Genomic DNA, 72,089 nt, shown 5'->3' with positions numbered 1-72,089 from the left:
GTAGATTTTTTTTTTTTTGTAGATAAAACTTACAAACAAATTCGTAACTAAATTTTTTATTTTTGTAACAATAGTTTACAAGTCTAGTTTTACAACTAAGAAAGATATTTTTGTAACTAATATTTACGAAAATATTTTATAGTTAAGAAATCATAAACAAAATATACGTAAAATTATTATACTTTTTCATATTGTTACAATATTGTACCAAAAAGTTACATGAACCATCGTATTTATGCTATACAACTTAAAAATATAAATTTAAGATATTCATTATTTATAAAACACTTTATTGAATATAGTGGTGAAATACAATATTTTTTTAAAAACAAGTTTTACATTTTTGTAACAACAATTTACAAAACTAATTTCACAACTAAAAAATTTATTTTTGTAACTCACATTTACATAAATATTTATAAATTTATTTAACATGATTATTACAAAGATTTACAAAACTAATTTTTTTAACTTTAAATATATTTTTGTAACAAAACTTGAAACTTGGATTAGATTATGATTTTGGTTTAACATTGAGTGTTGAGACTTGACTAGTTATGATTTAAAAAATATATATAATATTTTTATAAAGAATAATAATATTGTGATTATCTTTAACTATATATTATAACATATAGTTATTAATATTAATTTTAATTAACAGCATATTGTAATTTGTATAAATATTTATTTATTTTTTGAGTAATTATATAAATATTAACTTTAATATTAATAAATATATTTATTTTAAATAAAAATAAATTAATCTACTTTATTTTATTGAAATTAGTAACTATAATTATTATTATTTTTATTATTATATTAATTGATATGCTTAAATTCTTATTAAAAATTAAGACAAAAAAAATAAAACAAAGGTAAATATATATATATATACACAGGTGGGTGTGGAGAGCCGCATATTTGTAATTTATGAGTAGGGAGAGCCGTATTTTTGTAATTTATGGGTGGTACCGTATAAAACAAATTTTTTTTTATATTACCGTAGGAGATGTAATTACCCCTATATATTGTTTAAAGAAACATTTTGACACATTTGACACCTTAGACACCTTATTGTACACATTAGACACTTTGATAATTTTTTATAAAGTTGTATTTTTCACAGGGTATCAAATGTGTATGAAAGACCACTATGCAAATAATTATCGAAAAAAGGAATGTTATTTTACAAAGCACCCTTAACTAGCAATAATATGTTTGAAACAAAAAATAAAAACTAGGAAAAAAATTCATTAACTAGTTGAAACATAAACAATAATAAAAAAAAAATAGTAGCAAAAAACTTTATCAAAAAATCTTCGAGAACGAGAGCTTATTTTCCTCTTCAAGCACGGAATTGTTATAATAGAAAATAAATATATTTGAAATGGTAAAGAAAATGGAGAATATGATAATACACGAGAAAGAGAAAGGTGTGGAAATTTCCAAGTTTTTTTTGCTTTTTTTAACTTTTTAATGAGAAAAAATGATTATGAAAAAAATACATTTGAAAATTAATAAAAAGTAGAGATTAAACATAAAAAATAAAGAAGAAGAAAACAATGATCAAAGATTAAATATGATATTTAATCATTTATATATACAAAATGATAAATTTCTAAATTTATTTTGTATAAGGTGACCAAAATTGGAATGGCCCAAAAGACAAGCTTAAGAAATACAAGCTAAAGTCAAACAGCCTTAGAAAGACTGGGGTAGGCCTGGTCAATCATAAGAAAATAGGCCTGGCCCATGGTTCGTTATATGAATTTGGACCTCATCATGACCAGGTCCACAAACAGGAAGACCATCATCTTCAATGATGTGTATGATTCGTGCCAAATTTGGCACAAAATAATTGTTAAAAAAAATCAATATAGTTATTAATGTTTATTGAAAATATACAAAAATAATTAATTTTTTTATTAAAAGATAGATTAAAAAATTAATCATTTGTAATAATGAGTCGCAAAAATGTGATATTTATTGTGGACCAAATTTGACTCATGCTATATTTTGTATCAAATTTGACACAATTTTTAATATGTGCCAAATTTGACTATATTTTATAATTCAATTTTATAAAGATGAGTTAAAAAATAATTATACATTACTTTTATAACACTTTATTAGAGATGCTCTGACAGACCTAAGACTCAATCTGTCTCCAATGACAAGAGGTCCTCCCCCAATAACTTTTTGATTTTTGATTTTTAAATTTTATTTATATTTTCTATATATATATATATGCAGATTGTAATGTATAGATTTAATATATGGTGGGCATATATTTGGTAGCAATACAATACAAAGACCATAATTTTTAAATAAAAAATCCTTAAAAAATTGTACTTTTGAAAATCCAAGACCAATCATTAAAAAAAAATAAAAATTCAAAGACGGTAAATATATTTTTAAAGAAAAAATCTCCATGAAATTATAGTAGAATGAGATTTTATCTTTATTTTAAAAAAAAAAAAATCTCCATGGAATTATATATTTTTTAAAACTCTCCTCCATTATTGGTCTTATAAAATAGAAAGTGTTACTTCTTTCTTTCTTCTTTTAGAATATAAATATCTAAGATTTTTTTCCTTCTTTGTTGGAAATGTAGAAGCACTAGTTGCTTACGAAAAGAAAGTAATTAGTCAATATATCAATCAATATAAACAATGTATAAATATATTTGTGTAGTGATAGTCATAGTTTATAGTTTAGTGGTATTACGAGAAGCAGATCTCCCTCCCCAATATAAAAAAAATGTATAAATATCTTTGTATATGCTAGTGTTGTAAAAGTATCTTGCCAAAAAATTGATGCAATGCTATATATAATATAAGTTTAATAATGTTCCAAAAAGTGTAATAATTTTTAGCCAATGCTAAAAGCTGTGCTAAATTTAGCACAAAATATAACATGAATCAAATTTATCACATTAATAAATATTATTTTTTTCATTTATTATATTGTCATTAATTACTATAATTTAGTAGTTGATAATTTATGACGAATCGTATATTATTTTTTATGACAAATTTTTTGGAATATATAATTTGGATAATAAAAAAATTAAAATTTATATGTTTTCAATAAATATTAAATAATTTATTAATTTTTTTTTATTAATCTATATTTTGTGCATTGAAGTATAATTTTAAATATAACATTAACTATTTTTCTTTTACTAAAATTGATACAAAATTTATATATTGCAATAGTGTAATATGTCAACTTGCATATTGGGTACGTGGCTCTACAGTTTTATGTCAATAAGAGAGGAGAAAGACTAAACATTACTTTATATCTACACCATTAATTCTTATAAATAAAAGCATTGACTTTCGTATTTGAATTAGTTTTAATATGAAAACAACGTGTAAAAGGAGACATAAATTTTGTTCATCTATAAATATCTAATAAGCATCATCAAGTGCCTTAAAAAAGTTTAGTTTTATTATATTTTTATAATCAAGAAAGCGGGGAATATAATTAAATCAACAAATGTATTGGTTATAATATATATAGTTGATATAAGTAACGTGCAATATACGTTTTTGTAGTTTTATTTATAGAATTTATTAATTATTTTTATTAAATTCAAACTAATGTCATATAAATTTTAAATAAAAATGCTGATTTAATTAAATAATTTTTTTAAGTGTATGTTTGTTTTAATTTTTTAATTTGGGAGTGACAACAAGAGATTATGTATTATATATTTTATGTTTAATGTAATATTAAATATTATAGGTGAATTTTAAATTTAAGTTTCTTGCTAGTTTTTTTTTAAAATAATGTATTGCTAATTGACAGTAGATTATATTATATATTTAATATGATATTATTCTAATAAGTGAGTTGAAGTTTACTTAAATTTGATTTAAGTTATAAAACAGATGATTTTATTATTTTTAAATAACTATTATTGTAAAATATCTAAAAAATATATTATTTTAATTTATTTAATTATTTATTATTTTTAAATAATTATTATTATAAAATATCTAAAAATATCATATTTTAATTTGTTTAATTATTTATTATTTTTAAATAATTATCATTATAAAATATCTAAAAAATATCTCATTTTAATTTTTTTTCAATTATTTATTTTATTTTATTTAAGTTTAAGTGATATTTACTAACTACAGTTAAATATAAAAATATTCTGTTAAGTATAAGAATATTTCGTTAAAATTAACATTAATAATATAAAAAATTGTTAAAACAAAAAAATTTCGTTATCTAGACACGTATTATATAAAAGATATATTTATCTATATATATAGAGTATAGTTGAAAATTTTGAATAGATATGGAAAAATGAAAAAAAAATGCTTTTAATTTTGAAAAAAAAATACAACACACTTTGAGCATTTTCAATAAAGTGCTATAAAAGTGAAATATTTTAACACATTTTAAAAAGTTATAATTTTAATAATATTGTAAAAAAATATGTTGAATTTGACACAAAATATGTTTTGTATTAAATTTGACACGCAATACTTTTTTTATTTAATATTTTGCTACTGATTAATATTATTTATATTGATTGAGCTAAACTTGCAAAAAAATGAGCTAATTATAGTTTTGACTTTTTTTTGAGCTAATTTTATCACAAAATTTACAACATTCATTAGATGATTTAAGTGGCTCTTTATCTATGTCTCCACCCGAGAATAAAGAAAAAAAAATTGATGTAGCAATAAAAATAAAAAATTATGTCAGATGGTATTTTAAAAGGTGTTTTTTTTAAAGACTATTAATGGAGCAATTAGAGCACTCCTGTTGGAGGAGCTAATATGTTTAATTTTTTATAATATAGAAAAAAATAGTTAAATAGTGTTCCAATAGATGATGTAAACTTATATTTTTTTTTACTTAAATGAATAGTATTTCTCTATATGTAGTGAAATACTATTCATGAAGCTATAAATATTTTATTATTTTTTATAAACTTTTGTATATATATGAGTGTGATACTATTATATTTAATTATTTTATTTCTTAAAATGACTAAAATATTTTTTTTAAAATATAATGTTTAAATGATGTTGAAAAAAATAGAAAAATTGGTGTATGGTATAATGTAAAAGTTTTAGGAAAATTATAAAAAAAATATGTTTTGATAGTGTATTTTGTAATATACTTTCTCTATAATATTTAACTAAAACTCACAAAAATATATTTCATCAGCTCCTTTATACATATATTTATAATAGCTATGCACAAACTCCAATTAATTCATATCTACATTTACATAACATTTACATATTATTTATATAATATTTTAATATGATTATTTTTCTTTATAAATTTTCTCTCTAAGTGTATATTTATTATTTCTTTTTTCTTTTTCAATTATTTTATTTTACTTTAATTAATAAAATATGTTTAAAGATATAATATTTAAATAATGTAGAGAAATATATAGAAAACTGATGTATGGTATAATGTAAAACTTATAGGTAAAATAGAAAAATATATGTTTTATGGAGGTATTTTAAAAGATGGAGTAGAGTACCCATTGGAAGTGCTCTTATATAGTAAATTATAGGAGAATAACAATTCTTTTACGGGATGAAAAATGTAAATATATATATATTTCAACTGCACAAATAATTGAAAAACAGAGTATAATTATCTTTACAAATTAAACTATAAATTAAGATTAAAGCATAATTATATGTGACAATAATTTTAATTATTTATAAACTTGATTTTTTTTATCAACAAATAATTTTTCCTGTCTGTGCAAAGATCGTCAATTAAGTAAAATCTTTAAACTAACGATAATTCTATGATAGGGGCTTCAAAAAGAGCTCCACTGGTGGGGTTCTTTTGTATTTTCGACTCGTGAATAATTTTTGGAGCAACTTTTTTTATGATCGTGTATATCGTAGTTATTTAGAGCATCCTGCAAATTTTCAGAAAATTCTGAATAATTTACAATGCTGAAAATTAAGTTCAAACATAATATTTTCCACTCGCACAACCGATTGAGCTCTTTTTGAAGCCTAAGAAAATTTCCTAATGTTGATGCCGTTTTTCGTCAACAGATAAAAGAAGAGCACAAAAACAATGAATGACAATGGCCAAACGAAACAAACAAATCAAACACACGGTTTTTTACGTGGTTCAGCAGTTAAATCTGCCTAGTCCACGAGTCTCTGTTATTAATCTTAAGATTATCTCTGAAAAATTCTTTAGCATGAATTCTCCAGAGTTTTCTCTCAAGGATCAGAATTTCGGTCATTTCGCGATGGGTTCTTCACATGTCGCCTCGTTTCCGCAGTGCGAGATCGGGACGTTTGACTTTTCTCAGATTGTGCGCCTCTCCGCTCCTGGAAAGTCTCCCTGTGTCCTTGTCTATCCCCCGTACGCCCTTGATCCTGATCCTGAGCAGGTTGAGCGTTTCTGCGGGGAGGTGAAGGATATTTTATGGGAGACGGAGGGAACCGTATAGGCGACGGTGGCTGCCTCCCTTGCCTCGGCCTAGAGGGTCCAGAATTTGCCCGAGATGGGTCAGTCGCGTTCGGTGCGCTACCAGGAACCTGAGTCCGAGCCTCGGTAGGAGCTCGGTTATTCTCAGTTCCTGCAGGCACTTCCACAGGTGGATTAGGCGGGACCCGAGCTCGGGTACTCCTCTGGGGCCTAGGAGGAGCAGATGGCTCTGCTGGTGCCGAAGGTTGAGTCGGCCTCCTCGTGGCAGCATCTTTTCGTGGTCGTCCACGGGGCCTCCGGGGAGGAACATGCACGTCCCTTGGAGGAGGGACTTGGTTTTCACGCAGAGGCGGGGGCTGAGCCACCTGCGCCTCTGCGGCCATCCTAGTCAACTCCTCATTCCGTTTGTTGGCTTCTGCAAACAGCTGTTTCAACTGCCGGTTTTCCAGTTCTACAATAGGAACGTAACGCTCAGGATTGTAGTACATATCCTCATCCCTCGGTGGAGGCGGTGGTCCCCGGGAATCGGAGGACCCACTTCTCTCCTCAGACTCCGGGTTCTCCATTGGTTGTTTTCCAGGACGCCTTGGGTAGCTTTCATCAGGGGTGTTCTGATTGTTTGTAGCCATGAATCTCTCAGGGATGAATGCTTAAGGCTCTTAATGAAAGCACCAAACCGTTGACGCCGTTTTTCGTGAAAAGATAAAAGAAGAGCACAAAAACAATGAATGACAATGGCTAAACGAAACAAACAAATCAAACACACGGTTTTTTACGTGGTTCAGCAGTTAAATCTGCCTAGTCCACGAGTCTCTGTTATTAATCTTAAGATTATCTCTGAAAAACTCTTTAGCATGAATTCTCCAGAGTTTTCTCTCAAGGATCAGAATTTCAGTCCTTTACAATGGTACATGGCTTCTCTATTTATAGAGAATGACGCAGAATACTATCCCACATATTTTGGGTAGTTACTCTTTTGTGAATAAAATAAATGGCTTTAAATGCCTATAATCAGATATAAAAGGAAACGTCCCTGAAGACCAGGAAACGCATAACTGACCAAATAATATCCCACGATTCTTGGGGATTTACATTAATAAATGAGGATTACATCTCATATTTATAACACTTGTAAATATTCAAGGTGATTATCGCATATCTCTAAGGCTTTAGCATCTCAGGTCTCACGTCATTGTTCGAGCTAATGGCATCTCCCGAGATCATGTGTCTTTCGAGATCGTACGTACATCTAGCTCGAGACCCCCGATCCGAAGTCGTCCCCGAAGATGAGTGTGTTCTCAGAGCTACCTTTCGAGATCGAGATCATTTCGAGCTCATATATTCGAGGTCATATATCGTACTTTGCAGGCTCGATATACAATCCTGGAGCATACTTCAATCCTTACGAGACCATTTGTTGTGAATCCAACTTTCGAGGTCATATTTACCGATCAATGAGTTTCACCAGTGACGAGTCCGGAGAGACCAGGTCCGTCAGTAAACGCGACCGAGGTCGTAAAAATACTGGAAGTCGCAAGAATCGTTCTGACCTGCGAAATCATCTAAATCAGAGCAGGGGGAAGGGAGATCAGACAAATCCGGACCTAAGGAATCACCTAAATGGGCGTAGAGATCCCTCACGGAGACGCGAGCCTGGGATCATGATCAATGACTGTCAATTCCAGACACCGCCTAAGGACCCAGTCCAAGAAAGGATTGATCAGCTCGAAAAAGCCTTTATGCTTTTAAAGAATGAACGAGGGAATGGTCGATACGAGGACTCTGATGAGGAGCTCGAGCCGTTTGCTCCCAATATTTCTAACACTCAGTTTCCTCAAGGGTTCCGAATCCCTCACGTCCCAACGTTTGAAGGAAAAACCGACCCATGCAGTCACCTGAGTACATTCAACACTATTATGAGAGCTAGTAACGTGGGTTACGAGTTCAGGTGTATGTTGTTTCCAACATCATTGGCCGGACCTGCTAAGAGTTGGTTCGAAAAGTACAAGAGGCACTCGATAACTTCATGGGATCAGTTGTCTAGAGACTTCAAGAAGCAGTTCCGAGCTATGATGGGAGTCAGACCAGAGGCATCCACTTTGACTAACGTCCGACAACAGCCGGGCGAAACACTGAAAAGCTATCTGACAAGATTTAATCTAGAGGTCGCCCGAGTTCGAGATGTGGATGACAGTGGGCACTTGATGGCTATCCGAGCTGGTGTTTTACCCGGAAGTGCCCTTTGGGATGACATGCAATGGAAACCGGTGAGGTCAATAACCAAATTTAACAGACGGGCGCAGAGATTTGTCAATGTAGAGGAGGCGAGGTCAACGCTGAAGGCGACCTCGCAGACCGAAACTACAACGATAAACATTAACTCCGCCTCAACCTCGGCTGACCAAGCAGCTCCACAGCCTGCCTCGGAGAATCCCTCCAAGAGGAAAAAGAGCGAGGGAAATAACCCCGAGGCTGAAGGAGGAAAGAAAAAGAAAGGAGAAATGTATTTCTCCGTATATAAAGTACACACCGAACTCAACGAGTCTCGGGAAAACATATACCTGGCTAATGAAAACCAGGTCCCCTTCAGGCGTCCGGACCCAATGAGAAATCAAAAGTCCAAAAGGGATTCCAGTAAGTATTGCCGGTTCCATAGAGACACCGGACACACCACTGATGAATGTCGACAGCTGAAGGACGAGATCGAGGGGTTGATCTCGAGAGGTTATTTCTGGCACTACGTCAAAAACCAGAGTACTGGACAGACTACTGCGAGTCAGAGAGTAGCCGCGCCTTCAACGGCACAAAATAATAACTCCCGATCTCGGGAAGAAGACAGGCCCCCGCCGATTGATGGAGAGGATGTAATAACCATCTCGGGAGGGCCTCATCTCGCGGGAGGGGGCAGAAATGCTCAAAAGCGATACGTTAACGAGTTGAAGATAGGGGATGGGTCTCCTTATGAACCCGAACCTAGGGCACCAAAAAGCCAAAGGGTTGAAATGCAACCGATAACCTTCACTGAGGAGGACGCATCTCATGTTCAGTTCCCTCATCATGACCCATTGGTTATTACTCTTCAGCTTGCCAACAAGAGAGTCCGCCGAGTTCTCATAGATAATGGGAGCTCGGTCAACATTCTTTATAAGGCGACCCTCGAGAAAATGGGACTCTCCCTTCGCGACCTGAAGGCATGTGCAACTACTTTGTACGGCTTTTCAGGAGAAGAGACTGCTTGTATGGGATCCATTGAACTCCCTGTGACCTTGGGAGACTATCCAGTCTCGGTGACCAAGATAATGGAGTTCGTGGTGGTAGATTTACCATCTGCCTACAATGTACTGCTCGGGAGACCCGCCCTGGTCGGGCTGGGGGCAGTGTCATCTGTGAGGCACCTGGCCCTTAAGTTCCCAACCCCAAGCGGGGTCGGGACTTTAAAAGGAGATCAATTGGTAGTAAGGGAGTGCTATAGCATTTCTTTGAGGGGAAAGAAACAAACGAGCGCTCAGGCACTCGTTATCCTACAAAATAAAGATGGAACGGTTTTAGAAATTGACGAGGAAATCGATCCAAGGATTGAGGAGAAAGTTGACCTCCAACCTTTGGAGGAGCTCGAAGAAGTTCAGCTCGAGGCCAAAGCTATACATTGCTACAGCGACTCCCAGCTCGTGGTTAATCAAATCTTGGGGGAGTACCAGGCTCGTGGCACAAGAATGGCAGCTTATCTGGCGAAGGCAAAATCCGCATTAGAGTATTTCGAGTTTTATGCAATCGAACAGGTTCCCCGAGAACAAAACTCAAATGCAGATGCCTTAGCTCGGCTCGCCACTTCCGCCGAAAATGAAGAGCTGAATGTTATACCCGTAGAACACCTATCAGCACCCAGCATTACTGAGCCAGACGAGGAAGATGTGTGTATGATTGAAACAGAACCAACCTAGATGAGTCCAATAGTTGATTATCTTGAAAATGGAATTCTTCCAAGAGATCGAAATCAAGCTCGAAGGTTGATGTATCAACTTCCTCGTTACACCATTCTGGATGGAAAGTTATACAGAAGAGGGTACTCCATGTCGCTGCTTAGATGTGTAACTCCTCCCGAAGCTAAGAAGATCATTGAAGAAATTCATGAAGGGTTCTGCGGAGACCATACCGGGGGGCATAGCCTGTCCAAGAAGATTATACGCCAATGATATTTCTGGCCAACCATTAAAACGGACTCTTTCGAGTACGTGAAAAAGTGCGACAAATGCCAGAGATTCGCCACGATACCCCGAGCTCCACCTTCCGAACTGACCATGTTGACATCCCCATGCCCTTTCGCGGTATGGGGTATCGACCTCATAGGCTCACTCCCAACTGGCAAAGGCGGAGTAAAATATGTTGTGGTCGCCGTTGATTACTTCACAAAATGGACAGAGGCTGAACCATTGGCGACCATAACTTCGAAAAAGATCCTTGATTTCGTGGTAAAGAACATTGTATGCCGATATGGAGTATCAAGAAAGATTGTATCTGATAACGGAACCCAGTTCGATTGCGACTTGTTCACCAACTTTTGTGACAAGAACGGTATAATAAAGAGTTTTTCATCAGTGGCTCACCCTCAAGCGAATGGTCAGGTCGAAGCCGTTAACAAAACCCTCAAGAGTTCTCTAAAGAAAAAGTTGGAGGAGGCAAAGGGACGATGGCCCAAGGAATTACCTCAAGTCCTTTGGGGATATAGAACTACAGCTCGGACATCAACGGGACATACCCCGTTCTCTCTAGCGTACGGATGCGAGGCAATGTTGCCCATCGAGGTCGAAATCCCAACGATTCGAACTCAAATTTACGATCAGGACTCAAATCACACTCGGCTCGAAGAAACCCTAGACTTGATCGAAGAAAAAAGGGAAGAGGCTCAGCTGAGAAATGCTGCTTACCAGCAACGAACCACAAGATATTTCAATAAAAGGGTTCGAGATCGAAAGTTCGGAGTGGGAGATCTGATATTGAGGCGCGTATTCTTAGCAACCCGAGATCCAGCAGCTGGAGTGCTCGGGCCAAACTGGGAAGAACCATACCAGATAGAATCAGTCATTCGACCTGGCGTATACAAACTTGCGAGATTAGATGGGAGCCTGATACCACGAGCATGGAATGGCGAACACCTTAGACCATATTATCAATAGTGTAGGAAGTGTTGCCTGTAACCATGAATTTCTATCTGTACTAGTTTGTTTGTTTGTTTCTGAATTTCATCAAATAAAAGGTCTGCTTTGTTTCACATGTAATGTATTTTTATTTTTGCAATCTCTCTTAATTTAATAACCTATGGTCACGCTCATAGGATATTAAGGGGGCATCATTGGTATACATACCACCAGCTTAAAAAATAAAAAAAATATATAAAGTATTTGAATGTAACCAAGCACGCGATTTAGATAGTTCGGACATAACCGAATTATCAAAAACATAAAGTATTTGGATGTAACCAAGTACGCGATTTAGATAGTTCGGACATAACCGAATTATCAAAAACATAAAGTATTTGAATGTAACCAAGTACGCGATCTTAGATAGTTCGGACATAACCGAATTATCAAAAACATAAAGTATTTGGATGTAACCAAGTACGCGATCTTAGATAGTTCGGACATAACCGAATTATCAAAAACAAAGTATTTGGATATGACCAAATACGCGAGCTTAGATAGTTCGGATATAACCGACCATCAAGAACCTAAATTATTTGGAGTTAACCAGATGTGCAAACACAACAGGTTTGGAACAAACTAGCCAAATTATCGATCGATGATAAATGGGAGCCTAAACCTATTGCGAAATATGTCGAGATCGAGGCTGGAATATCTTAAAGAAAAATAGTTTCGAACTCATAACCTCGGAGCCAAAATACTGAGGATGAGGAAAAGTGACTAAAAAGATAACCAAATCATTCATATTACATACCATATAAGTACTTTTCAGTTCATGGTTAAAGTAATATCCGACCTTGATAAATAACGAGGTCGGAAGCGGATAATTCGAATAAACTATGCATAAGTGCATCGAATTTCAAGCCTAAGTCCAAACTATGTTTGTATGAATAAATAAACATAACTAGTTCATCAATATAGAATATGCAAAATATTTCGAGCCAAGAAATGTAAAGCATATAAAAGAATAGTAAAGGAAATTGTATCAGCCCCTTGGGCATAAATTAAAATAATTACAGAAATAAGGGGACGCAACCCCGATTACTGATCTCCCCGAGGCCAGATTCAAGGAAGAGGAGCCTCCTTGGCCTTCTCAGCATCAGTAACACTGGACCCACCAGGATGAATAGCATGACTATCCCCCTGAGCTTCCACCGAAACGGTGCCCGGAGCAGCACTTTCTCTCTCGAGCTGCTCAGCCTTTTCCTTCTCGAGCTGTTCGGCCTCTTCCTTCTCAAGTCGAGCGTTCCATCGCTCGAGAAGCGGCGCCTCGTGGGGACCCAAGAAGCTGGTGTCCAGCTCTTCGTTAAAAGCCCACATCCGGTACATGGCTGAGTCGACCGCCTTTTCCTTCTTTTCTTTGTACTCGGCAGTAAGGCGAGCTTTGACATCCTCTATGAGGTCGAAGGTGGCGGTCTTGTCCTCCTCGAGCTTCTTATTGGTCTCCTGAAGCTGGGTGTTATCTTTCTTTTGCTCCTCGAGTTCAGTTTTCAGCTTTCCGAGCTCCTTGGCCATATCCTCACGCTCCTTAACCACTGCCTCGAGCTTAGCATTCGCCGCCTTCAGATCATCGTTCGCTCTAAGGTGGAGGTCCTTCGCATCTTGGGCATGAGTCCTGCTCGAATGGATCTCGTTATTAAGCTCGTAGTTGAGCTGGGTCGTGAAGGCAAAAGCCTGAAAAAAGGAAGAAACCACCATTAGCCTCGAGACAGCATGGATATAAACGAAAGAAATATGAAAAAATACTTACTGCAGCGGTGTGCTCGATACTCTTCTCGTAGAGAACAGTGCGGTCTCGGGTTCCAGTTAGGCACTGCCACTGGGGAGCTTCGAAACTGCCGTAGCTCTGGCCGATCCGGGACATGACATCCGAAATCAGCGTAGATCCATGAGGTCCGGCAGCGTTATCCACCACATATGAGTCCATATGGGTGGAGATGGTTAGCTTCTGAGCTCGAGAAGCAGAAGGTCTCTTGGCGAGCTGAGCAGAAGACGTTTGACCCACCGCAGGAGGTTGGGACTCAACCACGACAGGGGTACCAGCCAGTGAGGCCGGTGCCACCGCAGAGACGACGACCTGCGAGGATGGCATCGTCGTGGGGGCGCTGATCTGGCCAGTCAACGCAGCAGCAGAGCTCGAAGCCGGCGGGGTAGGAGGAGGCGTTTTCTTAGATCTCTTGGAGCCTTTCCCCGACTGGCTGGTTTTCAGTGACCCTGCCCTGGGGCGTTTGCTCCTCTTGGCACCCGCATTGTCAATAAGGGTGTCAAGGTCGGAGTCCATCTCGCCTGCACAAGTCAACACAGTGAGTCAGTAAAAGAGGTGTATAAGTTACTTCAGTATCACAGACGTATAGAGTGATGGTAGAAAAAACCTAACTGGAACTTTCCCCCAAGCTCGAGCTTGGGGACCATGAAATTCCCCCGTCTTCAGAAGAGGCGGGGGGAGTGCCTTCCCTATAAGTTGGTGATAACCTCGAGAGGTCCCTATAATCATTGGTCCCATACTGCACAGCTATCCCATTCCACACCTCGTCAGTGGTGTACATAGTGTCGTATTTCCCGAGCCCACTATCAAACCTATGGACACAGTCGTCTACCCAACTCCATATGTAGAAGTGGTATCTATCCTGTGGGCACAAGACTAACCTATTGGGCCTGTGTTTTAGCAAAGTGGGGGACCACATTCTCGAAGTAGGAAGGGTTTTACCTTCATCTGAGTCCGAGCTCGAGGCCTCGTCATTGGCTTCATTCCCAGATCGCGGACTCCTCAAGCGAACTGGGAGAGATGCCCTCTTTTCTCTCCTCGGAAGAAGGGTGCTTGTGGGCTGTGGCACCTCCTCCCAACGTTCGTATTTTTTGTTAGACCAGTCAGAGGTTGACTGGCCTTCTCCCAACAACCCACTGGCTCGGAGCTTGCCCTCTTGAAGAAGATACGAGAGAGACCTCCTGCCATAAGGAAGTCGGAGCAAGGCCTCTCTGTGCTCCCTCATTGCCTTGGTGGGGGAGGGACGCTGAAAATTAGCTGAAAGGCGAAACACATTTCAGCTAAGTATGGTCTTAAGGGCTAAAATTCCGAGCTCAAAAAAAAAAAAAAAAGTAACAAGAGTACTTACGAATCCGCCTGAACGAACGATGTCGAGACAGGGACAAACCGTCTGTCCAGAAAAAAGCCTTTTTGGAGTCAGGAGGGTGGTTTGGAAGATCTTCAAAAATCTTCGTCTCTTTGGGGTAGCTCGAAAGATAAAAAAAACCATCTCCTCCCCGAGCTCAGGAGGGGTTACTCTTCAAACAAAAGAGATATAAAATCTCTTGGGGTGAAGGTCCTGTCCACCCCAGCTCGTGGAACAAGGACCTCAGGGCAGACAGCACCCTGTACGAATTGGTGTTGAGTTGGAATGGAGCCAACCCAACGAAATCAGTGAAGTCTCTGAAAAAGGACTTCAAGGGCAGCAGAGCTCCTGCCCTTATATGTTCCTGGCTCCAGGCCGCATATTTCACACTGACATCGCGGGCCCCAGGGGCGAAACAGCTCCGTTCATGACTAGCCGGAGCTCGACACTTTAGGGTGTCCAACGAACCAAGGCCAAGGAGGGCCAAAATGTCAGTTATTTGGTCGGTGGTGGTAACCGAGCTCTGGTAGAGCTCGGCTTCAAACATCTCTCTCCTAGGCTGCGAGGACGAAGGTTCCGCCATTAGAGAAAATTGGAGTTCCCCTGGATGATATGCAACCGTGACTTTTAACGCAGGGTCGAGGGGAATTGGCCTAGGTCCTGGGTTGGGCTCCGGATAGATGGCCTCCCGAAGAACTCTTCTCTTTTTTTCAATGACCTCGTCTATCTGACGGCGATAGTGGGCTCGAATGTCCTCTTGCTTGCGCGCAAGCTCGTATTCTTTTATCCGACGCTGATTCCGGGCGAACAGCGATTCTGGGCTCGGAGATTTAGGCTCGTAAGGGATGGCTCGCAATGACCCCCACCGTCTTTCCAGATTCTGTGACATCTAACGAGAAAGAAAAAATGGTGAGGGCCATGCATGCAAGAATCACGAGCTCGATGGTATGAGCTCGGGGATTTAGGAACAAGAAATTAAATATTGAGACCCTTACTAAAGAGTCAGAGCGTGTGTTCCACGGGAAAGAAAAGGAGCGTGGAAGATTTTTTGAAAATCCCGAGATTCAAGGGAGAGAAAGGTGGCGGTTAACCAGAAAGGGTATTCTTGGGTTTCGTGCATTTGTCAAGGACAAGGTTTTTTACCCGAAAACTTAGTAGACAAGAAACATGGCCTAAAATTTTCAAAACCCAGAAAATTGAAACTTCGCTCAAACGTTAAAACTGGATATAAACCAGTGATGCGAAATCCAGCAGGGGAAGTCTAAGAAACTTGAAAGCCTATCGAAACGAAACCCCCTATCTTATTATGCTAAGAACGTAAACTAGCATACACAATAAGAACAGTATGGATAAAAAACTGAAAACAAAAATGGCATACTTACACAGTGATGGTGATTGCAGAGAAATCGTCGATTGGAGAAGAGGTTGCAAGAAAGAACTCACTGACTCGAACAGACCAGGATTCCTGTGTTTCTTTGGCCGAGAAAACATGCACAGAGTATAAACTGTGGCAAGAGGTTTCTGGGTATGTTTTTCTTCTTCTCTTGCTTACGAGGAACAAAAGTGAAGGAGAAGATGAAGCGGGGTCTTGTATATATAGGTGGGAAAACGGAATTAATCAGGAGCGTCGAATGAAATTCTCACTAGATCGAACGGATGGGGATCAATGACAAGAAAGTGCCGAAAAGTTGTCAGACGGACGATCGTGGGCGTGTTTCCAAGGTACTCAAGTACCTAAAATGAGCAATACCCAGCTGACGCGTGTCCATTTTCAAAGGTGTGACGGTACAGTTCTCAAGGAAAGCAGTCAAAAGTTTCCTTCTCTTAGGATTCGAACAAATACTTTTTAGGGGGCAAGATGTTACACCCAGATTTCGAGCCATGGTAAATATGACCTCCAAAGTTGGATTCGCAACAAATGGTCTCGTAAGGATTGAAGTATGCTCCAGGATTGTATATCGAGCCTGCAAAGTACGATATATGACCTCGAATATATGAGCTCGAAACGATCTCGATCTCGAAAGGTAGCTCCGAGAACACACTCATCTTCGGGGACGACTTCGGATCGGGGGTCTCGAGCTAGATGTACGTACGATCTCGAAAGACACATGATCTCGGGAGATGCCATTAGCTCGAACAATGACGTGAGACCTGAGATGCTAAAGCCTTAGAGATACACGATAATCACCTTGAATATTTACAAGTGTTATAAATATGAGATGTAATCCTCATTTATTAATGTAAATCCCCAAGAATCGTGGGATATTATTTGGTCAGTTATGCGTTTCCTGGTCTTCAGGGACGTTTCCTTTTATATTTGATTATAGGCATTTAAAGCAATTTATTTTATTCACAAAAGAGTAACTACCCAAAATATGTGGGATAGTATTCTGCGTCCTTCTCTATAAATAGAGAAGCCATGCACCATTGTAAAGGACCGAAATTCTGATCCTTGAGAGAAAACTCTGGAGAATTCATGCTAAAGAGTTTTTCAGAGATAATCTTAAGATTAATAACAGAGACTCGTGGACTAGGCAGATTTAACTGCTGAACCACGTAAAAAATCGTGTGTCATTCATTGTTTTTGTGTTCTTCTTTTATCTGTTGACGAAAAACGGCGTCAACACCTAAACTATAAATATAATTTATCATAGTTTACTTATTAAATTTTTTATTATTATCATTATTATTATTTTTTGAGATGAATTATTCTCTTTATTATTAAAATTAGGAATAATATTATTCTCATTATTATTACAAATTGCGAATACATAATACCCTATTAATGATGTATGTTACCTCCGGATCATGCTTGATGCACTAGTAGCACAATGTAATGTCTCTTTCGTCATCACACGCGCTCCCACGGCCACGCGCCATTGATTAGAAGAGCCTTCACGTACAAGAAGTAATAAGCTACATCTAGCACTACTGTCTTCTCTTTCTAATATTTGTCCGAATAATGAAACTATGAAATTCATAATATTCTTATACTATATAATTATCCATTTTTGCCATGATTATGTTTTGATCTAACATACAATACTAAATAAATTATAATTTATTGTGTTTGATCTCACCAGTCATTTTTGACTGTAGGAGTGTTTACTCTTTGGCATCTTTCATGCCAAAAATATCAACCACTTTATTGAGATACACTCAAAATTCACTTTCTAATGTTTCTTTGAATATGCATTCCAATAATTTTTTAGAAAAGCCTAAATCTTTCATGTCAAATTTAGAAATTTCCTTACATGCTTTCATCATGTCAACATGTCAATAGATAAACGAAATTCTTTTGTCATGTAGTTTACTTAGGATAGTATATAAACAACTATCATGCTCTTGGATCTTTTGAATCCTTTCTTCATCACGACAATGTATCATTGTCTAGGAGATTATTTTAAACCAAGAAAAAGATGTATATAAAAAGCTCACCTTCTAGGGTTCATTATCTTTGGCATTCTATAAGTCTATATGTATGTTCTCTATTGCACAAAATACACATACAATAATATTGACATCATTTTTCATCAACTTGAGAACATAAGAGCATGAATTCAATAATAAATATATTATAAAATAAATATACTATATTTTATAGTGGTTCAGTCCTAAAAAGATGGCATACATCCACTTAGTCACTTTTATTAATATTTAAGCTTGAAGAACCATAGTTTCAATACACCATATTTTATAGTGGTTCAGCCCTAAAAAGATGGCATACGTCCACTTAGTCACTTTTATTAATATTTAAGCTTGAAGAACCATAGTTTCAAGCGAACCTGCGTCGAATGTTATTCTATAGTCCTCATTCGGTTTACATTACATAAATGACTGTTTATACAAGAATATGAAGATTTGACATTATAGATTGCCTCCCCCTATTTCTATCTCATCTCCTCTTATTTATAGTGAGGAGTTTATGGTTACAGCAATTAGATCATGGGCCTAAGTTATTGGGTTTGGCCTGCAAATAATACATTACAACAGAAATACAATTATTTTTTATAAATGACAATTCTGTACTCCTTTGCTAACTTTGTTAGCGTGGATTTCGTGTGTTGAACGAACAAAATCCTCCTGTTAGCATGTAATGGTTTGCCTTGTGCGAACAAAGGTTGAAGGATGTGACTACACGACCAAATCCCTTCTGTTAGCACTTGGTAGTCTGTTTTGTACTCTGTGAGAACAATAACTCATTTGTGCTTTGTGAGAACATGAAGTACTTTGTGCTTCGTGAGAACAAGAAGTACTTTGTACTTGGTGAGAACAGGAAGTACTTTGTGCTTCGTGAAAACAGGAAGGCTGTGTGTTTTATTCATCATTCCTTTATAATTGCTATTTTTTGAAATGTCATAAATGCCCAAAAATTGATACAACAATAGAAAACATAATTACATGCATAGAAGTGATTTTCATATAGAGATTCGTAAATAACACAATAGAGATTAGAGCACTTGTGAATATACACAGTGGAATAAGACTACACCATTTGAATTCTCTAACCTTTTGTCCTTGTTAAATGCTAGGTATTGCAAGGAATCAAAACCGCTTTGAAACAATACCATAGTCTTTATCTAAAACAACCTAGTGTTTGTGTGGTCAAGTCTTAACACATGAGAAGAGAATTCATAAAAAGAAAACTAAGAGAGAGTGGGCGGCTGGGTATAGAATATTAAGAGTGAATTTTTATCCCGTCAAATTCATCTGACCTAATGCAACACTAGTATATATAGACAATTAGCTAGGACATAAAATAAGTTTTAGCTTCCCATTTTAATTTTAATAAATACTTGTAAAAATTAACCAATTATAATTTTGACATTTATTTAATTCATTTTATTAATATTAATACCGACTATTAACAAAATGGTCTCATTTGGCTACAATACTCTCTTTTTGAGACTTTGCAATAAAAACCTCAAAGTTTCTTCCAGGGTTTATACATTTTTGGACCATGTGTTTTGTCTTATTACCTGTTTGGACCCTGTATTTTGACAAATTCATTTTTGGACCTTGTATTTTGTAAAATAGTTCAAATAGACCCTTGAACTCGATTTTGATGAAGAAAAAATTGAATATAACAATACAATTGTTAGACAAAATGATTTTAATTTTGTTTTAAATTGTTAGTTTGGTGAATTATGTGTAATTTTAGCTAAAAAAACTTTGACCAAAATCGAGTTTAGGGTTCTATTTAAACCATTTTACAAAACACATGGTCCAAATAGTCATTTATCAAAACACAGGGTCCAAATATGTAATTGGACAAAACACAGGGTCCAAAAAGGCATAAACAATTTCTTCTATTTCTTTTCTCACAAAATATTAATACATAATTTAACATTATTTATTTTCATTAACCTAGTTAATATGATATTTTTATAATTAATAATTAAATTAATTATTCATGACTACTAGATTCATTTTTATAAGAGATGATAAGGGACCATAATTCCATGAACTCAAGCTCAAATAAGTTACTATGAGTTTATTAATTACAAATAATCTCACTGCCTTATTAATTTCTCGTGACTCCACTATAGACTCAGAATTGCACTCTTGATTTCATAGAACGTTTTACACCAAATGTAAATACGTTATCCATTGTTATAAACACAACCATCATTCAATCCTCTATAGATGAACTACTAATGAGACGCGTGCAAATTACCGTTTTACCCCTCATTGGTATTTTATCCTTAACTTCCACAAAGTTCCTTGTAAATGATATTTCCGTAAACTTAATTACAGAAATGAGTACTCTATCATTTAACACTTGAACCAAACTATAAGGAAATCATCGTTTCACTTCTTAAACATAAGCTATAGATTTCATGTCTATGATAAATACTCTCACTCAATTATATTACCGAATCTCCAATATGTAAGTAGGAGCTAGTTCGTAGGGTAAGCTGGTAACGAACAAATCAAAATATTTGAATAATACAATTAACAGAATATTAATCACTCAGAATTAGTATTAAATTGACCTGTGATCAATGTTGTGATATGCTTAGATTAGATAATAGTAATATTTACTTATTTTATCAATAATCAATATCGGTCAAGTCCAATGTAAGTAGATCATATCGTAGATTATCAAATCAGTGAAAATCTAATGCACTGACTTAATCTTAGGATTCATTCTTTTGAACATATAATTACAATTATATAATTCACTGTGACCTAGTCACTATAATTGTAATTATTTATATGTTTGAGATTTTTATAAATATTTATATTATTCCAATAATCATGTAATAAAACAAGCAAACCACACGATTGTCGAACTAAATGATTTATACTTCTTTTATTGACAATATAAAATCGTCTTATATGTTTGACATGATTTTTTAAGGGCATAAAGCCCAACAACATCTATTTATAATAACAATACCCAATATTAGAATAGGGGGAAAAAGTTGTAAATACCTAAGATGTCTTCTTCTAAATTTCTATGTAATTATACAATTTGTGATATTGATACTACTACCCATTATCTTGTATAAAAAAGAGGTAAGGGGGTTGAACAAAACAACAAAACAATTTTATTTAAAAATTTGGATGAGAAAGATGCTACATCCATGACATGATCTATGATTAAGGTTACACACTCAATACAAGACAAAGATCCAACATCATGACACCTTCAATTTGTGTCTAAAATTATTTATTATATTTACATTTGGAAACTATATGGAAAACACAATATCCTTATATATATATATATTAAAAATTACTCCATTTAACCCATATTAATTTTAAGTTGGAATCTCACTCTTAAACTAAATAGTCTTTCTCTCTCAATTGAAATACATACACCAATTTTCAGAAATTAGGAGGAAGAAGGCATTATAAAGTTTAATTTACCACAAATAAGAATTCTAATCTTAAATTGAGAAGTGACAAAGCTACATGTTGAAATAAGGACTACTAATATTACTTATTAAAATTATAATAAATGAGATCTAATTTAAAATTAAAATACTACTGCCATTGGACATTTAATGGAACTCATTAATCTTCTACAAAATTTTATGACTCCGTAGCTAATAAACTCACTCACCCTTCTTAACCACCAAAATCACAAACTCCCTTTCGTTACCTATGAATACGTGAAGCGCACGCGCTTCTCGCGCTTCGAGTTGGCCACCCACCCTTCCTTGGGGAGTAGCACGTTTACGTCACACTATGAAATTAAAAAGCACACCCGAGAAAAGGTCCATAACGAAAACCAAACAAATGCGCATTGCGCACCCCTCCTACCGTTCTCTCATATCAGTAGCTAGAAGAACAAGTGCCCACCAATATCTTTGTTTCACTCCCCCTTCCATTTCAAACCTCTCTAAACCGGTCTTTCTTCTCCCACTGCCGTGTTCGTCTTTGCAACAACGACGTGTCGTTTCGACCTCCATGGCCTCCGATGACGTTTCCACTTTGTCCGCCGACGAGGATAAGTACGGCTTCAGCCGCCCGGAGATGTACCAGAGCAACTTAGCTGGTACCGTCGACGCCTACGACCGCCACGTCTTCCTTTGCCACAAGAACCCCGAGGCCTGGGCCTCCCGTGTCGAAGATTCTGAGTCCGATCCGCTTCCGAAGCTCCTCTCCTCGGCTCTCAAAGCTCGCAAGAACGATATCACTCTCAAGGTTGGTGTGTGGGGAGGAAGTGTCTCCGATTCATGGCTTTTATTTTCTTTATTTTTTTTGTGTATTGGATTTGTTATGCGTTGGAATCTTACGTTTGAACTGTTTGTTCTTTCAATTTACAGACGAGGTTGACGATCTGTGAGGGACGCGAGGGGACCGAGTTTTCGGACGGGGATGTGCTGATTTTCCCTGAAATGGTCAAATACAGGTATCGTTGCGGTGGTGTTTACTGATTACTATGTGTCTCAGCTAATTTTGTTGGAGAGTAAGGAAATGCTGATTGGGAAAACTTGGTTCGCGTTCTTTGCTTGAATCTATTACTATCTTTGCTCTGAATGTGCATGCTTGTATTTTAAGTTTTGGAATATTACCGTTAGGGTTTAGTGTATGTAATTACAGTAGTATCAGATTTTTCTAGTTGAGCTTATTACTTAGAGCTTCAGGATTACTTTTTTCTAAAGATCTCATGTTCGCCATGGACTGATTTTCGTTGAAATGACTACAATTAGGTATGAAACTAGATATATATTTTAATAAACACTAGTTATCATGACTTTGTTGATTTTCATTAAATGATAGGATATGACTGAAATTTCCGAAGTTGAAGTTGTAGTTGTATATAATTATTTTGCCATATTTTTATAAATTTTTAATTGTATTTGGAAGATGTTATAATACTGGTATTTAACAATTGGGCAAAAAAGAAAATTCATTGTTGAGTCTGAAGTTGTTTCTGTTCTTTCATTAAAAGGTCTTTGAAGGATTCAGATGTAGATAGCTTTGTCGAAGATGTCCTTGTTAATGGCCTGACATGGACGTCAAGAGTTCAGGAGGTCTTAACTGGATCATTTGTGTTTGTCTGCTCTCATGGCAATCGAGATAAAAGATGTGGTGTATGTGGACCAGTTCTTATTGAAAAGTTTAAAGAGGAGATTAAGTCGAGGGGGCTTAGCTATCAGGTCGTTGTTAATGCATGCTCTCACATTGGAGGTCATAAATATGCTGGGAACTTGATCATCTACAGTCCAGGTCTTGATGGAAAGGTTACTGGTCATTGGTAAGTTTCAGCTTGCTACATATTTTAGAACTACTTTGATGATAGTTGTTGTTCTATGGGATTGAAAACAGTTGTTGTCGTTGATGTAGGTATGGCTATGTCACTCCCGAGGATGTGCCTGAATTGCTTGATCAACATATTGCAAAAGGCGAGATTATAGAACGGCTTTGGAGGTTTGTGAATTTGTTTTTTGATATTCTGCTCTAGTGGAAAGTTAAGCTGAACTATAGGACACTTTTACGCATGTATTTTTCTTTTTTATTGAATGAGACATTGATCAATGGTGTTGAACCAAGATGGGATCTACAACAAATGGCTTTGTGGATTTTCTTATTGTGTTTGCTATTTTCTTTGAACGTCAAACTCTATATTATGTAGAAACCCAATAAATTCTGATTGGTTACAGGGGTCAAATGGGGGTGTCTGCCGAGGAAGGTGAAAAAGCAAATGACCAGAAGCTTCCAAATGGAGTTGACAAAATTAAGGAGAAAGAAAGCGAAACACAGGACACTAAGGAAACTTTTGCAGGTTGTTGCCAGGGTGCTAATGGCGGGGTTACTTGTTGCAGAGATGGAAGTTTGGAACAGAGTGATAAAAGTGAAGAAAAGAAGGTAGAAGCTTGCAGCAAAGCGGGGTCTGGCTGCAAACTGTCAAGCTGGTTTAGAAAATTGGATCAAGCGGACGTGTTTACTGCCGCCGCTGTGGTCAGTGCGGTAGCAACAGTGGTGGTGGCCTATGGCTTTTTCAAAAGGTCAAACTGAAATATATTACTATGATCCATGGCTTCCAGTTTGGGCGCAGCATTGTATCCTGGTTTTTTGTAGGGAGGTGGTACGACATCAATAAAAGTATACTGTTTCACGACCTTATGTTAAAGGAGATGATTTTATAAACATGTTCCTTTTAGCATAATCAGATGAATAATTGTAGCTCTATGCATGTTCACAGATGCTTGTTACCCGCCCGTTTACTTAATTTGTCATGTTAAAATTTGTTTGTTTGGTTAAAGGTGAAAGGTTTTTTTTTTTGGTTTTTTTAAATATGTATTCATTAGTCTGCTTGCTTAATAATGTGGCATTAGCAGTAACATTCATTTTGTTTTTATTGTCTCAGTGTGTAGAAACTACAAAATTGAACTATATAGACCATAAAATACTTTTTAACATGAATGCGGCTAACATATTTGTTTAGTGGATTGACCTTGCTCTGTTGCTTATTTAGCTTTGTGTATAGTTTGCAAATAGAGTTGCTGCTAGGTTTGTGTTTTCTTTTATGGCTCACAATGTTCTGGGACAATAATATGTTAGTTGAAACCCAATTTTATATACATTAAAAAAGTTACAGCTTCCCAATATCTCAATGATTAACCCCATCGGCTCCACCAAAACACTCTAAAACTCGAAGAAAAGCAATTTCATGTCATACACTAAGCTTTGCTATCATCTCTTCCACGAGTCTCAGCGTAGTGGTCTCCAAAACTCTCCCTTCTTCTGCATCAATTTCTTGCATGATCTGCTCTATGAGCTCACGCTTTGACTGTATATTCCTCGAACCATAATTGGAGCAATCTCTCAAAAGCAACAATAACTCCCGAGCCATTTTCTTAGCCTTCCAAGTTCCATCAACGCTCAGCTGAAGTAGCCCCGGCATCACTCCTTCCTTCAAGATCAACCCTCTGTATTTGTCTCGGCAGCTCTTGCATACAAACAGCAAGATCCTCACCGCGTGCTCTCGGCACTCAGGTGAGCCTTCTTCAATCGTCTCTACCAGTGCTCGAATTGATCCCGATGTGCCTGCAGCTTCCTGCAGCGCATCATTCGACAAAGAAACAATGTCTTCGAGCAGCGCAATCACTTTGAGGACAAACTCTGATGACTTTTCAGAGACGTGGATGAGTTGAAGCAAGGAAAAGACTAAACCTGAAGAAACAAACGATGGGATAATCTCATGGCATGTTGAAAGGTTGTGGAGGGTGGCTATGGCGTCAAGCTTGGTTTGCATACTAATATAATCGTTTGATAAGTCTTCATTGAGAAACTCGACCAAGATTTGGATGACCCCAGATGAGGCGATTGGTAACTTGTTTGACTTGCAAGATGACAGGATTAACATTGATGCTACTGTGAGCTCTATTAGAGACTTGTTTTGGCATTGAAGGAGATTCAATAAAGCTGGTACAGCCCCGGATTTGACTATACGCCTCTTGGTCCTGTTACATTGGATAAAATATAAAATTTTGCTCTAGTTTAGAATAATGAGAAAGTTTTGTTCGACATTCGTACTACACACGAAAATAAAAGTTTTTCACAGTTAATAACTTAATATGCCTTTCTTTTTTTTTTTTTACTAGACAGAATCATCAACGGGGTGAAGTCTGGCCCTACCACATTGATTGAACATTATTTCAAGAATATATTCCACAGACTAATAGAAGTAATTCCTAAAGAAAAACAAACAAAAATGAATAGTTATTTCTAACCATGTTTTTTGATCTTCCTTGAATATTTGACATTGACAAAATTATCAGCATTGTTATAAAGTTTTAAACTAATGTGTTTGAGGAAAATTATTTAGAAAAGAAAAGACTAACCTTTCACTGCCATAGGCAAGACTGAGCAGTGCAACCAGAGCAGCTTCAATGGCTTCATAGTTTTGGGAATGAAGCATAGAAATCAACGGTGGGATTACATCTCTTTCAGCTAGTTTATGCCTTTGTTTACTACCAAGATTAGCAATTTCATTAGCAGCCTCAATCTGAGCCTCTCTATCACCATTGAAAAGATTTTCCATAACCACTTGCTCCATCAAAGTGATATCTTTTTCTCTCAAACTCTCTTTCTTCCTCTTCTTCTTCTTCAACTCACTCTTCTCTCTTTTGAGTTTTTCTTCCTTTCTTAGAAACTGTTATTATTAGTAGTGTGGATTGGTTGCTTGAAGAATTAGTCTTCTGCTCTTTTTTGGGTACCCAAATCCATTGTTTCAGTCAGAAGCAACTTACCATTCTTTTCATCTTTTTTTTTTTTGGTTTTTTTCTCTTTTTTCTTTTCTTTTCCGAATATCTGATATGGAAATACCAGAACGATACCAAAGTGTGAATCTTTATTTTTCCTTTTATAGAAGCAAACGTCTTCAGCTTTTGATAGGTTAGACTTAGATACATAGGGCATGATTTCATTGGGATTTTAATATTGGGTTTGTAAGGTAAGATTATACTAGGCAATGCCTAACACAATCTTCATTATTTGTTTATAATCTTTGTGCAAACAAAAAATAAACAATATTATCCATAAAAAAATCAATCCTAATATAAGCATCCTCCTATATCCTACAAAAAAAAAAAAAAGATATCAATATATTTGAGTGGATATTATTACTAAAAATCTAATAAGCACTATTTAATTATTTTATAAATAAAATTGTCAATAAAATATTTGCAATTATCAATAAAATTCAGGAAAAGCTTAGCCCTGATAACATGGTTTTTTGCCGGGTTACATATATATGGCCGAGCCTTATTTTTCTCGCGAACCAACGTTGACTGTCTTGATAAACTTTACGTTAATGGATAATAAATAGTTTTGTTGGTTTTCTTTTCCTTTTTCAAATTCCCACATTTAAATTACTAAACAAAATTGAGTTCTATATTATATTCTATCTTAATCTACGTAAATAAAAAAAGAAAAAAAGGAAAAAGAAAAAGTGCTATGATAGTTCTATATAAAGTGATTATTATGATTTTCATTTTAACTTCTTTAAGGAATCACTGCTTTAACTTTCGCCGTTTTTCGGCGGCCATTTCTTTACGGCAATGTTTGTCGAATTTAATCGATCATTATCCTTAATTTCTTACTTGCGACATTTTTTTATGGGAAACTTTTATATATACCCCACGTAACAAAAAAAAAATCGGAATTTGCGGTAATCCCATCTTCTTACCAATTTACGGTAAAATGTAAGCCCGCAAGCTCAAAACCCAATACCCAATACCACATATAAAGAAGACTCTAATCCACAAACATAACCCTTTAAAACTTAGCCAATCTTGGAAAACAAATAGCAATTCATTTAACTTATAGGTTGGAAAAGAATCTTTTTTAGTAATAAAAACTTCATTTTCTCTCAAAGCATCTCTCAAAGATGAGAGAGTCACATTAAAAATATCATTTCTCCATGAAAAATGATTAAAACCACTACTATCACAAAAATACAAGTCAGTTTTTTCAATGTTCTTCTCTTTTTGCCAAGCATACAAAAAGTTAGTGATGAGGTAAAGTACAACCATCCTAACAGCCTCATCATCATTATCAAAATTGGCAGTCTTAAACCTTTCTTTAACAATAATTCTTGAAATCCCCCTTGTATGGTCACCAAAAAATTTAGAATACAATCCAATAGGATTACTATTCTTAATTCCACCTCTATCAATGTCACCAAACACATTTAACTCAGACAATAATCATAATTCACCCAATGAAAACCTAATCAGCTTTCCACAAACTTTAAACCACATTTCATTTAAGTTTGGCTGGTTAACTTCTCTCAACAAAACATGGTGAACCAATTTAGCTTGATTAGCATAGGATTTAATGTTTAGAAAATGACCAAAACAAGTCTTACTAAACAAATCATTTTGAGACTCTGTCAATTTTTCAGAGATCACATTGATCTTCTCCAAACCACAATGAAAATTGACTCTTGCTCTATGATGATCCTCACGTTTGATAAAACATTCCATAAGCTGCATAGAATAATAGACAACCAAGATTAATAAACTTGTAACATAAATTTACAAAATAATAAAGTATATCATCAAACTTGAAAAATATAATCCACATTGTTGTGAATGCTACCTCAGTCAAGAACAAAATTTTAAAACAAGACAAAGCAATGATTAGATGACAAGTAAAACACAAATTGATGAATTGAAATTGTAAAATATTTTATTGGCATATTGGACAATATTGACAAAATTAATTAAATGAGTATTTTCGAAAAATGGGTAGTTTCTTGTTTTGTTGAAATGTGTCTTTTTATAATCAGATTATTATATATATGTTAATAAAATAAATATATAGTTTCCTATAAAAGAATATCTTTTCTTGAAATGGAAATTATTGATATTTATTTTTATGTTTTGATCTGATTTATTTGTCCAGAAATCGTGTACAGCTTGCAGTGATAATGTAGATATTGTTTTCTTATTTATTTAAGGAAACTGGGTTGAAAAACTGTCCAGGTTCAATGAATCTGTTTGAACGGATTGCCAGTCTGTTTGAACAGATTCAGACTTTCCTGTTTTGGAAGATTTTCAATTTATTGGCTGATTGGTTTCTGATTTGTTTTCCACGACCTAAAGGGATTCTAAAAAGTATATAATCATCCTTAGGTCGTTGGTTTTTGATCATCTCTCTTGGTGTATTATTTTCCAAATATTTTTCAAGTTTTAGAGAGATTTTTTATTATGAGAAGAACTTGAGTCCAGCAAGTTCTTAGTGGTTTATTACAGTGTACTTCTGTATTGTTTTCTTTGTGTTAATTGTGCAGGTTGAACACAATTGGACATTGGTCATCAAGCTTCGGGAGAAGTCTTGTTCGTGAGTCACTTTTCGGGAGGAAAAGTGCAAGTGTTATGATTTGAAGGGAGTTCAAGATCTTAACACTTCAGAAATTTGATTAGGAGTTTAGATTACAACAATTGCGACAAATTCAAGAGGGAGTCTTTATTTGTATAAGTCAATTTGGTTTTGTAATCATTTAGATATTCTTCTAATAAATTTCATTCTCTGGGCGTGGCCTCGTGGACTAGTAGCAATCTGCAAAGATTGCTGATACCACGTAAAAATTTGTGTGTTCTTTACTTTATGTTTGTTTTTATCTTCTGGTCACAAACTGTTTAAACATATCTGGTTTCTGTTCAAACAATATTTGTGTCTGTTTAAACATTTCTGTAACAGTTCAACATTTAATTATTTTATTTGAATAATTAAGTTGGTAATCTTATAAAAACGGAATTTCAATTGGTATCAGAGCGGTTCACTAAACTCTTAGTGAGATCTTGTGGTTATTTTCCGTTTGATTTGTTTTGTGTGAAATGTCTTTTTTTGCAGAAGGTAGTTCGGTGTCTCGACCTCCATTGCTAAATGACTCAAACTATCCATATTGGAAAGTTAGGATGAGAGCTTTCATAAAAGCTCAAGATGAGAAAGCATGGAGAGCAATTTTGTCTGGATGGCCCCCTCCTACTGAAAAAGGTGAAGATGGAAGCACAATTGTAAAATCTGAACTTATTTGGGATACAGAAGAAGAAAAATTATCCAGCTATAATAATAAAGCTCTTCACGCCATATTTAATGGTGTTGGAGAAAGTTTTATAAAACTTGTTTCCACATGTGTCTCGGCTAAAGATGCTTGGTCAATTCTTCAAACTCAGTTTGAAGGAACTGTAGATGTTAAAATGTCTAGATTTATTATGTTACAAACTAGGTTTGATGACCTTAGAATGTCTGATTCTGAAACACTATCTGAATTTTATGAGAGATTATCTGATATTTCTAATGAGTATTTTGCACTTGGTGAGAAACTTGATGATTGTGTTCTTGTTAGAAAAATCGTTTGAGTTCTTCCTGACAGGTTCAATGTTAAGCTCACTGCTATGGAAGAGGCAAAAAACTTCAGTACTATGAAGGTAGAAGAATTGATGGGGTCATTTCGTACCTTTGAGTTAAATCAAAAGATTCGTCAAAAAGACAAGCCAAGTACTTCCAAAGAAAAGGAGAAAACCATAGCTTTCAAGAGCACTGAAAAGGAAGTCTCAGATGATGAAGATGGTGATAATGAAATGGCAATGCTTGCAAGGAATTTTCGAAAATATATGAATAAGATAGGAAACAAGAAATTCAATGGCAAGATGTCAAAAGGTAATCATTCTTCTCTTAAACCTTTTCAAGCTAATAAAAAGGGTATTCAGTGCAGGGAATGTGAGGGATTTGGTCACATCCAGTCTGAGTGTGCAAACACTTTGAAAAAGAACAAAAAATGTATGATTGCTACTTGAAGTGATAATGACTCTGAAAGTAGTGAAGATGAGGAAGGTAATGTCGCTCTCACTTCTATTTTACCTGTTTCTAAATCTGAAAATGAAAAAATTGTTTGCTTGAATAATGTTTCAAAAGATGAAGAAAATTGTGATAGTGATGAATCTGAATTGAATGATGAGTCCTTGAGTGAATCTTACAAAAAGATGTATGGTTCATGGGTGAAAGTGTGTTCTGAAAATCGGTCATTGGTAAGCAAAAATAAAGATTTATCATTTGAAATTAAACAACTTACTGATTTAAATGAAAAATTTGAAAAAGAAATAATTTCAAAAAATGTTGAAATTAATAAGTTGTCTAAAGATTTGGATACTCTTGAGAAAAATGTTAGAATGCTTAACCCCGGTTCAACTGTTTTTGAGAATATACAGAATTCAGGTCAAAGAAGTCATGTGGGACAGGGTGCTTCAAGTTCTCAAAAATCAAAGAAAACTGTCTTTATCTTGGCTGGGATGCTGTCGTCTGATGTTCCTGTGTCATCCTCACTGAAATCTGTTGTATCCGGTACTCGGATTGTTCCAACAGAAAGGACACAGTCAGCAGGTAAATCCAATGGTAAGTTCGAAAAATTCATTCCAATCTGTCATTTTTGTGGTAGGAAGGGTCATATTCGTCCTAAGTGTTTTACTCTTATGAATTTTGCCAAAAATGAATATTTTGAAAAATTCAATTATTTTGATAATTTCAAAAGAGTAAAAAAGGAAAATGTTCAATCAAAGAAAATATGGATAAAAAAGAATAATTGTTTTGCTGGTTTTACTAGTGAATATGATAGATCTGCTTCTTCATATTTTTGGTATTTTGACAGTGGTTGTTCAAGACATATGACAGGTGACAAGTCTATTCTTACAGACATAAAACCTATGCATTGTGGGTCTGTTACTTTTGGCAATGGAATTGAAGGTAATGTTCTTGGTATGAGCACTCTTAACTTTGAAGGGTTGCCTAGAATAAAAAGAGTGTTACTTGTGGAAGGTCTTAAAGCTAATCTTCTAAGCATAAGTCAAATTTGTGATCAAGGTTATACTGTTAACTTTGATAAAGAGAATTGTTTTGTTTTAAACAAGAATGGTGAGAATGTTCTTGAAAGTTATAGATATAATGACAATTGCTACACTCTTCTGCCATCTATTATGTGTCAATCTGTTGTGAGTAATAACACTGATATGTGGCATGCTAAACTTGGTCACATAAATTTCAAAACCTTGAAAAAATTGTCACATGCAGGGAGTGTTCGTGGTTTACCTAAGCTTGGTAAAGAATTTGATGGTAAGTGCAAGAGTTGTCAACTTGGTAAGCAATTAAAAATTACACATAAAAGTGTCTCTGACATAAACACTTCGAAAGTTTTAGAATTGCTTCACATGGATCTTATGGGTCCAATTCAAATTGAGAGTTTAAATGAGAAAATGTATATTTTTGTTTGTGTGGATGATTTTTCTAGATATACTTGGGTGGATTTCTTGAAAGAAAAATCTGACACTTTTGATGCCTTTAAAACTCTTTGCTTGAAATTAAAAGTTGAAAAAGATTGCAACATTGGAAAAATTGTTCGTATAAGAAGTGATCATGGTAAAGAATTTGAGAATTCTGTCTATGATGATTTTTGTAAGTTTGCAGGTATCTCTCATGAGTTTTCAGCTCCCAAAACTTCTCAACAAAATGGAGTTGTAGAAAGGAAAAACCGCACTCTTCAAGAAATGGCTAGAGTGATGCTAAACAGCAAAAAATTGACTAAACGGTTATGGGCAGAAGCAATTAACACTGCTTGCTATATCATAAATCGTGTTTTTCTTCGTCCAGGTACATCTAAAACATCTTATGAAATTTGGAAAGGTAAGAAACCAAGTGTGGCTTACTTTCATGTTTTTGGATGTGTTTGTTACGTTTTGAGAGATAGAGAAAATCTTGGTAAATTTGATGCTAAGAGTGATGAAGGTGTTTTTATTGGATACTCCACTAACAGTAAGGCTTATCGTGTGTATAACATGAGAACCCAAACTGTAATGGAGTCGGCTAACGTTGTTATTGATGATTCCAGGGATTTTTCTGAGTTTTCTACTGAGGAAGAAATTGAAAGGTTTATTGATGAACCTCCTGAAAAACACGAAGAAGCTTGTGTCAGTGATACTACTGTTGCAACGTCTGATCCATCTGTTCCAACAGATCACAAATCCGATGAACCAGATTCTGGACAGACAGAAAAGAAATTTCCAGATATTATTTTGGATGAAGTCCAAAAGGAGCCATCAACCAGAGTTAAGTTAAATCATCCAGCATATTTAATACTTGGAAATCCAAAAGACAGTATGGTAACACGAAGAAGGTTTAGTAATGTTGTTCAATTTGTTTGTTTCTTATCTCTAATTTAGCCTAAAAATGTGAAAGAAGCTTTAACTGATGAAAATTGGATTAAAGCTATGCAGGAGGAATTGGAACAATTTTTTAGAAACAAAGTGTGGATCCTTGTGCCAAGACCGTTGCATACCAATATTATTGGCACAAAATGGATTTTCAAGAATAAATCTGATGAATTTGGTACAATTGTGCGAAATAAAGCAAGATTAGTGGCACAAGGGTACACACAAGTGGAAGGAATAGACTTTGATGAAACATTTGCACCTGTTGCAAGACTTGAATCAATTAGATTATTATTGTCTATTGCTTGTTTGATTGGTTTCAGGTTGTTCCAAATGGATGTCAAATCCGCATTTCTCAATGGGATCTTGAATGAAGAGGTATATGTTGAACAACCCAAAGGGTTTGAAGATCCCCATGCACCTGATCATGTTTACAAATTGGAGAAAGCTCTATATGGTTTGAAGCAAGCCCCTTGGGCTTGGTATGAGAGACTCACTCAATTTCTTGTTTCTCATGGATACAAAAGGGGTGGAGTAGATAAAACTTTATTTATCAAAAATATTAAATCTAACATAATCATTGCTCAGATTTATGTTGATGATATTGTGTTTGGATCTACTTCTGACAATGAGGTGCAGGTATTTGTGAAACAAATGAAAGAGGAATTTGAAATGAGCATGGTGGGAGAATTGACTTATTTCTTAGGTTTGCAAGTCAAGCAGTTAGATGAAGGCACATTTGTTTCTCAAAGTAAATATGCTAAGAACCTGGTCAAAAAGTTTGGACTTGAAAGTTCAAAGATTGCCAAAACACCAATGGGAACGACTGTGAAGCTATCCAAAGATGAAAATGGTGTCAAAGTTGATCCTACATTGTATAGGAGCATGATTGGTAGTCTTCTTTATCTCACTGCTAGTAGACCTGATTTGAGTTATAGTGTTGGTGTGTGTGCTAGGTACCAAGGAAATCCCATGGAGTCTCATGTTACAGCTGTCAAAAGAATCATTCGATATGTTCATGGGACTACTGATTATGGTATTTGGTATTCAAAAGAAACTAACCCTAATCTAGTGTGTTTTAGTGATGTTGATTGGGCAGGTAACAATGATGACAGAAAAAACACTAGTGGAGGATGTTTCTTCTTGGGAAATAATCTTGTCTCTTGGCACAGCAAGAAACATAATTCTATTTCTCTCTCAACAACTAAGGCCGAATACATTGCAGCAGGAAGTTGTTGTGCACAACTTTTGTGGATGAAGCAAATGATGATGGATTATGGGTTTGATCTTGACACTTTAACTATTTTTTGTGATAATACAAGTGCAATTAATATTTCAAAAAATCCTGTGCAACTTTCCCGTACTAAACATATGGATATTCGTCATCATTTCATAAGAGAATTAGTTGAAAATAAAGTTATTGTCTTGGAATATATTGAACCACATAAACAAATTGCTGATATTTTCACTAAAGCTCTTGATTCGGTTCGCTTTGATTTCCTCCGAAAATCTTTGGGGGTTTGTTCTTTTTAAATTGTCTTGTTATGGTGTTATCCGCTTGATCAATTGTGTGTTATTCAAAGTTAAGAAAATTGTCAATCAATTTGAAAATTTTGTTTTGTGTCAAGCTGGATAATCTGACTTGTGTTTATAAGCCTTTGGTTGTATATTCTTGAGAGAAATTTAATCAATTCCTCCTAGGAATATTCGAGTAAATTAATCAATGTTTAATGTTTGAGCTTCCTTTCGTGTAGCATTGTTTCAAGCTCCTGTGAAAGAATAGAGCTGTAACGCCCTGGCTACCCCAGAACAGTTACAGAGAACGGTGAACCGGAAATTTGACCCGCTACCCGAGTCCTTTGGTTAAAAACGTGATCTAAGTGTTATTAATAGGTTAAGGTGGAAAACCAGTAAAAAGGAAAGGGTACTTTTCATTAAGTAAATAAACTGCTCATGAGCCTTTTTAAAATGTTTACAAGTAGTTCATGTTACAAAAGAGTTGCTACAGTTCCAAATATACAATCCCCGCCGGCCTAAGCGGCAAAAATAGGGTAAACCCCTAGTCCCTCTGAGAACTCCTTGACCGAGGCAGTCAAGCGGCCCTGTATGTACATCACACCGCCCAAGCTCTCCACTCAAGGCTGGCCAAGTTTTTCCTTCCCTTTACCTGCACCACATAGCACCCATGAGCCAAGGCCCAGCAAGAAAACATAATAAAACATGATATAATATCAACAACGATCATAATAACCATTCAGGACTATCAGTCCAACAACTAGGTGACAATAGCCAAAAGTCACAATAATGAGCATCGCTCCCTCTAGCCATGTGACGATAGGGTCACCAGGGCTTAACTGAGAAATGAATCTTTCATAAGTTGTTTAGGACAGGTGTATGGTGAATAGTCACCAACATAACCTTCCTCACGACTCTGGAGTCGAAACTATGGACAACGTCCCTTAGCCATGTGACAAACAGTCACCGGGGTCATATACCTTGGCTATAATCATCTGGTTGTAAGCCAGGCAAGCACTTATAAGTTTCTCGACCCTAGGGTCGGTCTGGCATTAATGCTATAGTGTCATTCAATGCATGATTCTCGACTTTAGAGTCGGTCCCTGACTAGTCAGTGTCTCAAACAGGTAAACAACGTTCAACAGCATTTAATATGCAATCCATGTCCACATATATCAACCAACATGCCTCAAGTATCAAACCACGCATGTCATATATCTATACAGGGTGCAACTGTACTAAAACAACGTTTTCTTACCTCTGGTTCAAGTGAGAATAATTATATGAACGACCCCTGAGAACGATCAACCTTTAAATTCCTCGACGGTCACCTGGTCATAACCAAGATATAGGATTCGTCAATAAAAATGATAACTGAGGGTTCCCAAACCAAATCCCAGCCCCCCGAGACCTCAAATACTACCCAACCGGGTACTAGGTCCAACCCCGAGGCCTATGGTTTGAATCCCTAAGCTAAAAACCACTTTTAGCAAGGTTTGGCCTTATGGGCCGCGGCCCCAAAAAGCCGTGCCGCGGCACGCCCCCAAGCCCTATCTGCCAGACGCGCATGGGCCGCGGCACACAAAAGCTGTGCCGCGGCACCCAGCCCAGTTCAGCAACTAGCCCACGCACGAACCAGATTTTCCCCCTGTGCGTTTTTCTCTCAAACCAGCCCCTCAAACCATCATAAAACCTCCTCCAAACATGTAATTAAACCCCCTTACAACATCCTTATCTCACTCACACCAAACCCCAATCAACTAACACCAAAAACCTCCTTTGATTCATACTTCCCACATCAAGAACATGAATTGAAAACTATAAACAAAAACAGAGTACCAGCTGTGATTAATGGCAAAACTCACCTTGAAACTTGTCTTCAACCTTCCACACAAGCTAACACAAGTCTCCAACCCAGCCCTTAAGTTTCCCTAGCTTGAATTATCACCAAAAACACAAAACCACCAAAGGAGCAATGAAGGAGATGAGGTACGGGTAAGGGAGAGGCAAACCCCTGTTTTTGTTCTGTTTTATTCTACAGCCTTCAACCACTAAACATCATATAAATTCTCCCTAAAATGACCAAAATGCCCTTATGTCATCTTAAGCCTCTAAAGTCACCCCAAGGGCAAAATTGGTACTTCTAGCTTAACCCGTTAATCATAATTAATGCTTCCCAATTCCCGCTAATCTCACTATCCTCGAACACCAATATTTCATAACCCGTTACCCTAAAATCCCTGGTGTTGACGCCGTTTTTCGTCAACAGATAAAAGAAGAGCACAAAAACAATGAATGACAATGGCCAAACGAAACAAACAAATCAAACACACGATTTTTTACGTGGTTCAGCAGTTAAATCTGCCTAGTCCACGAGTCTCTGTTATTAATCTCAAGATTATCTCTGAAAAATTCTTTAGCATGAATTCTCCAGAGTTTTCTCTCAAGGATCAGAATTTCGGTCCTTTACAATGGTGCATGGCTTCTCTATTTATAGAGAAGGATGCAGAATACTATCCCACATATTTTGGGTAGTTACTCTTTTGTGAATAAAATAAATGGCTTTAAATGCCTATAATCAGATATAAAAGGAAACGTCCCTGAAGATCAGGAAACGCATAACTGACCAAATAATATCCCACGATTCTTGGGGATTTACATTAATAAATGAGGATTATATCTCATATTTATAACACTTGTAAATATTCAAGGTGATTATCGCGTATCTCTAAGGCTTTAGCATCTCCGGTCTCACGTCATTGTTCGAGCTAATGGCATCTCCCGAGATCACGTGTCTTTCGAGATCGTACGTACATCTAGCTCGAGACCCCCGATCCGAAGTCGTCCCCGAAGATGAGTGTGTTCTCGGAGCTACCTTTCGAGATCGAGATCGTTTCGAGCTCATATATTCGAGGTCATATATCGTACTTTGCAGGCTCGATATACAATCCTGGAGCATACTTCAATCCTTACGAGACCATTTGTTGCGAATCCATCTTTCGAGGTCATATTTATCATGGCTCGAAATCTGGGTATAACATCTTGCCCCCTCAAAAGTATTTGTTCGAATCCTAAGAGAAGGAAACTTTTGAACTACTTTCTCTGAGAACTGTACCGTCACACCTTTGAAAATGGACACGCGTCAGCTGGGTATTGCTCATTTTAGGTACTTGAGTACCTTGGAAACACGCCCACGATCGTCCGTCTAACAACTTTTCAGCGCCTTCTTGTCATTGATCCCCATCCGTTCGATCTAGTGAGGATTTTATTCAACGCTCCTGATTAATTCCGTTCTCCCACCTATATATACAAGACCCCGCTTCATCTTCTCCTTCACTTTTGTTCCTCGTCTGCAAGAGAAGAAGAAAAACATCCCCAGAAACCCCTTGCCACAGTTTCTATTCTGTGCATGTTCTCTCGGCCAAAGAAACGCAGGAATCCTGGTCTGTTCGAGTCAGTGAGTTCTTTCTTGCAACCTCTTCTTCAGTCGACGATTTCTCTGCAATCACCATCACTGTCTAAGTATGCCATTTTTGTTTTCAGTTTTTTATCCATACTGTTCTTATTGTGTATGCTAGTTTACGTTCTTAGCATAATAAGATAGGGGGTTTCATTTCGATAGGCTTTCAAGTTTCTTAGACTTCCCCTGCTGGATTTCGCATCACTGGTTTATATCCAGTTTTAACGTTTGAGCAAAGTTTCAATTTTCTGGGTTTTGAAAATTTTAGGCCATGTTTCTTGTCTAATAAGTTTTCGGGTAAAAACCCTTGTCCTTGACAAATGCACGAAAACCAAGAATACCCTTTCTGGTTAACCGCCACCTTTCTTTCCCTTGAATCTCGGGATTTTCAAAAAATCTTCCACGCTTCTTTTCTCTCCCGTGGAACACACGCTCTGACTCTTTAGTAAGGGTCTCAATATTTAATTTCTTGTTCCTAAATCCCCAAGCTCATACCATCGAGCTCATGATTCTTGCATGCATGGCCCTCACCATTTTTTCTTTCTCGTTAGATGTCACAGAATCTGGAAAGACGGTGGGGGTCATTGCGAGCCATCCCTTACGAGCCTAAATCTCCGAGCCCAGAATCGCTGTTCGTCCGGAATCAGCGTTGGATACAAGAATACGAGCTTGCGCGCGAGCAAGAGGACACTCGAGCCCACTATCGCCGTCAGATAGACGAGGTCATTGAAAAGAAGAGAAGAGTTCTTCGGGAGGCCATCTATCCGGAGCCCAACCCAGGACCTAGGCCAATTCCCCTCGACCCTGCGTTAAAAGTCACGGTTGCATACCATCCAGGGGAACTCCAATTTTCTTTAATGGCGGAACCTTCGTCCTCGCAGCCTCGGAGAGAGATGTTCGAAGCCGAGCTCTACCAGAGCTCGGTTACCACCACCGACCAAATAACTGACATTTTGGCCCTCCATGGCCTTAGTTCGTTGGACACCCTGAAGTGTCGAGCTCCGGCTAGTCATGAACGGAGCTGTTTCGCCCCTGGGGGCCGCGACGTCAATGTGAAATATTCGGCCTGGAGCCAGGAACATATAAGGGCAGGAGCTCTGCTGCCCTTGAAGTCCTTTTTCAGAGACTTCACTGATTTCGTTGGGTTGGCTCCATTCCAACTCAACACCAATTCGTACAGGGTGCTGTCTGCCCTGAGGCCCTTGTTCCACGAGTTGGGGTGGGAAGGACCTTCACCTCAAGAGATCTTATATCTCTTTTGTTTGAAAAGTAACCCCTCCCGAGCTCGGGGAGGAGATGGTTTTTATTATCTTTCGAGCTACCCCAAAGAGACGATGATTTTTGAAGATCTTCCAAACCACCCTCCTGACTCCAAAAAGGCTTTTTTCTGGACAGACGGTTTGTCCCTGTCTCGACATCGTTCGTTCAGGCGGATTCGTAAGTACTCTTGTTTTATTATTATATTTTTTTTTTGAGCTCGGAATTTTAGCCCTTAAGACCGTACTTAGCTGAAATGTGTTTCGCTTTTCAGCTAATTTTAAGCGTCCCTCCCCCACCAAGGCAATGAGGGAGCACAGAGAGGCCTTGCTCCGACTTCCTTATGGCAGGAGGTCTCTTTCGTATCTTCTTCAAGAGGGCAAACTCTGAGCCTGTGGGTTGTTGGGAGAAGGCCAGTCAACCTCTGACTGGTCTAATAAAAAATACGAACGTTGGGAGGAGGTGCCCCTGCCTACAGGCGCCCTTCCTCTGAGGAGAGAGAGGAGGCCAACACTCCCAGTTCGTCTGAGGAGTCCGCGGTCCGGGAATGAGGCCAATGATGAAGCCTCGAGCTCGGACTCAGATGAAGGTAAAGTCCTCCCTACCTCGAGGATGTGGTCCCCCACACTACTAGAACACAGGCCCAATAGGTTAGTCTCGTGCCCACAGGATAGATACCACTTCTACATATGGAGTTGGGTAGACGACTGTGTCCATAGGTTCGATAGTGGGCTCGGGAAATATGATACCATGTACACCACGGACGAGGTGTGGAATGGGATAGCGGTGCAGTACGGGACCAATGACTATAGAGACCTCTCGAGGTTATCCCCTACTTATAGGGAAGGCACTCCCCCCGCCTCCTCTGAAGACGAGGGAATTTCATGGTCCCCAAGCTCGAGCTCGGGGGAGAGTTCCAGTTAGGTTTCCTCCATCATCACTCTATGTGTCTGATACCTAAATTACTTGCTGTACATTTCTCTTTTACTGACTCTGTGTTGTGACTTGTGCAGGCGAGATGGACTCCGACCTCGACGCCCTTATCGACAATGCAGGCGCCAAGAGGAGCAAACGCCCCAGGGCAGGGTCGCTGAAGACCAGCCAGCCGGGGAAAGGCTCCAAGAGATCTAAGAAAACGCCTCCTCCTCCCCCGCCGGCTTCGAGCTCTGCTACTACGTCGACTGGCCAGATCAGCGCCCCAACGACCTCGCAGGCTGTCGTCTCTGCGGTGGCACCGGCCTCGCAGGCTGGTATCCCTGTCGTGGTCGAATCCCAACCTCCTGTGGCGGGTCAAACGTCTTCTGCTCAGCTCGCCAAGAGACCTTCTGCTTCTCGAGCTCAGAAGCTAACCATCTCCACCCATATTGACTCATATGTGGTGGATAACGCTGCCGGACCTCATGGATCTACGCTGATTTCGGATGTCATGTCCCGGATCGGCCAGAGCTACGGCAGTTTCGAGGCTCCTCAGTGGCAGTGCCTAACTGGCACCCGAGACCGCACTGTCCTGTACGAGAAGAGTATCGAGCACACTGCCGCGATAAGTATCCTTCTATATTCCTTTTGCTTACATTCATACTGTCCTGAGGCTAATGGTGGTTTCTTCCTTTTTTCAGGCTCTTGCCTTCACTGCCCAGCTCAATTACGAGCTGAACAACGAGATCCATTCGAGCAAGACTCATGCTCAAGAGGAGAGGGACCTCCACCTTAGAGCGAACGACGATCTGAAGGCGGCGAATACTAAGCTCGAGGCAGTGGTTAAGGAGCGTGAGGATATGGCCAAGGAGCTCGGAAGGCTGAAAACTGAACTCGAGGAGCAAAAGAAAGATAACATCCAGCTTCGGGAGACCAAAAAGAAGCTCAAAGAGGACAAGGCCGCCACCTTCGACTTCATAGAGGATGTCAAAGCTCACCTTACTGCCGAGTACAAAGAAAAGAAGGAAAAGGCGGTCGACTCAGCCATGTACCAGATGTGGGCTTATAACGAAGAGCTGGACACCAGCTTCTTGGGTCCCCACGAGGCGCCGCTTCTCGAACGATGGAATGCCCGGCTCGAGACGGAAGAGGCTGAACGGCTTGAGAAGGAGAAGGCTGAGCAGCTCGAGAAGGAAAAGGCTGCTCCGGGCACCATTTCGGAGGAAGCTCAGGAGGATAGCCCTGCTATTCATCCTGAGGGGTCCGGTGCCACTAATGCTGAGAAGGCCAAGGAGGCTCCTCTCTCTTGAATCTGACCTCGGGGAGATCAGTTATCGGGGCTGCGTCCCCTTATTTCTGTAACTATTTTAATATATGCCCACGGGGCTGATACAATTTCTTTTACCATTCTTTTATATGCTTTACATTTCTTGGCTCGAAATATTTTGCATATTTTTAAATTGATGAACCGGTTATGTTTATTTATTCATACAAACATAGTTTGGACTTGGGCTCGAAATTCGATGCATTCATGCATAGTTTATTCGAATTATCCGCTTCCGACCTCGTTATTTATCAAGGTCGGATATTACTTTAACCATGAACTCGAAAGTACTTATATGGTATGCAATATGAATGATTTGGTTATCTTTTTAGTCACTTTTCCTCATCCTCAGTATTTTGCCTCCGAGGTTATGAGTTCGAAACTATTTTTCTTTAAGATATTCCAGCCTCGATCTCGACATATTTCGCAATAGGTTTAGGCTCCCATTTATCATCGATCGATAATTTGGCTGGTTTGTTCCAAACCTATTGTGTTTGCACATCTGGTTAGCTCCAAATGTTTTAGGTTCTTGATGGTCGGTTATATCCGATCTATCTAAGCTCGCGTATTTGGTCATATCCAAATACTTTGTTTTTGATAATTCGGTTATGTCCGAACTATCTAAGATCGCGTATTTGGTTATATCCAAATACTTTGTTTTTGATAATTCAGTTATGTCCGAACTATCTAAGATCGCGTATTTGGTTACATTCAAATACTTTATGTTTTTGATAATTCGGTTATGTCCGAACTATCTAAATCGCGTACTTGGTTACATCCAAATACTTTATATATATATTTTTATATTTTTTATTTTTTAAGCTGGTGGTATGTATACCAATGATGCCCCCTTAATATCCTATGAGTGTGACCATAGGTTATTAAATTAAGGGAGATTGCAAAAATAAAAATACATTACATGTGAAACAAAGCAGACCTTTTATTTGATGAAATTCAGAAACAGACAAACAAACAAACAAACTAGTACAGATAGAAATTCATGGTTACAGGCAACACTTCCTACACTATTGATAATATGGTCTAAGGTGTTCGCCATTCCATGCTCGTGGTATCAGGCTCCCATCTAATCTTGCAAGTTTGTATACGCCAGGTCGGATGACTGATTCTATCTGGTATGGTCCTTCCCAGTTTGGCCCGAGCACTCCAGCTGCTGGATCTCAGGTTGCTAAGAATACGCGTCTCAAAATCAGGTCTCCCACTCCGAACTTTCGATCTCGAACCCTTTTATTGAAATATCTTGTGGTTCGTTGCTGGTAAGCAGCATTTCTCAGCTGAGCCTCTTCCCTTTTTTCTTCGATCAAGTCTAGGGTTTCTTCGAGCCGAGTGTGATTTGAATCCTGATCGTAAATTTGAGTTCGAATCGTTGGGATTTCGACCTCGATGGGCAACATTGCCTCGCATCCGTACGCTAGAGAGAACTGGGTATGTCCCGTTGATGTCCGAGCTGTAGTTCTATATCCCCAAAGGACTTGAGGTAATTCCTCGAGCCATCGTCCCTTTGCCTCCTCCAACTTCTTCTTTAGAGAACTCTTGAGGGTTTTGTTAACGGCTTCGACCTGACCATTCGCTTGAGGGTGAGCCACTGATGAAAAACTCTTTATTATACCGTTCTTGTCACAAAAGTTGGTGAATAAGTCGCAATCGAACTGGGTTCCGTTATCAGATACAATCTTTCTTGGTACTCCATATCGGCATACGATGTTCTTTACCACGAAATCAAGGATCTTTTTCGAAGTTATGGTCGCCAATGGTTCAGCCTCTGTCCATTTTGTGAAGTAATCAACGGCGACCACAGCATATTTTACTCCGCCTTTGCCAGTTGGGAGTGAGCCTATGAGATCGATGCCCCATACCGTGAAAGGCCATGGGGATGTCAACATGGTCAGTTCGGAAGGTGGAGCTCGGGGTATCGTTGCGAATCTCTGGCATTTTTTGCACTTTTTCACGTACTCGAAAGAGTCCGTTTTAATGGTTGGCCAGAAATATCCTTGGCGTATAATCTTCTTGGACAGGCTATGCCCCCCGGTATGATCTCCGCAGAACCCTTCATGAATTTCTTCAATGATCTTTTTAGCTTCGGGAGGAGTTACACATCTAAGCAGCGGCATGTAGTACCCTCTTCTGTATAACTTTCCATCCAGAATGGTGTAACGAGGAAGTTGATACATCAACCTTCGAGCTTGATTTCGATCTCTTGGAAGAATTCCATTTTCAAGATAATCAACTATTGGACTCATCCAGGTTGGTTCTGTTTCAATCATGCACACATCTTCCTCGTCTGGCTCAGTAATGCTGGGTGCTGATAGGTGTTCTACGGGTATAACATTCAGCTCTTCATTTTCGGCGGAAGTGGCGAGCCGAGCTAAGGCATCTGCATTTGAGTTTTGTTCTCGGGGAACCTGTTCGATTGCATAAAACTCGAAATACTCTAATGCGGATTTTGCCTTCGCCAGATAAGCTGCCATTCTTGTGCCACGAGCCTGGTATTCCCCCAAGATTTGATTAACCACGAGCTGGGAGTCGCTGTAGCAATGTATAGCTTTGGCCTTGAGCTCTTTTGCTATTCGTAGTCCCGCAAGTAGAGCCTCGTATTCAGCCTCATTATTAGATGCTTTAAAACCAAATCTTAAAGCAGAGTGAAATTTTCTCCCTGCAGGAGTGATCAGAATAACTCCTGCCCCCGCTCCATTTTCATTTGACGAGCCGTCGACGTAAAGTTTCCACAGCTCGTGGGCCGTGGTTATTACCTCGTCGTCGGCTATACCAGTGCACTCCACTATGAAGTCTGCCAAGGCTTGTGCCTTAATGGTCGTTCTTGGATGGTAAGTGATCTCGAACTGTCCGAGCTCAACAGCCCATTTAAGGAGCCGACCTGACGCCTCTGGTTTAGACAGGACTTGCCTAAGTGGTTGATCTGTCAGTACATGGATGGGATGTGCTTGAAAGTAGGGGCAGAGCTTGCGAGATGAGTGGATTAGGCTGAGGGCAAGCTTTTCCATCAATGGATATCTTGACTCTGCCCCCAGTAATCTTTTGCTAATGTAATAGACGGGTTTCTGCAATTTTTCTTCTTCTCGAACAAGCACCGCGCTTATCGCGTGTTCGGTAGTTGAGAGGTATAAGAACAATACTTCTCCCGTCTCAGGCTTCGATAGGATGGGCGGTTCAGCTAAGTGCTTTTTGAGCTCCTGAAAGGCCAGCTCGCACTCCTCTGTCCATTCAAACTTCTTACTTCCTTTCAATAAGTTGAAGAATGGAAGGCCTCGATCCGTTGACTTCGAGATGAATCTGCTCAGAGCGGCCATCCTGCCTGTCAAGCTTTGGACATCTTTATGCTTCCGAGGTGAAGGCATATCAATCAGGGCCTTTATTTTGTCGGGATTAGCCTCGATCCCTCGAGAGTTGACAATAAAGCCCAGAAATTTTCCCGAAGATACCCCAAAAGTGCACTTCTGAGGATTTAGCTTCATGTTGTATTTCCTAAGTACGCCAAAGCACTCTTCGAGATCATCAACATGGTTCTTGTTAAGTTGAGACTTTACAAGCATGTCATCAACATAAACTTCCATGTTGTTCCCTATTTGCTCTGAAAACATCATGTTTACGAGCCGCTGGTACGTGGCTCCAGCATTCTTAAGTCTGAATGGCATAACATTATAACAGTATAGCCCTTTATCTGTAATGAAGCTCGTATGTTCTTGGTCGGGGGCATGCATGGGAATCTGGTTATATCCAGAATAGGCATCCATGAACGACATCAGGCCATGCCCCGCCGTGGCATCCACGAGCTGGTCAATTCTTGGCAGCGGAAAACAGTCTTTTGGGCAGGCCTTGTTGAGGTCTGAGTAATCAATGCAGGTTCTCCACGTCCCATTGGGCTTCGGGACCAACACTGGATTGGCTACCCAGTCAGGGTAAAAAGCGTCCCTAATGAAATTGTTTGCTTTCAGCCTGTCAACTTCCTCCTTTAGTGCTTTCTTTCTGTCTTCGTCCAGCTGTCTTCGCTTTTGTTGCTTCGGGGGAAAGCTTTTGTCAATATTCAATGCGTGGCTTGCTACATTCGGGCTTATCCCCACCATGTCTGAGTGTGACCATGCGAAGACATCCTGGTTTTTCTTCAGAAAGCAAATTAATTGCTATTTTGCCTCGTCTTGGAGGTGTTTTCCGACTTTCACCTTCTTTGAGGGATCAGCTGCCTCGAGCTGAACTTCTTCGAGCTCCTCCAAAGGTTGGAGGTCAAATTTTTCCTCGATCCTCGGATCGATCTCCTCATCAATTTCTAAAACCGTCCCATCTTTATTTTGTATGATAACGAGTGCCTGAGCGCTCGTTTGTTTCTTTCCCCTCAAAGAAATGCTATAGCACTCCCTTCCTGCCAATTGATCTCCTTTTAAAGTCCCGACCCCGCTTGGGGTTGGGAACTTAAGGGCCAGGTGCCTCATAGATGACACTGCCCCCAGCCCGACCAGGGCGGGTCTCCCGAGCAGTACATTGTAGGCAGATGGTAAATCTACCACCACGAACTCCATCATCTTGGTCACCGAGACTGGATAGTCTCCCAAGGTCACGGGGAGTTCAATGGATCCCATACAAGCAGTCCCTTCTCCTGAAAAGCCGTACAAAGTAGTTGCACCTGCCTTCAGGTCGCGAAGGGAGAGTCCCATTTTCTTGAGGGTCGCCTTATAAAGAATGTTGACCGAACTCCCATTATCTATGAGAACTCGGCGGACTCTCTTGTTGGCAAGCTGAAGGGTAATAACCAATGGGTCATGATGAGGGAACTGAACATGAGATGCGTCCTCCTCAGTGAATGTTATCGGTTGCGTTTCAACCCTTTGGCTTTTTGGTGCCCTAGGTTCGGGTTCATAAGGAGACCCGTCCCCTGTCTTCAACTCGTTAACGTATCGCTTTTGAGCATTTTTGCCCCCTCCCGCGAGATGAGGCCCTCCCGAGATGGTTATTACATCCTCTCCATCAATCGGCGGGGGCTTGTCTTCTTCCCGAGATCGGGAGTTATTATTTTGTGCCGTCGAAGGCGCGGCTACTCTCTGACTCGCAGTAGTCTGTCCAGTACTCTGGTTTTTGACATACTGCCGGAAATAACCTCTCGAGATCAACCCCTCGATCTCGTCCTTCAGCTGTCGACATTCATCAGTGGTGTGTCCGGTGTCTCTATGGAACCGGCAATACTTATTGGAATCCCTTTTTGACTTTTGATTTCTCATTGGGTCCAGATGCCTGAAGGGGACCTGGTTTTCATTAGCCAGGTATATGTTTTCTCGAGACCCGTTGAGTTCGGTGTGTACTTTATATACGGAGAAATACCTTTCTCCTTTCTTTTTCTTTCCTCCTTCAGCCTCGGGGTTATTTCCCTCGCTCTTTTTCCTCTTGGAGGGATTCTCCGAGGTAGGCTGTGGAGTTGCTTGGTCAGCCGAGGTTGAGGCGGAGTTAATGTTTATCGTTGTAGTTTCGGTCTGCGAGGTCGCCTTCAGCGTTGACCTCGCCTCCTCTACATTGACAAATCTCTGCGCCCGTCTGTTAAACTCGGTTATTGACCTCACCGGTTTCCCTTGCATGTCATCCCAAAGGGCACTTCCGGGTAACACACCAGCTCGGATAGCCATTAGGTGCCCACTGTCATCCACATCTCGAGCCCGTGCGACCTCTAGATTAAATCTTGTCAGGTAGCTTTTCAGTGTTTCGCCCGGCTGTTGTCGGACGTTAGTCAAAGTGGATGCCTCTGGTCTGACTGCCATCATGGCTCGGAACTGCTTCTTGAAGTCTCTAGACAACTGATCCCATGAAGTTATCGAGTGCCTCTTGTACTTTTCGAACCAACTCTTAGCAGGTCTGGCCAATGATGTTGGAAACAACATACACCTGAGCTCGTAACCCACGTTACTAACTCTCATAATAGTGTTGAATGTACTTAGGTGACTGCATGGGTCGGTTTTTCCTTCAAACGCTGGGACGTGAGGAATCCAGAACCCTTGAGGAAATTGAGTGTTAGAAATATTTGGAGCAAACGGCTCGAGCTCCTTGTCAGAGTCCTCATATCGACCGTTCCCTCGTTCATTCTTTAAAAGCCTAAAGGCTTTTTCGAGCTGATCAATCATTTCTTGGACTGGGTCCTTAGGTGGTGTCTGGAATTGATAGTCATTGATCATGATCCCAGGCTCGCGTCTCCGTGAGGGATCTCTACGCCCATTTAGGTGATTCCTTAGGTCCGGATTTGTCTGATCTCCCTTCCCCCTGCTCTGATTCAGATGATTCCGCAGGTTAGGACGGATCTTGCGGCTTCCAGTATTTTTACGACCTCGGTCGCATTTACTGACGGACCTGGTCTCTCCAGACTCGTCACTGGTGAAACTCATTGATCGGTCGTTTCGAGATGGGTTCTTCCCATGTCGCCTTGTCTCCGCAGTGCGAGACCAGGACGTCTGACTTCTCTCAGATTGTGCGCCTCTCCGCTCCTAGAAAGTCTCCCTGTGTCCTTGTCTATCCCCCGTACGCCCTTGATCCTGATTCCGAACAGGTTGAGCATTTTTGCGGGGAGGTGAAGGATATCTTATGGGAGATGGAGGGAACCGTATAGGCGACGGTGGCTGCCTCCCTTGCCTCGGCCTAGAGGGTCCAGAATTTTCCCGAGATGGGTCAGTCGCGTTCGGTGCGCTACCAGGAACCTGAGTCCGAGCCTCGGTAGGAGCTCGATTATTCTCAGTTCCTGCAGGCGCTTCCGCAGGTGGATTAGGCGGGACCCGAGCTCGGGTACTCCTCTGGGGCCTAGGAGGAGCAGATGGCTCTGCTGGTGCCGGAGGTTGAGTCGGCCTCCTCGTGGCAGCATCTTTTTGTGGTCGTCCACGGGGCCTCCGGGGAGGAACATGCCCGTCCCTTGGAGGAGGGACTTGGTTTTCGCGCGAAGGCGGGGGCTGAGCCACCCTCCGCGGCTATCCTAGTCAACTCCTCATTACGTTTGTTGGCTTCTGCCAACAGCTGTTTCAACTGCTGGTTTTCCAATTCTACAATAGGAACGTAACGTTCAGGATTGTAGTACATATCCTCATCCCTCGGTGGAGGCGGTGGTCCCCGGGAATCGGAGGACCCACTTCTCTCCTCAAACTCCGGGTTCTCCATTGGTTGTTTTCCAGGACGCCTTGGGTAGCTTTCGTCAGGGGTGTTCTGATTGTTTGTAGCCATGAATCTCTCAGGGATGAATGTTTGAGGCTCTCAATGAAAGCACCAAACTGTTGACGCCGTTTTTCATCAACAGATAAAAGAAGAGCACAAAAACAATGAATGACAATGGCCAAACGAAACAAACAAATCAAACACACGATTTTTTACGTGGTTCAGCAGCTAAATCTGCCTAGTCCACGAGTCTCTGTTATTAATCTCAAGATTATCTCTGAAAAATTCTTTAGCATGAATTCTCCAGAGTTTTCTCTCAAGGATCAGAATTTCGGTCCTTTACAATGGTGCATGGCTTCTCTATTTATAGAGAAGGATGCAGAATACTATCCCACATATTTTGGGTAGTTACTCTTTTGTGAATAAAATAAATGGCTTTAAATGCCTATAATCAGATATAAAAGGAAACGTCCCTGAAGATCAGGAAACGCATAACTGACCAAATAATATCCCACGATTCTTGGGGATTTACATTAATAAATGAGGATTATATCTCATATTTATAACACTTGTAAATATTCAAGGTGATTATCGCGTATCTCTAAGGCTTTAGCATCTCCGGTCTCACGTCATTGTTCGAGCTAATGGCATCTCCCGAGATCACGTGTCTTTCGAGATCGTACGTACATCTAGCTCGAGACCCCCGATCCGAAGTCGTCCCCGAAGATGAGTGTGTTCTCGGAGCTACCTTTCGAGATCGAGATCGTTTCGAGCTCATATATTCGAGGTCATATATCGTACTTTGCAGGCTCGATATACAATCCTGGAGCATACTTCAATCCTTACGAGACCATTTGTTGCGAATCCATCTTTCGAGGTCATATTTATCATGGCTCGAAATCTGGGTATAACATCTGGTAACGCTATAACCTTTAAATTCACCCCGAGACTCACCCCGAGCCCTGAGCTCAAACCTGTTATGACCAACCCGATAAATCATGTTTAAAGATCGTCTCATGTCGAAATACTCGAACCAATCCACATTATAATGTGGTCTCACAATATATCATTATCATACAAACAAGTATTCAGTTATACCCTCAACGGGCCAAATTACCAGAATACCCCTGTAAACACATGTGGACTCACATGCATGCATTTAAGATCATATGATAATATAATTCTCATAAACATGCATAAACACATTTAATGGCATAATTAAACAGTTATGGCCCTCCCGGCCTACTAATCCAGCCATTAACCATAATAGGGAATCCGGGGCATTACAAGAGCTACCTACATCAGTGTGTGAAAGCCGTCTTTTGAGTAAGTTGGAACTTTGTAATTCAGAGTTATGAAGAGGATACGCTACCATAGAAAATGGCTACCACTGGTGTAGTGTGACAGCGTCTTCTGGGTTACAATTATTTTTAATTTCGAAAAAGACTTATTTGTCATTGGACAATGTTCCCTTGCATACACTATCACACACTTATGCTTGAAACAATGCAATAAAAAAATTGTACACAGTTTATAAAAAAATAAAAATAAAAAAAATGTGTGTAAGCCTCATACATGTTGATTGATTCACTTAAGAATATGTGCTTGTGACTGAATTGTGGTCTATTTCTATCGAATATTCTTTCCAATTTTTCTTTTTCACAAGTGTTCTTATCCATGGCATACACTAACACTTATTTTCTTTTGCTTGATTTTATTCTTTTCAGGTTGATTCACATTGATCAAAGCATAATTTTTTGGTTGAGTTTTATTTTTGTGCATATATAAAATGAAAATAAAAAAAATAATAATAAAAAATTTTGCCAAGGAAATTCATGGTGGACCGAATCATTGTGGTAATTATGTGAAATTATGTATTTAATTTGTGTGATTTAATATATTTTTTGTCTCCAAGGAATTTATTTTTGTCTTCTTTCTCAATTTGGAATACCATGATTTGTATTTTTATTGTCTTGTACTTTGTTTATAAAAAAGGGGGGGGGGGGGGGGGGGGGAAGGTCAATAAGAAGATCGTGTGAGTTATTTTTTCTGGTTACCTTTTTTGGATTGAGATTTTATAAATATTACATTTTCATAAACTGAAATTTAAAAAATAAAAAAAAGAGGTAAGTTGTATGAAGATCGTGTGTATTAAAGGTTGTTTCCTTTTATTGTTTAAATTAATTTTTTTTTTAAATGGAAACCTTTTATTGCCGTGGATGTCCATTTTGGGTAAGTGTTATATTTAAAAATGCTTGCCATTACCCTATTTCTTCTCACCCACGATTTCACTCAGTCATTTCTTCTCCTTCTAATTGTTTTTCTCTTATTTTTTTGTAAGTGCTTTCTGTTTTTCAGAGAAGAAAAAAAATGGTGAAAACTCGTGGTGCTTCCTCCAAGAAGATCCCTGCGTCTCAATCCCGAAAGGTGCCATCTCCTTCGCCTCCTCCATCTGTGTCAACGGCGCCTCTTTCTGTTCCAGCAGCTGCCACATCTGTTGGAAAGTCTTGCAAATCCAAGGCACGCAAGAAGGTGTTTTCGCTCTCTCATGAACACCCCATGGTGTTTCCAGATATCTAAGCTGACATTGTCAATGTTGCACCACCATCTGAAGTGGTGGTGCCCTCTCGAGCCAAGGACCTTTCTCCTCTTCCGATTGATTCGTCTTTGGCGGCTAGGGAAAATTCAAAAACTGTTTCATCTTCTTCCAAAGCTGCTACTGCTGGGTTGCTCAAATTGCCCTTGAAGCCGAGCCAGTCCAAGAAAAATTCAGTGACTCCCAAAAGAAAATTGGGAATGGACGAGTCCTCTTTTCTCTTGACTGCTACCAGGAAAAGACTGAAGGCTCATCCTCTATCTCTGTCTTCCTCTGAATCTGATCCTGAGGAAGAAAAGTCAGAATCTGAAGCAACCCGTGATACCACATTGTCTGATGAAACGGTTCCTGACAATGCAGAATCAGAGGCTGAGTCTGATGAGCCAGAAAAAGAAGACATTGTTCCCTCTGAACAAGAAGCCGAATCTGACTCAGAACCAATTGCAACTCCTTTGTCATCCAAGGCTAAAGGAAAGAGACCAATTTCTGATCCTACACCTTCTCCAAAACGTTCAGGTGTAAATTTCAAACCTTATTCTTCAATTTTTTGTTATAATGATAATGCTCGTGATATGATTCTCTATGTTCAAAGGAAATTTATCATTAAGAGAAATTATGTGTTGAGTGATCATCGGCCTTATGGTGTGTTAACAATGCTTCAAGATCGAAAATGGACATGTTCTTTGGTTAAATTTACTGGTTTTGTGGATAGAATAGTCAAGGAATTCTATGCCAATCTTACTAATGAAATTATAGAACCTAAATCTTCTCTGTATCATAAAGTGTTTGTTAGGGGCCATTGGTTCTCTTTTTCTCCTCAAGACATTGCTCTTGTTTTGCATCTTCCCTTTGATGTCGAGGATGATGTTGATGGTGCCTCTCTTGACAAGGACATGGTTATCACTGAATTGGTAGGTCAAAAAATGGTATGGCCATCTAATACAGTCATCTCGGTCTCCAATCTCACCTACACTTATGCTGTCCTCCATAAGTTTGCCACAACAAATTGGAAGCCCACTTCTCACACCGCCACTATCTCTTTTGATATGGCATCTTTTTTGTACAAGGTGGGGACCGGTCTTGGTATAAATTTGGGTTTGGTTATTCATGATCAAATCATTGGGTTTCGCAAAGGTAATAGGAAAAACTTGAATCTTCCTTTTCCTCAAGTTATTTATAAAGTGTTGAGTATGCAGAAAAAAGATCTCCAACGTGATCAAGAAGACTTGGCGGCTCCCACTACTGCTGCTTCCTACAAGGCCTCTGCTCCTCCTACTGAAGCCACTGCTGCTCCTTCAACCAAGAAAGTCAAGCCCCAATCTCTGAAGATTGCCTCGGATGACATTCCTCATGCCTCCTCCTCTGTTGCCACAGATTCAGGACTTGTTGCAACAGAAATAGCTGCTGTTCGAGCCTCTGTTGATTCTTTGACTGCTCGAGTGATGTCAATTGAAGGACTACAACGTTCTGTGTTGGAGGTTGTTCAATCTCTGTCAAAAGATCCCGTTGTTTAATTTTATTTTAGTTTTTGTCAATTAAACATTGCTACTCTCTTTTGTTTTATGGTTTATAGTTCTTTGGCTTCTTTGAAAGACACAAAGGGGGAGAGTATATACTTTCCAAACACTTTCCGAAACCTGCTTGTTTGTTGTTTTGTTTAACTCTGGACCTTCTTATTTTGAGGGGGAGTTAAATCTAGTCTCTTTACATGTTTGTTATAAGTTAATGCATATTTTCAGGAGGAGTTCTTTCTCTTTACTTATCACTAACATTTGTGTTGCAGGTTTCTTGATTTAATTTTGTCTATCAAATTGCCAAAGGGGGAGATTGTAAAATCTTTTATTGGCATATTTGACAATATTGACAAAATTAATTAAATGAGTATTTTCGAAAAATGGGTAGTTTCCTGTTTTGTTGAAATGTGTCTTTTTATAATCAGATTATTATATATATGTTAATAAAATAAATATATAATTTCCTATAAAAGAATATCTTTTCTTGAAATGGAAATTATTGATATTTATTTTTATGTTTTGATCTGATTTATTTGTCCAGAAATCGTGTACAGCTTGCAGTGATAATGTAGATATTGTTTCCTTATTTATTTAAGGAAACTGGGTTGAAAAACTGTCCAGGTTCAATGAATCTGTTTGAACGGATTGCCAGTCTGTTTAAACAGATTCAGACTTTCCTGTTTTGGAAGATTTTCAATTTATTGGCTGATTGGTTTCTGATTTGTTTTCCACGACCTAAAGGGATTCTAAAAAGTATATAATCATCCTTAGGTCGTTGGTTTTTGATCATCTCTCTTGGTGTATTATTTTCCAAATATTTTTCAAGTTTTAGAGAGATTTTTTATTATGAGAAGAACTTGAGTCCAGCAAGTTCTTAGTGATTTATTACAGTGTACTTCTGTATTGTTTTCTTTGTGTTAATTGTGCAGGTTGAACACACTTGGACATTGGTTATCAAGCTTCGGGAGAAGTCTTGTTCGTGAGTTACTTTTCGGGAGGAAAAGTGCAAGTGTTATGATTTGAAGGGAGTTCAAGATCTTAGCACTTCAGAAATTTGATTAGGAGTTTAGATTACAACAATTGCGACAAATTCAAGAGGGAGTCTTTATTTGTATAAGTCAATTTGGTTTTGTAATCATTTAGATATTCTTCTAATAAATTTCATTCTCTGGGCGTGGCCTCGTGGCCTAGTAGCAATCTGCAAAAATTGCTGATACCACGTAAAAATTCGTGTGTTCATTACTTTATGTTTGTTTTTATCTTCTGGTCACAAACTGTTTAAACATATCTGGTTTCTGTTCAAATAGTATTTGTGTCTGTTTAAACATTTCTGTAACAGTTCAACATTTAATTATTTTATTTGAATAATTAAGTTGGTAATCTTATAAAAACGAAATTTCAGAAATTAAAACAGATGGAATCAAAACTTGTAAAAACAGAACACCAAAAATTACGAGGTTCGAACAGAATGATGAATCACATCACCTGCCTACTCCTCAGCCAGAACAGCCCCAATGGCTTAGAATCTTTATTGAGCTAATCATAAGAGAATTACAAGAATTTGGACAAGAGTACTCAGACTCAAACACAGAGAAGCTTTGCTTCTAGTTACCGTTGATCTCACTTGTGGCAATGGTGATTAGACACACACCATGCTAGTACAACCCTCCTTCTCACTCTTTCTTTTGCTTACAATTCACTCAAAATATTCTCTCTCTAAACTGGTACCTCGATTACATAATGAGCTAGATATATATAGCTATTATATATACATAACTTAGATGAGAGCATTAACAAAATTGAAAACATATTTCAAGAATATAAAACCTATTATCTATAAATACACAAATTACCAAATTAGGACCTGTAACATATGTTTACATAAAACAAAAACATGGTTACAACATCGGTAACATATTGTTACAATAACAGCGTTGTAACATATCGTTACATAAACTTAACAAATATTAACAGCATTAAAACAAACAGACCCATTATATACGAACTAGAGAAATTAAATTAAGAAAAAAAATTGAAACAGTTTTAAACAAATCAACAAAACAAGTAGATAACTTTGAAACACAATGTTGCTATATTATATAAAACAATAACAAGCAAATTTGGGAAAATAATTAAAAAAATTATAACATATATTTACATACCCATAAAAAACAGATTCAAAACAGATAAAAGATCAAAAAAATTTAAACGAAAGAACAAAAAATACCTTCGGTTTATCCAGTAAACTAACATTCTTCTTCACAAATTTTCTGTTAGCCTTGCACTTTACTTGACTAGAGCCTCCAATCGATAGTTTCTTTGCTTTCTTGGCACTAACTTTGCTCTTTGACAATGGAACATGTTTTCTCTTCAACTGTTTCCCAATTAACTCAACACTCACATGCATGTCGGCCTCCTTCAACTCATTTGAACCACCAACATCACCCTCGATCGCATTAGGAAGGGAAGAATCCGAGGAATACTTCAAAACAGCTTTGCCTTTAGACAAGGGAGAAAGATTACTCTTCAAAACTTTCCCCTTTGTTTTGGCAGACTCTTGATCCTCGGATTCCTTCGAGGCACCTGGGCCAGAAAACGCACCACCCGTCCGAGCAGGAGATGCAGACCCCGCACGAGTGACAGCCATTGTTTTAATAATCAATGGCAAACGATTTTGAAAAAAATTTAAGAAACTCACTTAGGTTTTCTGATGAAGAGAATGAAAAATGAGAAACAAGAGAGGATGAAAGAGAAAGAAAAAACAAGAAAAGCTTCGGAGGTTTAAATTTTGAAAAAAAAGGCTTGAATACCGTAAATTTGGTATAAAAAACCGTAAGTAGGAAACCATATATTTCAAATTTTTTTGCTTTATACTGTGTATTCCGTAATTTTTTCTTTTTTTATTTATTAATTTTTTATTTAATAAAAATAAACTTGGGCTGGGCTTACTTGATGGTATTGGGCTTTACGGAAAGGTTGGCCCAAACGAGAGCAGAGCAAGGCCCAACCGGAAACAAAGGATCTGTACCCACGTAATCACAGAAAGGCAGTGATCAACAAAGAATAGAGAGCTTCGGATCTTCGTCCTCCTCCATCCATCTTTTTACCATTTTCTGATTTTCCAGACATGAAATCCCGTCGAAAATGCTCGTACCAAAGCTCATATGAGATGGCCGAATTTCGAAAATGTACGAATCCACAGCCTCAACCACCGTCGAAAGTAATCCGACACCGAAGCGAATTCGAAGCCGGCGAAGGAAGCTCAACCATGGTCGCCAATTCCTTTCTGATCGTGAATTTCATTCGGACGAAGAGAGTAATTCCCCGCGGCCTATTCCGAGGCGGCGAACGCCGATCCTGAGTGATCCGCACGTGCGGATGGCAATGTATGTGGCCATGGCGCATGCAGGGCTGGCGCTCTCGTTGGCCTTGCTCTACGGCGTTACGAAGCTTCTAGAAGGCTACTGGAGGCCAATTCAATGGGCAATTCTCTGTTCCATGCCGCTTCGGGAGCTCCGTATGGCTCTCGTCTCTTTCTGGTCTCGTTCGCTCAGTCTCGGTCTTTTTGAGACCCTAATTGCCGTCCCAGTCGCCGCCCTGCGCGCTGCCACAGACTCCGTAGTCAACTCCCAAGCTGCATGCTTTGGCTTCCTTCGTCAGTCGGAGACTCGGAGTAGAGAAAAGGTTGGGTTCTTCAAGCTCGTTCAATGGCTAATCTCTTTTGCGTTATTCATAATTGTGTACGAGTATATAGGTCTGGTTTCTGTTCCAGTGTTTTCCATAGCTTGCTTGACTGTGTATTTTATGGGTTCTAGAACTATAACGAATGCGGGTGTAAGAACATCGCTTTCTGCACTCTCGTCTTTTCGACGTGGTGGGAGAAAATTTCTCAAGAAAAACTCGTTGGGTAGCAAGGTAGGTGGCTACATTACTTGCTGGATGCTCAATAGATTAAAGACGATGGTTGGGATCGGTTTGATCATGTGTATGATTCTGGGTTCTGTGTTTGGGCTTGTTTTCTTTTCTTATAAAATTGCTATGGAAGGAAAGGATGCTGTGATATCTGTGAAAACCCATTTGAAGGAAAGTAATTATGCAGAGAGAATTGGAGTTACACAGTGGATGTATGATAATCATATTCCTGAATTGATTGATAATTACACAATGAATTTTTACGATGGTGTTTCGCAGAACATTAATTCTTTGGCAGCACATTACAATGTGACAGAGATTGTTGACAGTCTTAGACATTACTTGAATAGTCCATCCCCGAGTCCAGTAATTTCTAGTACAAGCACTGTCTCTGTTGGAGTTGAAGCTCTGACTCTATCTGAAAAGTTGAACAAAATTGGATCAAAGCTGAGGAACAGTGAGTGGAGAGTGATTTATAGAGAGGTTGATGGTGTGTTTAGAGACTTGATATCTTTAATTAGTCGAGAGGAATTGATGGAGAAAATTAAATTACTTTTTCTCCAAAGTCTAGATAAGTCTAGGCGATTACTAGCTAGTGGGACTACTGTGTTGGCTGGAGGTGTGAACTTCTTGGTCTTTATGGCTGTGTCAATTGTCTCAGGAGCTGCAGGATTAATGAACTTCATTTCTGGATTCATGGTGTTTTTGTGGCTACTCTATTATCTCATTACTACTGAGTCCGGTGGTGTCATGGACCATGTTCTTGAAATGCTGCCACTTTCTAGGTCCACAAGAGCTCGTTGTGCCCATGTTCTTGACCAAGCTGTTAGTAGTGTTTTATTGGCTGCAGCCAAGGTTACTTTCTTTCAAGGCTGTCTAACATATCTTTTGTTCAGATTCTATAAGATTCATTTCCTATATATGTCTACTTTTTTGGCGCTTATGAGTGCTGTTTTTCCCATAACTCCTGCTTGGCTCTCATCTATTCCGGCTGCGGTGCAATTGGCCATGGAAGCAAGATATGTGGAGGCTGTTCTTTTGACAGCAATTCATCAACTAATTTTGGAATATGGAACAATCGCTATACAGGATGAGATCCCAGGACAGAATGCCTATTTGACAGGGCTGAGCATGCTTGGTGGAATCGCACTGTTTCCATCAATTTTGGAAGTAATAATTCTTTCCATTTGCACTAACTTGTTGATTCTTATCATTGAGCTCTAAGAAATATTCCATCTCTAATTAATCATCCATGTTAAATTTTAATTGAACTGAAGGGAGCAATTATGGGACCATTACTGATGACAGTGATGATCGCCTTGAAAAATCTTTATGCGGAGTTTGTCCTCTCTTCTGCGGATGAAACTGACATTGATCTATGTTGTAAGGTAAATAATTTGTCGATGTAATACTATTCTTACTTATATTTGTTTTTTTTTTTGTCGGGGGTTAGATTTAATTCCATCCCTGAGATTGTGCTTTTCTCTTTATATGCAGTAAAAAAATGGAATTACATCTGATGGTAGGCCTTCGCTTTATGTTGTACCTTGCTTGGGGAAAATCACATAATTATGATGATCCTAACTAATAATATTTAGCGACGAACTATCTATTTATCATAATAATTAGTTGGAGAGGGGGGTGACAGAAATGATCATGTTAGCAGGACCTTTTATATCACTTTGTTCATTTTTGTTATTTATGAAAACAGAGAGGAAAAATGGAGCATTCTAACCTAGGGGATAATTTGTTGTTATTCCTATTCCTCAGGTATGTGTTTGGTACAATAGTGAACTGAAATTTTAGGCACTTCTTTTGAAAACCCAAACTTTAAGACCATGTTTCATGTGAAGAGTGACAGTAGTTTTTGGAGAGACAGGATGCCCTTCCACCACTTGAAGACTAAAATTCCTAAGGATGGCAGTTGCAAGTACTTTCATTTGGATCAAAGCCATGTCTTTACCCAAGCAAGACCTAGGTCCAGCATTAAACACAGTGTACTTGTGAGATGGTATATACACAAATCCACCTTGCTCTGATATCCATCTCTCGGGCTTGAACTCTAAACAGTCTTTACCCCATATTTTTTCCATCCTTCCCATAGCGTAATAGGACATCAAAACTCTAGTCTTTCGTTCTACCCGGTGACCACTAGGGAGAATGTCTGGTTCAGCAACAGTTTTGTGATTCAAGGGCACCGAGGGGTATAGTCTCAGTGTCTCATACAATGTTGCTTGTAAATAAACCAACTTACTTAACTCCTCCACATCAAAAAATCTATGCTTGTTATCGTCATGATCATCATCTACGGTGGGTAAATTTTCTTTCATTTCTTCTAAAATTTTTGCTTCTATAGTTGGGTGAGTAGCTACGAGATAGAAAAACCAACTAAGACCCGCAGTTAAGGTGTCCCTTGCTGCTGCTACAAAATTCAATGCGACATCCTTCAGAAATTGGTCGGAGTAGGGTTTTTCTTTTTCTTCCATGTAAAGTGTCATCAAGTCATTAGAGTTGACAAATTGTTCTTTATTTTGGCTTTCACAACTTTGATATAAGTCCTTCCGTTTTATCGAGATGCATTGATACATGAATTCATCAAAGACTCCTCTTGCTTTTGTTAACTTTCTCTCATACCCAACTTGAAGCCACCTCTGCAACTTCCACCAACTTTCCGGTAGAAAGTGTCGACAAAGGGTAGCCTCTTGAATGTCGTCGAATGCCTTTTGGTATTCCACTTTGGAGAATTTAAAAGAATGGTGATCCGGATCAAGCCCGAAAATCAGCAACATTGCACTTTCGAAGGTGACCATGCATTGGAATGCTTCTTGTAAGTCAACCTATGGATTGTAAGAAAAAAAAAAAAACCATATAACTAACGATGTATAGAAGCTTTCCTCTAAGAATATACTAAAAAAAATACGTTAGTTATAATGCATATAACTAAAATAGTAATGTAATAAATAAATAGCATAACCTGAGTTTTTGTGTCCGAGACTCGATCAAGAAACGGGATCAGATCATTTACCACCTTTTGTTGTATAGTTCTTGCGACAAAAGAGTCGAATTTTCTATGTTGTCTGCTCCACGACTGAAACATCTTTCTTTGAAGTCTCCACAAATCTGAATCGACATTCAAAATCCCATCGCCCAGAGCTTCAAACGCCTCTTTAAATTCAGGCCCCTTTGGATAATTGGCAAAGTTTGTGATAAGGATATGCTGAATATTACGAGGATCGCAAGTGATAATGAAATCTAAATTAGCAAACCAGGGGCCTTTGAACTCAATCGTGAGATCGTGTTGTCTTAGAAACTCAGTTGCGTAGTCATGTAGGCGTGGAACATTTCGAAGAAGTTTTGGCCACATGCCGAAGACTGGCCGGCCAATTGCACTGAAAAAGCAAATTATAAGTAGCACCATGGCCACTGCAAGCATCTCTGCGAACCTAATTTCTAGAGCCATGTATGGAAGGTAGCTGTTTGTAGCTTTACAATGGTCATAATTATTGCTCTTTTATCGTATCATCATCACCATCTATATGTTGTTGCCCCATCGATCCTTAATTGGTAGGCGTTACCGTGACATTATATCTAGCTCTTATTAAGGAACACACCAATTGCATGGTAACCAACTACCTAAGATCTAGTACAAAATTTAATTTGGGCTAAATTAGATCTTGTAAAGTAATTTCTGAGTGGAGATATGTCAAATAAGGTTGTTGTTTTTTGTAATATCATAAAAAATAGTTGATTTAACTACTCAAGCTTAGTTTATATTTTATGTGTAGCGTGATGAATAATTAATTAGTAACGTACAAAGGTTGCTGGTACAGATATTATATATACATTTTATATGCAAGGGAATGAAAAGCACACGTACAAACATGATGGACATGAGAGTCTAACTGGTAAAATATTTATTAGTAGTAGAGAGCTCACTCTTAAGATCTAGTTAAATACTAGGATGGAATTATTTATTTTTATATAGTACGTTACGTTCCATCTTTCGATTTCAAGAACTACATCTTTTTAAAACCTTAACCACGAGCCCACTTTTCATGCCCATGGTGACAGTTAAACTAGGAGATATAGGATGTCCTACCACCACTTGAAAAGAGTATTTGGCAAGTATAGTAATTGCAGCCACTTTCATTTGAATCAAAGTCATGTCTTTACCCAAACAAGTCCTTGGTCCACCATTAAAAATCGGGTACTTGTGAGATGGTACGTACACAAAACCTCCTTCCTCTGTAATCCATCTTTCTGGCTTGAATTCCAAGCAGTCCTTGCCCCATATCTCTTCCATCCTCCCAGTTGAGTAAAACGACATCAAAACCCTTTGCTTTTTCTTCACACGGTGACCACTTGGAAGAATGTCATCCTTATCCGCAGTTTTATGATTGAATGGTAATGGTGGATAGAGTCGAAAGGTCTCGTACACTGCAGCTTGCAAATAGATCAACTTATTCAGTTCCTCTACACCAAATGAAGTGCTACGAGGATCTAAATATTGTTTCATTTCCTCAATAATTTTGGTCTCTACTGTTGGATGAGTCGCAACAACCCAGAAAAACCAGGTGAGACTTGAGCTGAATGTGTCTCTGGATGCCGCCATAAAATCCATGGCCACGTCCTTTAGAAACTTGGTTGAGTAGGGCTTCTCCTTTTCTTCCAAATAAATGGACAGCATACCAAAGTGAGCTTCATCATCATCTTCTTCTTTAGTATTATTAATACTGTTCATGGCGAGTTGTTCTTGTTTCAGTGAGATGCATCTGAACATGAATTCGTCAAAGATTTTTCGAGCCTTAGCTAGCTTTGCCTCTCCTCCGATTTTTAGCCACCTTTGCAGCTTCCAAAAACTCTGGGGCAGTATGTGTCGTTGAATCACAGCCTTTTGCATATCTTCGAAAGCTTTCTGATACTCAACTTGAGGGAGTTGAAACCAGTGGGAAGTTGGGTTCACACCCATAGTCAATAAAATTGCGTTGTCAAAGGTGATCATCCGCTGAAATGATTCTTGCAAGTCAACCTAATATGTAAACAATATTAATTATTAATTATTCATTAGCTAGAATCTAATTTGGTAAGCTTCGCAGATGATTTTTTGTTTTCAATATTATACAAAAATGTAAATATAAATAAAAGAAAATTGATAAAAAAAAATCGTATAACATTTATTTTCTTTTATAAAAGAGCACATCGTCTTTGTAGTTAACTACATCGTGCAATTAAAAAATAGTTTTTTTTATTTAATTAATTAAAAATTTGACAATTAAACATTTGTTTGGTAATTCTATTTTTAAATTTTTTAATTAAAATAGAATTTTCTCACTTTCAATTTTTTTTTTTAAATAGTTTTGGACTTTTTATTTATTTTTTCTTTTTTCTTTAAATCAACATCTTCATTTTATATTGTTAAACAAAAAATAAAAATATAAGTTATCAAACGCATTTATTATTTTTTCTTGGGAATTTACTTAATCGGTACTCTTTGTTTTTGCAAAGTATCGTTCTAGTACCTCCTGTTTTCAATAATGCTTATATGGTACCCCGTATTTTGAAAACATAGATATTTGGTATCCTAATTGATAAAATTTTGTCAATATGACCAAACTGTCAATAGTTTTATATAATTTGTAACTCGTATGATTGAGAGTAATTTGATTAAATTAGTAAAATTTTATTAATTAAAGTTGAGTTTAGGGTACCAAATATGTACGATTTCAAAATGCAGGGTACCAAATGAGCATTATTTATAAACACAGGGTACCAAGATGATACTTTGCAAAAATACAGGATACCAAATGGTTACCTACCCTTTTTTGATTTTAAAAACAAAAAACAAAAATAGTTACCAAACATATTTTTATTTTTTAAAAATAAAAATAATTGAGTGTGTTTGGCTCCTTAACTAAAAAACTGTTTTTTGTTTTTAAAACCTAAAAATTGTTTTATGAAAACAAGTAGGGGTATTTGACATTGTTTTCAGAAAACAATTTTTAAAAACAAAGTTACAAAAAATAGAAAATTTTGAGAATAACAAAAAAATTGTTTTTAGTTGTTCTCAAATTTTATTTTTGTCATTTTTTTTCTCACATAACATTTTTAATTATTATTATCTTACGTTACTTTCTCTCTCATTAATTCATCTCTCCTCACTTTCTCAAACATCATTTTCTCTCTCATCACTTATGATCTCCTTATTTTCCCTCTCATCACTTATTATCTCATTATTTTCTCTCTCATCACTTCCTATATTCTCATTTTTTCTATCTCGTCATTTTCTCTCTCATCACTTTCTCTCATTTTCTCTTCTCAATTTTTTTCATCAAAATTTCTCTCTTTACTTTATCTTTCTTTATTTTTTATCATTTTTTATTTTACATTACTTTATCTTATTATTTATTACAAACTTTTAAAAGATTTTTCTCTTTGTAAATATATTTATTAATTTTTAATTTAAGATTTAAAAAAAAATAAAACTAAAAAATTATTTTTAGAAAACATTAACCGAACACCTGTTGTTTATTGAAAACTACAAAAATTATTTTCTGTGTTCATTTCTGAAAACACAAGTTTAAAAACAAAAAACAGAAAACAATGTCAAACAAGCCCATAATTATATTTTTGTGTTTAAAAAAATTCAAAAACAAAACTTTTATCAAACACAACCTATATATATATCAAAAGTATATAATAAAAAAGTTTTATATTTAAATTTATCCGTTGGCTGTTATTTTAACTTAATTTTTTTTTTGTAAATTTATATGAAATTAATTTACATGTGCTTGCACAAATTAATGTCACAACTTTTATGATATATAATTACTCTCTAAATATAATTTTATATTTTAAATTTTTTTATAACAATATATATATATCTTCCATATAAAAGTGTGTAGATAACGGAAATTCTTGGTTTTAACGGTGTTTTATTTTCTTAATGTTAACTTTAACCGAATATTTTTATATTTAACGGTAGTTTGTAAACATCACTTAAACTTAAGTAAAATTTAAAATATGATATTTTTGAGATATTTTACAATGATAATTATTTAAAAATAATAAATAATTAAACAAATTAAAATATGATGTTTTTGAGATATTTTACCATGATAATTATTTAAAAATAATAAATAATTAAAATAGAATATTTTTTTTAGATATTTTACAATAATAATTATTTAAAAATAATAAAACCATACGTTTTATAATTTAAATTAAATTTAATTAAACTTACACTTAAACTCACTTATTAGAATAATATCATATTAAACATATAATATAATCTACTGTTAATTAGCAATAATTTTTTTTTAAATTAGCAATAAACTTAAATTTAAAATCCACGTATAATATTTAATATTACATTAAATATGCAATATATAATCTCTTGTTATCACTCCCAAATTAAAAAAATTAGAACAAATATAAACTTAAACAAAAATAAATAAATTATTTAATTAAAACATGATATTTATTTGAAATTTATATGACATTAATATAAATTTAATAAAAATAATTAATAAATTTTATAAATAAAACTAAACATGTTGTTTGTATCTAGTATTTATATATGTGGTCACCTGAAGTCCTGTTTGAGAGTGATTATCCAGAAATGGGATGAAATGATCCACCAGCTTATGGTGTATAGTCTTAGCAATGAACGACACAAATTTTTTGTGTCGTCTGCTCCACAGCTGAAACATCTTTCTCTGAAGTCTCCACAGATCTGAATCAACGTTCAAAATCCCATCTCCAAGAGGGTCGAAGACCTCTCTGAACTCTTCTCCTTTCGGATAATTGGCGAAGTTGGAGGTCAAGATGTGTTCAATATTGGATGGACTAGAAGTGATAATGAAATCCGAATCACCAGTAAACCAAGGGTTTTTGAAGACAAAGGTGCCCCCACTTTTCTTCAAAATTTCATTAGCATAATCATGTATGAGTGAGGCGTTTAGAAGAAGCTGCGGCAGCATGCCCACCACCGGCCAAGCCATGATCACGGCGTTTCTGTCCCGCCACCAGTGGTGAACCACCATCAGAAAGTATACCACCGCTGCCCCACCTAGTGCAGCCTCCACGTACCCAATATTTTCTAAAGCCATGAAATCCAAGTAACAAGCTCTCTGTGCTTTTATGGTTCCTTCCTATACGTTAAGTTGAATATATATATATATATATATATACAAAAATAAGCGTGGATACTGTATGTAATTTTTTTCTTATTATAAATTATTATGTCACTTCTATATACTATATCTGTGTGTATATATGCGTAAATTGTTGTAGGATACATTTTATGTAAAAATGATAATGTTTAATTATGTGGCATGTGCAAAATTCACTAGCTTTGAACTAGTATTTATACATGAACAATGGTATATACACTAAAATTATGTATAAAAATATTACACTAATTGACGTGACACTGCGTTTTAAACAATAAGTTCTGCTTAAAATAAATTTAATTGATTAAATAAAATTGTAACATCAGGTTATTTAATATTTTAGTACATTTATCATTACTCTTTATATATAAAATGTCCTTGTATAATCTTGCCTCCAATTTATTTTGTTTGGAAAAAATGCCCTTGGATTAAGGAAATAATTGAAAACATGCTATTTTGTTTGTTATATTTATAATTTTTTTAATTTTGCTGATGTGGTTATGGCAAATTCAAAGTGCAAATTGTACTTTAATTGGTTAAGCCAATTAATTATTTTAAATAGAAAAAATAATTTAAATATTAAAAAAAAATAAAATAATACTAGGTAAAAGTTAAGTTTAAAAAATAATTAATTAGTTGGATCAATTAAAGTGTAATTTGTTGTGAAATAATTACGTTCAGTTTGTCGCAGTTATTTAACTCTTAGGTTTCTTCAAGCAGCTCCAACATATAGGCAATGGAGACAGAGGCTTCGACCCAACAAAGGCAACGAAGGCAGACCCAACAACTTTGATCGAAGGGTTAATAATCAAAGAGAGAGAGAGAGTGAAAGGGCGGCTGTACCTAAGTAAAAGAGAATAATTATATGATATGCTAGCTAAGATTATTTATTATGAGCTTTTTTTTAATACTACTTAGCAATGCATGACATAATAATAACTTTTATGAATAGAAGTTTATTATGTCAAGCATTATTTGACATAATAAGTAACTTCAAAAAGTTATAGAGCACATCTTGATGTATGTCTTAAAAAATTATTTTCATAATAAAGTTATTCTTAATAAGATTGTAATTAATATATGATTTTATACTCTTCTATGTTTCTTTTTTCCTTAAATTGTTCATTAACAAATAAAAAAAGACTAATGTGTGGAAAGAACTCACACTTAGCTTCACGAAAATTAAAGACTACACCACCCAAGGATATAATTTGTGATATAATAAAGGCTATGAAGCTGTTATGTGGCTTATGGGAAATTTATGAAAAAGAAAAAAAATATTAGAGTGCATATGTGGTTTATTAGTAGAAATTACTAGGTTAGACATGTTTGTTTAGTCATATAATTACATTGCAATTATGTAATCGGAGGTAATTGAGGAGTTCTAATTATACTCTTCAATAACAACATAACAATTTTATTGCATTTTAAATTAGATGTAATTATTAATTGTAATGTTAAACATGAATTCAAATGTAATTATTAATTGACTTTTAAATATATGTACTTTAAAATATAGTGTAATTACAAGATAGTAATTACACATCTTAGGAATTTTTCCAACACGCTTTATGTTTATATATACTTGTTATTTAGGTTTTGCCTTAAAAGCATGTGTGAAGAAATATAATCTTATTGTTTAATAATTAGTAAAGATATTGTGTAAATTTATAACAAAAATATATTTAAAATTAATTAATTAAGTGATATGGTGGTTATCTTCTCATTATGATGCTATATAAAGTGCACAAACTTCAAGTGATCATCAATTATCTCTTGGGAGGAGATTTTTTAAACAAGAAGAAAAGGAATAGAAATTCATTATCTCACACTTTTGTCGATGCAACAATATCACTCCATGCTAATATGGTTATGTTTTGGAGTTGTTATTGTGACGCCCCACGTCATTATGACTGCTTTCTGGAATGATGACTAGCCCTACAAACCAACACGAGTCTTTCCAGCGTGCTTTGTCCTCACTCGCACGCTTCTTGGGAAAACTTCCCAGGAGGTCACCCATCTTGAGATTACTCCAAGTCAAGTACGCTTAACTTTGGAGTTCTCAAGAGATGGACTACCTAAAAGAAGATGCATCTTGTTGATATAGGTAGTACCCATTAATCTATTTAAGCCATCTTCAACTGTGCAGTCTCATACCTACACAGTCTTAGAATCATCACACTTGACCTTCCCCAGGCGGTGTGGGATTGCACAGCTTACCCGGTCTTTCCCCTTACGGATGCTGTCACAATCATCCCCCCTTACAAGCCCAATGTCCCCGTCGGCCACACTTCCGGCTGGGTCAAGGCTCTGATACCATTTGTGACGCCCCACGTCACTATGGCTGCTTTCTGAAATGACGACTAGCCCTACAAACCAACACGAGTCTTTCTAGCGTGCTTTGTCCTCACTCGCACGCTTCTTGGAAAAACTTCCCAAGAGGTCACCCACCTTGAGATTACTCCAGGTCAAGCACGCTTAACTTTGGAGTTCTCAAGAGATGGGCTACCTAAAAGAAGATGCATCTTGTTGATATAGGTAGTACCCATCAATTTATTTAAGCCCTCTTCAACTGTGCAGTCCCATACCTACACAGTCTTAGAATCATCACACTTGACCTTCCCCAGGCGGTGTGGGATTGCACAGCTTACCCGGTCTTTCTCCTTACGGATCACGGGATTCTGACTGTCATAGTTATCTTCTTAGCAGACTAGAGATTAAAGACAACACTTTCTAAACTGCTACAAAATACATAAAAAAACTTTTAAACTCATCTTTTCCATCATCATGCATAACTATAATCTCTCTTTCTCTATGTAAGTATTAGACCTATTATTGACTCCATCAAAGATTATTTTTATAACCGCTTTTAGTATTATGAATAATCTTCATATAGTATAACAACAAATTTTATTATCACTAGTACAACATTTGTTTGGCTTTTGGGTATTCTACCACAACTAATTATACTGGTCACATCCTTAGGGAATGATGCCATGACCGATTTTCATAAAAAAAATAAATAAATTACTTATTGTCTAACCAAAGGATAGTTAGATACTGCAATCTTCATAAGACCCTCTTTTAACGATATTTTAAGAAGTTATTTATCTGTGTTTTTTTTTTGTGATATATTTATTTTATTGGTATATAAGTAGGATGTCATTTATATAAGTCTACAAGCATGTTCCCTATAAATATATATTCAAAACAATATATATAGTAGAAAGCATAAAATCATACAAGCATGTGAATATTATTAGAGAGATACGTAAATACAATAATAAAATTGTTAGAGTACTTACAAGATGCGTATGAGAACCATGACCACACATTTTGGATTCTCTAACCTTTTGTCCTTGCTGAATCCTAGGTATTGCAAGGAATCCAAACCGCTTTGAAATAAGACAACAGTCTTCCAAGTCTTTCTCTAAAACAACATAGTGTTTGTGTGGGCAAGTCTCAATACATGAGAAGATAATTCATAGAGAGAAAACTAAGAAAGAGTAAGTGAGCGACTAGATATAGAATATTAGTAGTGAATTTTTCCTTTGTTAAATTCATATAACTTAATGCATTCTATAGCAACAGTATATATAAGCAATTAGTTAGGACATAAAATAGGTTCTAGTTACCCATTTTATTTTAATTATTTAATAATTATAATTAATTAAATACTTGTCAACAGTAACAAATTATAATTTTAACCTTTATTTAATTCATTTTATTAATATTACTACCAATTTATCAATAATAACAAAATTGTCCCAATTGACTATAACACTCCATTTTTGAGATTTTGCAATAAAAACCTCAAATTTTTTTTCTATTTCTTTTCTCACAAAATATCAATAAATAATTTAATATTATTTATTTTCATTGACCTAGTCAATATGATATTTTTATAATTAATAATTAAATTAATTATTTAAGACTACTTGGTTTATTTTGATAAGAGATGACATGAAGACCATAGATCCATGAACTCAAGCTTCAATAAGTTACCGTGAGTTTATTTATAACAAATAATCTCACTACCTTATTAATTCCTCGTGACTCCACTATAGACTCAGAATTGCACTCTTGAATTCATATAACGTTTTACACCAAATCTAAATATGTTATCCATTGTTATAACCATAATCATCATTCAATTCTCCATAGATAATCTACTAATGAGACATGTGAAAATTACCGTTTTACCCCTCATTGGTAATTTATCCTTAACTCCCACAAAGTTCATTGTAAATGATATTTCCGTAAATTTAATTACAGAAATGAGTACTGTATCATTTAACACTTGAACCAAGCTATAAAGAAATCGTCGTTTCACTTCTTAAACAGAAGCTATAGATTTCATATCTATGATAAATAATCTCACTCAATTATACTACCAAACCTCCAATATGTAAGTATTAGCTAGTCCGTAGGGTAAGCTGGTAATGAACAAATCAAAACACTTGAATAATACAATTAGCAGAATATTAATCACTCAGAATTAAGATTGAATTAACCTATGGTCAATGTTGTGATATGATTAGATTAGACAATAACGATACTTACTTATCTTGTCAATAATCAATATCGATCCAGTCCAATGTAACAAAATACATATGATCTTGTCTACTTGGTTAATGTCCTGGATATGACATCACACTAGATGTGTAAGTAGATCTTTTCGTAGATTACCCAATCAGTAAAAATCCAGTGTACTGATTTAATTTTAGGACAAATATTTTTGAACATATAATTACAATTATAATCCACTGTGGCCAAGTCACTATAATTGTAACTATACATATGTTCGAGATTTTATAAACGTTTGTATTAATAATAATTAATTATGTAATAAAACATGTAAACAACGCAATTTGATTGAACAAAATAATTTATATTACTTCATTGATAATGAATGAATTATATAAGAAATGTGGTTTTATAATGGCATAAAACCCAACAATTTCAAGCAGATTCACTTGCTCTTTTGGTGTGGCTAAATTAGGCTCAAGCTATTGATCTTCTAATCAAAGCCTTTTTCTCTGATTCATTGTCCTCAGACTTGGCTTTTGATAGTAATAGAGAGTACCAAAATGAGTTAGGAGTTATTTTTTAGGGTTTATACATTTTCGGACTATGTGTTTTATAAAATGATTCAAATAGATTATTCAACCCGATTTTGATGAACAAAAAACTGAATATAACAACACAATCGTTTAGCATAATGGTTTTGCTTTAATTTTGAATTGTTAGCTTAGTGAATCATTTATGATTTTAGTACAATAAACTTTGATCAAAATTGAATTTAAAGGTTTATACGAACTATTTTATAAAATACGGGATCCAAACACATAATGAGATAAAACACATGCTCAAAAAATGAAATTATATTGTTTAATTTTCCAGGGTCAGATTTCTTTCTCATATTGTTAGCAATTTTAATATTATGGCTGGTAAATTGACTAAGCATGGCCTAGACGATGAACTTTTCATGATGAAAGAAATTCCTTATCCTATTTGTAACTATATTACATTGCAATCTTGATATGATATAGAATCTTTTTTGACAAAAAAGAAAAAAAGGCGTGGAGAGAAAAAATACAAGTGAGATATAAGCACTCTATTGTTATTATTATTGAAATGATATTTACTTTTATTATTTTAAAAAGCAAGTTATTATACTGTGAAAAAATTATTCTATTTTAATATATAATTAAATATAAAAAAATTAAATTAAATTATTTTTCATTTCATTATATTACATCAACATGATTAATGAATATGTGGTAGAGATAGAGGTGGAAATGGATTGATCATTGATGTTTGTGCCCAATTATTTATTTTTTTTTAGAAAAAAAACATTATCTAAGGACAAAAGTGGATGAAAATCAATCACGAGACGTAAGTGTAACATGGCATACAAAAATTGAAAAAAAATATATTATAAGTACTAGTGGGAAAAAAAAAGATTTAAGTATTTAACCAAAATATTAACGCCGACACCAGTTTCTTCGTGCAACGTTTGGATATTTAAAAAATATTTAGGATTTTTGCCCGTGAATTATTATCTATACATTATTGCATCCATGAATTTTTTAGGCCGTTAAAAATTTCTAATGAACTATTCATAGTAACATAAAATGAGATTTCTGTTAAATTTTATCTCATATAGTTAACGAATGACTAAGGGGTGTTTGATTTGGTGGGAATGAGAATGTCAAATCTAACCTATTTTTGGTAAATTTATTTTTAATGGCTTGGGGATTTGTGTTTCCAAGTGGATCTCATTTTTTAGCTTGATTTGAGGGTAATCTTAATCCCTTTAAACACTTGAGTTTCACATTCCCTTAATTTAAACTCCCTCTAACTCTACTCCCTCAAACCCAAACCCCATACCAAACACCCCTAACATGACTCAATAGTGTTATTGCCACATCAGTGTCATATGTGTAATTCACTTTTTTTTTTTAAACAAATATATTTTCTTATTATAAATTAATAAATGAAAAATGACAAAAAAACCTTTATATTATATTTCAATTTGAAATCCCTTGCCACATAATTAAAAATTTTAAAAAAATCCATTTTCTTATTAAACATAAAAAATTTATAAAATAAATACATTAAAAAGAAAACTTAAAAAACCCTAATTATTTTCTTCCTCTTTTCCTGATCTTCTTCTTCATCTTCTCCTGATTTTCTTCTTCTTCCGATCTCCTCTCTTCTTCTTCACAGGTGACGTTGACGGAATGGTCGGATCTTAGACTATGCTTGCAGACGAAGGTGGTTGTCGGATTTGGGGCTTTTGCTATCGGACAGAGGGTCGGATCTGGGCTTGGGGGTCGCAGGAGAGGCAGGTGGAGGGCTTGAGTTCTGGGCAGAGATGAGGAATGGGCTTCGAGGTGACGAGGTTGAGGGATTCAGGTACGAAAGCACTTGGGTCCTACTGGGTGGCGAAGATGGCTTGGAAAAGACAATTTTCAGGAAGGTAGCAGGAAGAGGGACATGAAGATGGCTTTGACGAAGATGGCGATCTGTGTTGTTAAAAGATTTAAGTTTTTGTTTTTCAAATATGGATTTTTGTTCTTTAGATCTGGGTTTTGTTTATGGATTTGGTTTTTGTATTTTGATTGTATTTTGGTGAGATTTGTAGATTTTTTTTACCATTATATATCTAGATTTGAGAGATTTTGAATGAAAATTAATATATTTGAGTTTATTGTGTTCAACATTTTGAATGGATCTGGATTTATGTTCATTGGAAGAAAATGATAAATATGTTTTTTTGAATTGGTTGAATGTTTTTAATTTAGTTTTTTAAATTAATTAAATATGATTTAAGTTTTAATAATAGTAA

General features: G+C 37.0%; 6 protein-coding genes across 7 annotated transcripts; 3 read left to right on the top strand and 3 right to left on the bottom strand.

Annotated features, from left to right (window-relative positions):
* The first annotated feature begins 21,988 nt into the window (after positions 1-21,988).
* LOC133817236 (altered inheritance of mitochondria protein 32) lies at positions 21,989-24,633 on the top strand. The gene is made up of 5 exons (XM_062249693.1): positions 21,989-22,411; positions 22,534-22,619; positions 23,163-23,468; positions 23,558-23,641; positions 23,875-24,633. The coding sequence occupies exons 1-5, from the start codon at positions 22,004-22,006 to the stop codon at positions 24,227-24,229; spliced, it is 1,239 nt and encodes a 412-aa protein (XP_062105677.1). The 5' UTR covers positions 21,989-22,003; the 3' UTR covers positions 24,230-24,633.
* Positions 24,634-24,678: 45 nt separating this feature from the next.
* Positions 24,679-27,036, bottom strand: LOC133817237 (U-box domain-containing protein 6). Its single transcript, XM_062249694.1, has 2 exons — positions 26,059-27,036; positions 24,679-25,677 (listed from the first exon to the last, which is right to left on the bottom strand). Exons 1-2 carry the CDS (start codon positions 26,271-26,273, stop codon positions 24,888-24,890), a joined length of 1,005 nt encoding a protein of 334 aa, XP_062105678.1. The 5' UTR covers positions 26,274-27,036; the 3' UTR covers positions 24,679-24,887.
* A 24,302-nt stretch (positions 27,037-51,338) lies between these two features.
* LOC133813902 (uncharacterized) lies at positions 51,339-52,652 on the top strand. The gene has a single exon (XM_062246934.1). The coding sequence runs from the start codon at positions 51,339-51,341 to the stop codon at positions 52,650-52,652; it is 1,314 nt and encodes a 437-aa protein (XP_062102918.1).
* A 3,040-nt stretch (positions 52,653-55,692) lies between these two features.
* On the top strand, positions 55,693-58,302 carry LOC133817234 (uncharacterized). Of its 2 annotated transcripts, XM_062249690.1 has the most exons (3): positions 55,697-57,734; positions 57,842-57,952; positions 58,062-58,302. In XM_062249690.1, exons 1-3 carry the CDS (start codon positions 55,839-55,841, stop codon positions 58,062-58,064), a joined length of 2,010 nt encoding a protein of 669 aa, XP_062105674.1. In that variant the 5' UTR covers positions 55,697-55,838; the 3' UTR covers positions 58,065-58,302. The 2 variants fall into 2 exon arrangements, with proteins under 2 accessions (XP_062105675.1, XP_062105674.1); XM_062249691.1 differs by lacking the exons at positions 57,842-57,952; positions 58,062-58,302 and having other exon boundaries at positions 55,693-57,419; positions 57,584-57,702.
* Positions 58,303-58,362: 60 nt separating this feature from the next.
* On the bottom strand, positions 58,363-60,327 carry LOC133813901 (alkane hydroxylase MAH1-like). The gene is made up of 2 exons (XM_062246933.1): positions 59,473-60,327; positions 58,363-59,401 (listed from the first exon to the last, which is right to left on the bottom strand). Exons 1-2 carry the CDS (start codon positions 60,022-60,024, stop codon positions 58,367-58,369), a joined length of 1,587 nt encoding a protein of 528 aa, XP_062102917.1. The 5' UTR covers positions 60,025-60,327; the 3' UTR covers positions 58,363-58,366.
* A 128-nt stretch (positions 60,328-60,455) lies between these two features.
* On the bottom strand, positions 60,456-64,858 carry LOC133817235 (alkane hydroxylase MAH1-like). Its single transcript, XM_062249692.1, has 2 exons — positions 64,151-64,858; positions 60,456-61,593 (listed from the first exon to the last, which is right to left on the bottom strand). The coding sequence occupies exons 1-2, from the start codon at positions 64,670-64,672 to the stop codon at positions 60,574-60,576; spliced, it is 1,542 nt and encodes a 513-aa protein (XP_062105676.1). The 5' UTR covers positions 64,673-64,858; the 3' UTR covers positions 60,456-60,573.
* Positions 64,859-72,089: the final 7,231 nt, after the last annotated feature.

The sequence above is a fragment of the Humulus lupulus genome, chromosome 2 (assembly GCF_963169125.1).
Source record: "Humulus lupulus chromosome 2, drHumLupu1.1, whole genome shotgun sequence".
Lineage (NCBI taxonomy): Eukaryota > Viridiplantae > Streptophyta > Magnoliopsida > Rosales > Cannabaceae > Humulus > Humulus lupulus.
Note: the sequence above shows the minus strand (reverse complement) of the source record. Positions and strands in the feature narration are given on the sequence as shown.

Coding starts and splice junctions, on each gene's coding strand:
- LOC133817237 (XM_062249694.1), bottom strand. CDS start 26,273: ATGGAGCAAGTGGTTATGGAAAATCTTTTCAATGGTGATAGAGAGGCT. Junction 25,678..26,058: donor CTTGCCTATGGCAGTGAAAG/GTTAGTCTTTTC, acceptor CCAATGTAACAG/GACCAAGAGGCGTATAGTCA.
- LOC133817235 (XM_062249692.1), bottom strand. CDS start 64,672: ATGGCTTTAGAAAATATTGGGTACGTGGAGGCTGCACTAGGTGGGGCA. Junction 61,594..64,150: donor ACTCTCAAACAGGACTTCAG/GTGACCACATAT, acceptor TTTACATATTAG/GTTGACTTGCAAGAATCATT.
- LOC133813902 (XM_062246934.1), top strand. CDS start 51,339: ATGGACGAGTCCTCTTTTCTCTTGACTGCTACCAGGAAAAGACTGAAG.
- LOC133813901 (XM_062246933.1), bottom strand. CDS start 60,024: ATGGCTCTAGAAATTAGGTTCGCAGAGATGCTTGCAGTGGCCATGGTG. Junction 59,402..59,472: donor TAACTAACGTATTTTTTTTA/GTATATTCTTAG, acceptor TACAATCCATAG/GTTGACTTACAAGAAGCATT.
- LOC133817236 (XM_062249693.1), top strand. CDS start 22,004: ATGCGCATTGCGCACCCCTCCTACCGTTCTCTCATATCAGTAGCTAGA. Junction 22,620..23,162: donor CCTGAAATGGTCAAATACAG/GTATCGTTGCGG, acceptor TTTCATTAAAAG/GTCTTTGAAGGATTCAGATG. Junction 23,469..23,557: donor GGAAAGGTTACTGGTCATTG/GTAAGTTTCAGC, acceptor TCGTTGATGTAG/GTATGGCTATGTCACTCCCG.
- LOC133817234 (XM_062249690.1), top strand. CDS start 55,839: ATGTACGAATCCACAGCCTCAACCACCGTCGAAAGTAATCCGACACCG. Junction 57,735..57,841: donor TGTTTCCATCAATTTTGGAA/GTAATAATTCTT, acceptor ATTGAACTGAAG/GGAGCAATTATGGGACCATT.